The following is a 72,089-nucleotide window of genomic DNA, read 5'->3' on the forward strand; positions in this document are numbered from 1 at the left end:
GAGAGATATGGAGAGAGAGAGAGAGAGAGGATCCTAACCCTTGTGAAACATGGCATGATTATAAATTCTTTGCTTTAGTCAAAGTTTGACTTTTCTACTGTCTGGAGAAAACAAGTTGACATAAGTCAGGAATCATATGCCTACCATAGTGATATGTGAGCAACTTCTTGTTTTACTTAAATATTGAGAGTAGACATACATGATAACTATGTAGACTTTACATCGGCCTTGCTAATTACTTGATGTATTTGAATGTCATGGATATGATCAAGGCATTGTTTGTATTGAGTGAAAAACTACTTGACCTAAAAAGACTACCTTGTGAGGGTGTGAATCCTTTGACAAACCCCTTTGAGCAGTACAATAAAAATTAATTATGTTATTTCAAATTCCACCCTTAGGCAAATTTAAAAAGAAAAACAATTCTCACTACCTTATCTTAAGGATGGAAGAGCATGCAAAAGCAAAACTGCAAAAAGCAAAGGTATTGAAAAAATGAGAGTTGGGGAGAAAAAAAAAAGCAAAATTTTTCAAAAAATAATAATAAATCAAGTAGTACAAGTGCAATGAAAAGAAAGAAAAATGTTATGACAAAAACCAAAGTCAAAAACCAAAAGTCAAGCATACAAAAAAATGCAGCAATAGAAAATGCTCGTCAGAAAGTGGAAACAAAGAAAGAGAGCTTTGTGAAAAAAAACCTTATGCTCTCTTATCTTTAGGATTTTGAATCCAAATAAAAACCAATATTTTTTGTAAGTCCAATAACGTTACAACCTAAAGAAAGATCTCAGTGATTCATGACTTATGATATAACTTGTGATAGTGCTTATACGAAATAAAAAGTATTACTATAGTACATGCATTGTCAGATTTTTAGGGAAACACTAATTATTGAGAGACACTAAGTGAGATTACGATTCTGATGAATGATTAACTGTTAATTATACATGTTTAAAAATCTTACTTTGGTAGAGAAAATCGTACATATGTATGCTATAATTTATGGATAGTCATATATTGGTTATAAACTTGCATTTGAAAAGAATACAATGCCACATTGCAAAACTTTTGATCCAACTCAGTCAACCTTGTTAGATGCAACATGCATTCAAAGCATTTATGACCCATCTGATGAAGTTGTTTAAGGACGAACACAAATATAAGTTAGAGAGAGTTAATAAGTTACAAATGATATCTAAAGCTAGGAGAATTTAACTAGCCTTTTGAGTTCATGTTCCAATCGAGAATTTTAATAAACCAGATTGTAGTGAAGCCTAAAAGTGGCACCATATTGCTTCACTTCTGCAATCATATTACGCTCTCATGCTAAAATTTCAAATTGTTGTACACAATTCATTTCTAATGTTTTCAAACTAAAATAAATTAAAAAAGAACGGTTCAGTGAATACTATCATCGTGCATCACATATTAGTATCTAGAATTAGCAACAAAACAAGACTAGTGTACTAAGTACCAGTAAGCCAATAAATATACAAAGAAAACTCTCATCGGGAATAAGAAGATAAAACTTAAACTCTTATACATACATCATAAATAATTTTTGGCTAGCCTATTGAATCAAGTGAAAGTAATAAGTAATATATTTATATGTATCTTAAAAAGCTATCTAGCACACAAAAGAAGCTCTAGTATATATTTTCATCATGTTTTCTTCAAGTACACCTACACATACGTAATCCTATTCATGTTACTGTCTTCGTTTCTTTATAAGGTATAGCAGAATTCAATGACAAGTTTATTGACTCACCCTCTATACCCCTTATCAATACTTGAAAATTTGATGACAATATGTTAGGCAGATCCTAAAGCCTCACATTGTTTGGAGATAGAGCATTGAGAGAGTTTATATAGAGTGATACCCCTCACCTTACAAGCCGACTTTGTAAGGATGAGTTAGGTGAAACTATAATATGGTATCAGAGCCTATCGACCGGACCATGGGCCGCCCACCGTTGAGATAAAGAGTGTTGGATGTGACGTGAGGGATTCAATCCCAAAAAGAGTGTTAGACGTGAGTGGGTGTCTTAGAAAGATCCTAAAGTCCCACATCAAGCCCAAATTAGTTTTTGACTGCAGTGGATCATAGTCCATAATTCTCCTACTATTATATATTTACTCAAAATGGATATCACATAAATATCATGGTGGAATTTTGTCGGTCAAATTGCCAATAACAAGTCCCTAAAAATATATATCATTAATTTTAAGTGTAAATAATATAAGAATAAGGGTTAAATATGTTTGAGGTCCCTATAAATATCACGAAATTCGTTTTTAGTCCCTCATAAATTTTTCTTCAAACTTTGGTCCTCACAAAACTTTTCCTCCATAACTTTCTCCCCTCCTGTTAAAAATGAGTTAATGGTTGCATACGTGGACACCCAAAGCTCAATTTTATTGCCATGTACCAAGTACAACGTGGATTAGTGATATTTTTATATATAAATTCCCAATATCATACCAAAAAACCCTAATTTTTCAATTCCTTTCTCTATCCCCTTTCGTTTGTCTTCTCTCATTGCTTCGTGTTCAATCTCCTCCGTGTTCCATCTTGTTCCATCTACTTCGCATTCAATCTCCTTCGTGTGTTATTACTTATTGTTTCCTCTTTCGTTTTGTAGCTTGAATTTTCATGGCATCAAGTACGAGACGTAACAAGTCAGGATCATCGCATCAAACAACTAGAAGCAGTCGTTGTTCAGGGAGAAATTATGCTTGCAATGCTCATATGGTTTCATATAATTGCAGGCATGAACCTGTCATACCCCAATTTTGACCTAAGATACCACCTCATATCATCTTCATGTGCATCATTTGCATCACTAACAAGTTACATAGCTTTTGTTTGCTACTTGTGCTCAGTAGGGTTTAATCAAGAAACACTCATCAGTACAAATTGCAATCAGTTAGGGTTTTGTTATCCCTTCATCTAAAATGAACCATCTTCATCAACAATCAACATTTGGTTCCCAAAGATTCATTTCAACAAGCTCAAAAGCTTTGAATCAACCAGATTAGGGTTTTGACTTAAGACAGCATACTCCTGACTTTTGCTCAGGATTTGACCTAATGGCTTGGGACATGACCTAAAGACTCCAAGTGCATCATCTTGACCTAATCTATTGGCTCAAGACATCTCCCACACAAGGATTAATCAATAGTGAAATTCCAGGTCATCGGACTAGGGTTTTGAGCCTATCAGGGACTGAAATCAGGGGCCACATTTGGGAAACCCTCAAAAACTGTAGAACATTTTTTAAGTGGCCTAATAATCTTCAAATAATCCCTATGTCAATATCCAATGGAAATTGTACTTCAATTCAAGAGCCACAGTCATCAATTTCATCTGGCCCACAATTAGGGTTTTTAACCTAATTCACATGGATAGTTTACTTTTAATCAGGACATGGTGCCAAAACTCAAACCATGGCTCAAGGTCCTCTAATACCTTAATATGATCCATTCATATCATTCATTTGATGAGGATAGCTTGATTCACCTGAAATCTCCTTCAATGCGATTCACTTGAAAAAGTCAACTGTACAAGAACACCTTTGACTTTTTAGATTTTTGGTCAACCATGGAATTTTGAAGATTTGAATCATCAATATATGATATTTGAAGTCATTTGATCAAAGAAAATCAATCAAGAATCAAAAAGTCAAAGTTTGACTTTTCATACTGAGAAAATTTTCTAAGTGTTTTCAAGGGTTTTTTTCCAAACTTTGGAAGAGAATATCTCAAAATTTCATCTACAAACTGAAAAAAACTTCCAACATAAAAGTTGTAGATTTTGATCCAATGAAAAACTTTGTCACATATAATATTTTGGCAAAAGATCAACCATTTAAGAGATATGGAGTTTCAAAGTTGGTACCTTTTGCAAAATTCACAAAAAGACAGTTTTCTTCAAACTTTATGGGTCTTTTTCATCAATTTCCTTAGGGATCTTGAGGAAACTTTTAACTAATGAATTGAATTACATACCAAGAGCTTTCCAAAATGTCCAAGAGCATGAAAAAATATTGAGTGGAGCTAGGGTTTTGGAATTTGTCATTAGAGGTCATTTTTACTTGAAATTTCAAACCATTTTCACAAAATTCAAACACTTTATGGACCTATAATGCAAGCAATGACCTATCACAACTCCAAGGGGCAAGTTCAAAGCATTAAAGATCAGATTAGAGGGAATCTCAAAACACTTGAGATTTTTAACCATGGTTTAGGTTTTTAACCTAAAGCATTAAATGTAAATATTCTCCTTTATCTCTTAATGCCAAATCACCAAAGAAAGATCAACTTGCTTGGCCTTAAAATCAGACTCTTTGGCCTAGAAATAGAGGTCACTTATTCATTCAAAATTACACCAAAACATTCCAAAGCAAATGTTTTCTCACTCTTTCTTGAATTGCAAGTTTCATCTTTTTCAAAGAGGTTGAATTTGCAACTTCCATCTCTTGCAATTTCTGAGCAAAGTGATGCTTCTAACACTTCCTAAATACCATATGGAAGTTGTTTGATCCATTGAAACCTCATAAAAACACCCAAATCTCAGAATCACTATCCACCCTCCATATGAACATAAAGTGAACCTTAACATGTCAATTCTCATACCAGCTCATATCTGACCAAATTATCACTTCAAACATCATATATACACTATATATGAGTTATTCCAATCATCATCCATGATCTGAAACAACTCTAAATCAGGATTCAATTCTCACTTGCTCCAACTGCAGCTCGGGTACCATGGCTTGATCCAGAAGCTTTCAATCCATTCCAAGCATCCAGACACCTTCCATAATCATCACTGAAGCTATCCAGATCAAGAAACAACACCTGGAAGCACTCTTTTGCAGAATTCAATTTCCAGTTTTGAGGTAAGTGTCACGAACTTAAAACTCCATGAATCATGCATCATAAATGAAATAATGCTTTGCCATATTGTTTCTGCACTATCACTGATCATTAACCCTCAATCAATTGCATAATTCATCAATCATACACGATTTCATGTTCAAATTCAGTTTTAGGGTTCTTCACGATTTCCTGAAAATTGATAACCTTAGAGTGAAAATAAATGAAATTAAATGGTACCATCATGTTCCTTGTGAAAAACCGAGTGAGATAGACTATCTACTTGATCAAAATGGTTCAGTTTCAAAGATTTTCAAATTCTTGGTAGGGTTTGTGTTCTTGGCGCGTTTTTTGTTCATAAATTTTGAACTTTGGTTGGAAAATATATTTGATCAAACGCGTGTTACTTGAAAGCCACAAGCGTGGCTCAGTTGGCTATTGTTTTGCTTGGTAAGCATAAGGGCGTGGGTTCAAGCCCTTTGGAAGACAAAACCATTTTTTTGGACATTTTTTCCGTTCATTTTCTTTACAAATTCATTCAATCATTTAACCAATCAAATTAATTCATTTTCACTTCATTTTTTGTACACTTCTCGTTTAATATATTTATTTTATGAATATCCAAAAAATTGCAAAAATAATATTTATTTAATATATTTTTTATTAGGTTTAAAATGATTTGTTTTTAAGTGTTTTTTAATACTTTAAAAATAGTTTTTTCATTTGATTTTTAAAACCTAATCACTTGTAAATATTTTGTGATTATACCCTAATTACTTAGGTCTTAATTAGGCATAGGCTTTGTCTTTATCTTAATTAAGTTGACTTTTGTCAATTTCAAACTATTTTTTCAAATCCTCGATTAAAGAAACGATCAAAGTTTTCAAACGACGAAACCTTGCATCTTTCAACAAATCATTTTCAAAATACTGGGCATCCCTTAAGGTATAAGTCCCACTCCCTTGTATAAAATTAGGTCTTTCTTTGTATATACGCCTATCTTTTATACCCCGATCGATTTGATTTAAACCTTTAAATACAAATCAAAGATTAGGTTTTTCTTTCTTTCAATTGTAAGAAACCTAACAATCAAAACTTACTGTGCCTCTCCCCGAGTATAAGCCCCACTCCCGTGTACATAACCTTGTTTGATAAACCATTCATCCTTAAAGGTATATTTCCTTCATAAACTCCAATGTACACACACACTTTGTCATATATACTTGTTCATATTTGTTCATATACTTGTTCATGTTATATGCTTGTTTAACTTAGTACAACACTAGGTTCCCCATAGCCTCCTATTGGGCTTCGTGCAAAGAATCTCTCTTAGCTAGGTTAGGACATAGAGTATGGTTTCCCGGTGAAATCGCTCTAAGAGCTCAAACCAACTCTACCATGCCTCCTCTTGGGCTTCATACAAACGACTGTGCCTCCCATGTAAAATTTAAGTCTATTTGAAGTGTAGTTTTGGTTATGCTCAATATGTTTTTGTTATTGAAGTGTAAATGTTGATGAATGCTCAACTTGTGTTTGTCTTTTAATAATGTTGTTGTCAATCTATTGGTTCAAGTAATGTTTTTTTATGTTGGTACTGTAATGTGTTACCATTCATGTTGTTAATGTAATGGTTTTCAATTTGTTAATGGACTGTTATTATGTGATATAAATGATTGTGTGTTGAATGACATCTAAGTAAAGGACTTGTAATGTTGTAATGACCAATAAGTTTGTACCATATGAGTAAAGGACTTGTGATGTTGCAATGACCTATAAATCCATAAACCAGAATTTGCACTATATGACCTATAATTTTGTAATGATTTATAAATCTATAAAACATAATTTAAGATAATTTGATAACAAAAATCGATTTATATTGCAGAAATTGCTTTTGTCAAGCTGAAAAACATTAAAACAACATTCATGGTGATACAACACCAGTCAAAACACTAAAACAGAAGTAATCCATGGTGATACAATACCATTCAAAACACTAAAACAAGCATAATTCATGGTGATACAACACCATTCAAAACAGACACACAAGACATGTAAAAGTAAAAACAACAAAAACACATGACTCTTTCACTGGGTAAGCCCCTTGGAAATGTAAGCCCATGTTTTTTTCTTCATTGTGGGTTCTCCATCATCATTAATTACCAAAGGATCATTAGAATCTCTTCCAGGTCCAGCAATGTTCTTTGGTTGCAGTGTTCTAAGTCTGTCACTCTTTCTTGGTGCAACTTTGATAGGCTCATTTTTACTTGGTGCACCTTTGTTAGGATCACTTGTATTTGATGCAGCTTTGTTAGGACCATTTGTATTTGGTGCAGCTTTGTTAGGATCACTTGGACTTGGTGCAACTTTGTTTTCAACCTTTGTCTTTTTTGGTGATTTGAATTTTGGTTGTTTTCTATAGGAAGTCCTTACACAAGTTGGTGGTTGAGCAGATTCCTTTGCACTTGCAGCATATTCCTTTGCACTTATAGCAACTTCTTTAGCACTTGCAGCAGAGTCCTTTGCACTTGCAGTAGGTTCCTTTGCACTTGCAACAACTTCCTTAGCACTTGCAGCAGGTTCTTTACCAGTTGACTTCATAGGTGAAGTATCAATACTCAATGGTTGAATGTCCAAGACTTCACCACTACTAAGAATTGCTTCCAATGTCTCATAATCCCATCCATGGTACTTGTCAACACTTGGCTCAACAATAGGTTGTGTTGTTGGATCAAAAGTAGGTTGTAGTGTCGCTCAACAGTAGGTTGTGCAATTAGCTCAACAATAGGTTGTATTGTTGGCTCTACATTAGGGTCCCTCCCTACTGCAATCAGAAATATACTCCTATACTTATTCTTTAAATGGAATCCATTTAACCCAATAAAAGGCCTGCAAGCACATTTCAACGCCTTCTTTGACCCATCAAAAATCATATAGCATCTCTCAAATCTAGTGTACCTTTCTTAAACTTCTTAAGTGATGAGAATTTCATCCCAACATTGAAACTAAAATCCTTTATAAGAGTCTCATCTTCTCTAAACCTAATAACACTTGGTCTCCCATCATAACTGTCATCATCTGCACCACTGTCCAATTCATCTGTCATGTATTCATCTTCAATTACATGCTCTTTGCCCATCTCATTTGTGATAAGTGAACTAGTTGTTTGTTCATGTGCAACTTCATCCTTAACTTCCTGTGCAACTTCATCATTTACTTCATGTCCTCCTTCATCAATACCTTCATAAAAGTCTTTCATCCCCTCCTCCTCACTATTAGAAAAATGGACATTCTTCATAGAGTCGGCACTATAATCACCTTCACTTTCACCGTGATTATAAGCCTCCCTTTTCAAATTTTCCATAAAGGTTGCCTCACCAGTAGGTGGTTTTGCCTCTATGTAAATTTCTACTTCACAACTATTTCCAAAGGCATAAGAAGCTAACTCTGCAGCATCGCCCTCGTCCCTAAAGGGTTTCAAATGTTCTTAAAAGGCACCACCCTCATGTTTCCACCACATATTCGCTAAACTACGCTCAAACTCAATATCAATCCTTTTGTTTGATGGAAGTATGGTTACGCAGTGTTGTGTGGTTCTGTTATTTTCTGCATAATCACACATCTGCTAAGCGTCCCTAGCTCGCTAAGCGGATGCTGGGAACAAAATTTGGAAATACGCGAGCTCGCTAAGCGGAGATGGTCCGCTAAGCGGAGCTGCAATTTTGTTCGCTTCAGGATTTAGTTGTGGGAAGCACACTTCAAGCTGTATTGATGAAAATTGAACTTCATCAAGCGCGCTGGAGGGTCGCTAGGCGGACACTGCTGTGTAAACCTTTTGTAACTTTGAAATGATGTATCTTTCGATCCGTAACTCCTCTTTAAGTGCCGTTTGATCCTCCGGGAAGCTCTAATCGATGTCTTTCTAACGAAAATGACTTGAAGACCTTTTGATATCTTTTTTAAACCTTTACTTGAATTGTATGTTGACGAATTAATGAAGTTTTGTGAAGTAGTACGTGATGTATACTTTTATGCCGTAATGACGTGATTGAGATATGGTAAATTATCATGATGGTAATGATACTGTTATTGCTATAGAACCTTGGCATTGAGTTGATGATGTTTAGCCGATGTTGAAATTCTGGTATGACAGAATCAGGATGTCAATCACGATGTCAAGACATCTGATCTATTATTAGCTTAGCTAAGGCAGGACAGAATGATCCCCAATTTTTAATTACCCCTAAGAGGAAGGAGTTCATGAGTACTGGGACCATGTTAGTTCAACCAACATACCCCGATAGTAAACTTTATTGGTTCTGTGATAGGATACACTGATAAACCAGATCCTGATGTTATACACGATGTTATAACATCCACGACTGAACAAATAATACATTGCAGAAGATAAATAACACAATTAATTGTTAACCCAGTTCGGTCTAACTACCTACTCTAGGGGCTACCAAGCCAGGAAGAAGATTTCACTATCAGTAGTACTATTTTATGTAAACAACATCTGGTTTACAGACAAATAACCTCTGGTTTACCTAGTCACTACCCAATGCAACCCTTATCTTAGAACTCCATCCAAGACAAGAGAACCTATGCTCACTCCCTAGAGATACCTAACTGTTACAACCCTGCAACAGCTATTTAAACAATTAACAACAAAAACTAACTTGATCTTGCTTCATAGCTTCAATCAAGAACACAATACTCAACTCTTACCTACAGGTTTCGAGTGAGAACATGGCAGCCATCCCACAGCCTGGGTGGTCTACCTATACAAACCATAATGACTACATCTTTTCTATATACGGTTTGCTCTCTCAAAACTAGGTTATAAAGGTTTCTATTTATAACCTATTCCCAATTGGACTTTGGCTTACAATCGCAACACTACTAGCTGTTATAAATCAGCAGATATCTTCTGCTAAAAGAAAGGTCTTCAATCACAAGTTTCCTAATTTATCTCCTAAATTAGAAACTGCTAAATCTTCAATATTCTTATTTGATTCTTTAATATTCTGACTTGATTCTTTTGACCTTTAAATTTGCACCATATAGGATTACATAATATTCCATAGAATATTCTATATCTGTTGAGTATCAGACTGAATCTTCATTCCAGTTAAGCAGGCGCAATGTCATGAGTTGATGTCATGACATTCCATATAACATCTTGATTTTGTACCTGTTTTATTCTTTCATAATTGCAAGACTTATACAATCTATTACATTTTGCTGCTATTATATTTTAGCCAAACATAGATGCCAATCAGCCAATAAAAACATCAACAGATGTCGTTTATGTTGTTTAAGTTGTGATTGTAGATGTGCATCATTGAGTCACATCTATTGCATTGTTTAAGTTGGCCTAGTAGGCAAATGTTTAAGTTGGCCTATATGGAAATGTTTAAGTTGGCCCAAGTGGCAATTGTTTAAGTTAGGAGTTTTACTCCAAATGGTACCACATGCATACGCATAAAGTCAAGTCACATATTGAGTAGTATTTTGAATGTTTGTAATTATGAAGGGAATGTTGTGATATGTTGTTGATGAAGTTGTGTTATTGAATATGTTACTGCAATTGAATAATAACATTGTTGTTTGTGATGAAAGTTGTTGTAAGATGTTATGTGATGAGAAGTTGTGAACTACGTATGATCTTTTCCTTGCTATGAATATTATCATACGTTCCTTTATACTGTTTGATATCTCACCTTTCTATTTGAATGTTACCCTTTGTTGGTAACGTGCAGGTAACGGCGTGGAGTAGTCGTTTACCTGATAGCTCGAGTCGGTATGTCTATGCTCTGATACGTAGCACTCGGGGGACATTTATTTGTTTTGATTATGTTGTTATGCCTTGCTAGATTTTGTTGTCGTTCTCTTTATTTTGAGACATGTTGGATATTGTTGCCATGTTGGCAAAGATGTTATGATTTGGATTATGTTGGTATTGAATTCTGGTGCGATGTTATAAAGTTATTTGGATTTAAATGATTAATGATGTATGATTTTCTTCCGTTATACTTGTTATGTATCTTTATATATGAGCTTGCATGAGAGCTTGCATGAGAATTGTTTAAGTTGATATATGTGATGCCTCAAATCATGATGTTTGTTTTGAGATTTTGTGCTCTAACTTTCCTATTAATTGCGGGGTAGATTTGGGGTGTTACACTATACAATAATAAACATCTAGTCAACATGTTTTCAATTTAGGTCAAAGGTAAGGGACCATACACATTGACAGTAAAAAAATACAATGAATGGGACCACACACACGTCATTCAACAATACAGCATAAGAGACCACACATTAAACACTACAATACATACTTATGTCATTAGAAAGGGACGAATAAAGAAAGGGGTGCACAGAATTTGGGACCACAACACTTAATAAATAAAGGGATGAAATGGACAAACTTGGGACCATAATGCTTGATGTTTCAACAATAGGAGACCGGAAACAACATTTTCACATGCAACAAACCACCGTAACCATTGAAAATAGATTGAACTTCAACGGTTTCACCATCAACTTGTAGAAGACGACGACTAGGGCAAACATGGTTTAAGTGTATAAGTCTTGAATTATTTTAGTGTTGTTTTAGATCATTCCTATCCACCTATAGGCTCACTATTCATATATTTACACGCTGACAATACAAATAAAACCAAATTTCACAATAGCAATGCCACATAATGCTCTGTTACTGAGAACAAACGGTCGGGGGGTGAAAGATAGAGACGAAAAATATTTGAGGGACCAAACTTTGAGGAAAATGTTTATAGGGACTAAAAAAAATAATGGTATGTTTTTAGGGACTAAAAACTTATTTAACTCTTAAAACAATTCAAATTAATTAAATTTAAAATAGAATAACTAACAAGAGAAATAAATAAATTAAAATTTTAAGTATGTCTTTTTTAAAAAAAAATTTATTCACATTAATATTAGTCTCCTTATTTTGCAGAATATTTAATTATTTAAATCACTTATATTATTTATGGCTCATGTCATATAAGATAAATAATACTTTATAATGATATGTTACATTTCATATAAGTGACATAGAAAAGTAAAAACATCTTCAGTTTTAAGTAAAAAATATAAAAAAACGAAAAAGTAATTGAATTTAAAATAATGAAATTAATTTATAAATAATTAAAATAGAGACTAAAATTATAATAACGTCAATCTCACACTCAAACTAGACGTAAATTTGAAATGAGGTGAACTGCGCTATGGAGTGGAAGACATCCAGTAGGAAGATTTTCCGGTCAGTCGGACCAAGGTGGGACCGTTTTCCGTTCAACGGAGGGTGCAAAGTAGGAGCTATATATTTCATTTGTTTGGGTGTATATATTTTCGATTTATTTGGGTGTCATGGAGAGGTGGTGGTTCCACCAAGAAAGAAAAAGTTTGGGAAGAGGGATGGTTTTTCCCGTTTTGTGGATGTGGAGGACGCAAGACTTTTAGCGGTTAGGTTGGATAATATCTTGATTGATGGAAAGAATATCCATGCTAACATCCCAAGATTTGAGAGGAGGAGAGGTGTTGGGGGTGCAGGTGTTCAGGGGGGAAGGGAGGGTCGAAAGTATGGGGTTACTTACGCTGCAGATTATAAGAGGGCGAGGATAGAGGTGGATGCTAACGTGGGTGTTTGTGAAGGACGTTCCTTTGCGGATGTGGTCTCAAAGGAGAAGAAAGAATCCTTTGCAGGGGGTTTACCGTCTTTTAATTTCGTTTCCAATGAAGACGTTAAGGCCAATCTTCAGAAGGATTTTGTGGGAGTAGTTTTATTTCCCGACTCATCGTAAAACATTCAATCTCACTTCGAGGTGGAAGGTGTTTTTTCTGTTAGAGTTACACCTTTGGGTGCAAACTTGTTCTTGTTAGAGGATTTGGAAGATGGTTATATCAGTGATATGATTGGAGAAGGTTATACTTGGTGGAAAAGTGGTTTAAGGAGATTAGGCCATGGAAAATATCTGATATTAATGAGGAGAGGGTGACATGGATCCAATTCTATGGAATGCCATGCCACGCTTGGTGTTCAATTTTTTTTTGGTCTTTGGCCAATTCGTTTGGGTCTTTCATTTGTTTAGATGAAAACACAACAAACAAAACTTGTATGGACATCACTAGGTTGATGGTAAGGGTATCGACATCTTTCACTTTGGTTGAAAACTTGAAGGTGGCGATAGATGGAGAGGAGTTTATATTAGTGTGCAGAGAGGATTCTTTTGGTCCTATGCGCATTACAAGACAAGAACAAGCGTTCTTTTGAAGAATAACCAGACGGATGTTTCTAGTTCGGAGGACTCATGGGGAAATCTTGACAGAGACATGGAAGGGGGAGATTATGGTAAAAGAGACATGGATTTAACTGAAGGGTATTCCACAACGGGTTCAAGCGAAAGGGAGTCTAGGGCCAAGGCTAAGAAGAAGGGTAAAGTCTGTTCCCAACCTTTTCTTCAGACGGAGGTCACATCAAGGAAGGAGGGTAGGTTGGAGACTCGCGCTTCCTTTGATGAAGTGGTGGAACATGCTAAGAATATGGAGGATAGTAGAGAAAGAAGCATTGATACAAGCCAAACTTTACACGTCAGTAAAGCTTATTATGGTAAAGGCGGTGGGTCTACATCAAATGGTACAAAAGTTTCAGCTTCTGTTCCTTCTGGTGGAACCAGATTATTGGGGTTACCAAGTAGAGGTGAGATAGGGAAGAATAAAAAGAAGTTAGTTTATTTTTAAAAAATAACTGCTTTTGTAGGGCCAGGGAAGAAGCCCAAGGTTAGGCCCAAAAGGTTGGAGAAAAAAAAAAGGAGACGCCTTTATTAAGAGTTGGGGAACTTTCACAGGGTCTCCTTCTGCTTTATCAGACCCCATCTCTCAATTCTCTGTTCCTACATGTTCAACCAGAGGGATAACAAAATTGTATCATGGAGAACAATCGGAGGAATCAGATCTCCTCTGATCTAATAACAGACATGTTGTTTTGTTACGTCATGGAGGGGGGAATCGTTATGGAATTCAATTGGCAAATTAGGAGTGGTATCTTCACAGCCTGACAGTTTTTTCAAAAAGATGATTCATGAATTGGAAGTTTCATCTATGGCGTCTAAGGAAAGAGAGGAGGAGCGACCAATATTTTCTCAATGATTATTGGCTCGTTCAACATTAGGGGGGTTGTTGTTTTGTCAAGAGAAGGCGCATCCATCAGATAATTAGCACAGGGAAGGAAGACGTTTTCTTGTTATAGGAAACGAAAATGAAATCGTGTCCAGTTTCAACTACTAGAAGTTTTTGGAGAGAAGAAGGGGTTGATTTTTCTGTTTCTGATTCAGAAGGATTGTCAGGAGGTCTCATTATTCTGTGGAATTCTAGAAAATTGGATGTTATTTGCAGCTTTAGGGGTGTAAGGTATCTTGGTGTTAAAGGAAAGTGGAGGAGAAAATGTATTATATTTGCAACGTGTATTCACCCTGCTCTTTAAATTTTAAAAGAGAATTGTGGACCAGCTTACTGGTTTTGAAGGATATGTTCAAAGATGGCAAGTGGTTGATAGGTTGAGACTTCAATGCGGGAAAAAATGGTGGAGAGAGGAAAGGTAGGTCAGAAGTGGGAAATCATGCGGAGTGGGAGGAATTCTCGGGATTCATAAACAATATAAGGTTGGTGGACGTGCCTTGAAAAGGCAAGAAATTCAGCTGGTTCCGTAGTGATGGTAGATAGAAAAGCCGTATTGATCGCTTTCTTGTTTCAAACAATATAGTGAGTTAGTGGGGCAGCATATTGGTTTAAGGGACATATTCGATCATTGTCCCGTGTGGCTTGTGGCAGATAAGGAGGATTGGGGACCGAAGCCTTTCAAATTTAATAATGAGTGGCTTCAAAATAAGGAATTCATAGGCTTTATTGAGAAGGAATGGAGGGAGATGGAATTTTTTGGGCGCGGGGATTATGTCTTGAAGGAAAAAATGAGGCTTCTCAAAATTAGGCTAAGATGGTGGAATATAAACGTATTTGGCATCATCGATATGGAATTGGAAGAAGGCGTTAGAGAAATAAATTATATAGAAAATCTTCCTTCGTATGTTAAAGAGGAGGCGGAAGAAATGAGAAAGGCAAATCGGAAGTTTTGGTTGAATCTTAAAATTAGGGAGAACATGTTAATCCAAATAGCGAGATTGAAGTGGCTCAATGATGGTGATGTAAACAGTAAGTTCTTTCACGCGGTAATGAAGAAAGGTTTAAGGCATAATTTCATTGGTCCTATTTCAACCTCGAGGGGACTTAGTTTGGTGGAGGATGTAAAAGCTGCTGTCTTCGAGCATTTTGAGGATAAATTCAAGGAGACCAAAGGGCCTAGGCCTGTTTTGGAAGGGGATGTTTTCAAAATCCTAGATGCGAAAGATAAAAATTCTCTTGAATTTCCATTTGAGGAAGGTGATATTAAAGAAAAGATTTAAAGTTGTGATGGATCCAAGAGCCCGGGCCCGGACGGATACTCTATTCTTTTCTTTAATAAGTGTTGGAAGATTATTAAGAAGGATGTCGTTTTTTGATTTAATGACTTTCATTTTGGGGCTGTTCTATCAGTAAGTTTAAGAGTGCGCCTAAGAGGGGAGTGAGTTAGGACTTTGAAAATTTATCTGGTTCTAGAAACACGTTGTTCTTATTTTTCTGGTTTGGTGCAAGAGTTTAGAAATGTGTAACTTTCTTTTCTAGTTATGATTTGTGAAAGCGGTAAATGCGGAAAAGTAAAGAACACAATGATGTATACTGGTTCCCCTCATAGTCCTAGAGTACTCCAGTCCTCTTTCAACATGAAAGAGATTTTACTATAGTTTGTGACTTACACGAGAAAAACCAAACACCAGGAACAATCTTCTTGGACCAAGAACAATCCTCTTGGATTTTTCACTAAGACCACTTATGAGAACAATCCTCTCAAAGTGCCTAACTTGTTTCCAACAATCCTGGACAACAAGATTTCAACCACCAAGAACAATCCTCTTTGATTTATTAACTTGATTATGAGAACAATCATCTCACTAATAAAAAAACCCTTGCTTACAACAATCTTGGATAGCAAGTCAATAATAACCAAATATATTTGATTAGTAATGTTGATGAACATATATCAATCTATAAGATTGATCTTCCCTTCCAAACAAGCAATTATCAGTGATAGTATAGTGCTCAATATTTATGACTTATGATATGAATTTTTCTGGACTTAGTATGAAACTCTAATGCATAAAAACTCAATGTGAAAGTTTGAATATCAATGAGCACTTTGTATGAAAATTGAGAGAGGAAGTGTATATAATTGCAAAAGGAAGAGGTGAGATTCAAATATGAAAATATAGTGTTTATATAGTGCCTTAAAACCTTTTTGAAAGTGTGTAAAACAATGAAACAATGCAACAATAAAGAGATGTTAAAACAAATCCGTTCAGATTTTCCAACATCTATTTTTGCCTCTGCCAGGCGTGGAAACCGATTTCTGAAAACAGGGAAACCGGTTTCTGGTGAAACGTTGCAACTAGTATTCAAAAATTGCGTTCAGGAAACCGGTTTCTGAAAACCTGGAAACCGGTTTCTACAGGAAAAATTTGAATTTCCAGAAACATAATAGAAACTGACACGAAGGGGAAACCCGTTTTTGAAAACATGGAAACCAGTTTTTGCTACTGAGCACAGAATTTCCGAAAATGAAATTTTATGCAGGACCTTGATATGAATTATATTTTCTTAGCCTCTAAAGATTTCTAAACACATGTAAACACATGAAAACTATATGGAATATGATATGCCTAAGAGAATAGACTTTGAGCACTAACATGATCAATATAATTTCATACTTGTACCTCAATCCATCAATGATCCATGCTAGTCTTCAAAGTAAAAGTTTTGAATATTTTATTGCTAGCTTTCAATATGATGAGTTTTTTACTTGAGGCTTTTTCCATACTTTTTGACATGATCTTTTGATTTTCACTTTGTCTTCATCAAAACACATTGGATGGAAAGTCTTGACTTCACATTCACTTCACACTATCTAAACCAATAACTTCGTCTTTCTTGGCATTGATTCCTAAGTCTAATAACCCGTTAGACTTATATGACTATAGGCCTATATGTTTGGTAGGATGTATTCATAAGATTATTTCTAAAGCGTTGGCGGGAAGGCTCAAAAAAGTAATTTGAAGCGTTATTTCTAAAAGTCAAAGCGCTTTTGTTCCCGGGAGACAATTGTTGGAAGGGGTTTTAGTGGCTAATGAGATGGTAGATTTTTCTATCAAGGAAAAGAAACTTGGTTACTTTTCAAGGTATACTTTGAAAAAGCTTACGATAAGGTCAATTGGGCTTTTCTTTGAAGTATGATGATAAGAATGGGGTTTGGAGAGAACTGGTTAAGATGGATGGATGCCTTGGTTTTTACTAGTAGTATGTCGGTGATGGTGAATGGGAGCCCTACTAAAGAGTTCATGGTGGAGAGGGGGTTAAGGCAAGGCAATCCAATTTCTCCGTTTCTTTTTGTCATTGTTACGGAAGGATTGAAGGGATTGGTTAATATAGTGGTGGAAAATGGTGATTTCGTGGGATTTTATTTTAACGAAAGGACCTTTATAGATGTCATTCAATTTGCGGATGATACAATTTTGGTTGGAAATGGTAGTTGGTCTCATCTTTGGGCCATCAAATCGGTTTTGAGAGCGTTTGAATTGATTTCGGGGTTAGGCATAAACTTCCACAAAAGCAAATTAATCGAAATAAACATTAGCAATAATTTCATGGAGGTGACTACTAATTTACTCGGGTGTATGAGGGAAGGAAAAGAGTTCTCGTTCTTAGGAATTCCGATCGGTAACAATCCTAGAAGAATTTCCACTTGGGACTCGTTGGTGAGGAAAATTAAGAAAAGATTGGCAAGTTGGAAAGGAAAGTTTCTTTGTTTTGGAGGAAGACTTACACTTCTAAAGTCGGTCCTTGGTAGCTTAGCGACCTTTATGTTATCTTTTTACAAGAAACCTAAGAAAGTAATCAAGGACATTGTTAAAATTCAAAGTAACTTCTTGTGGGGAGGATCAGAAGAAAAAAGGTGTATTCATTGGGCGAGGTGGGATGCGGTATGTCTTCCGATTGAGAAGGGGGTTTGGGGGTTAGAAGGATCGAGGATTTTAATTTGGCACTTTTATGTAAATGGAAGTGGAGAATTCTTAACCATCCCGATACATTGTGGTATGGGGTTTTGAAAGCTAGATACAGTGATTTTAATCTTACTGTGGTTCATGGCGGAGATAAAGGCAAGGGGTCGGTTACCAAGTGGCCTTGGTGGAGCGATATTTTGTCTCTGGAGTTGGTTAGGCCTTTAGGCTTCTTTAACTCGACTTGTAAATTTACAGTGGGAAATGGTCTTATTCCTTGATTTTGGCATTCCAATTGGATGCTTCGGGGCATTCTTGAAGACCTCTTTCCACTGTTATATTATGAATCTTATTTGCAGGATGTTTCGGTGGCTTTAATGGGAGGCTGGCGTGACGGAACATGAGTGTGGGAGGATTTCAGCATTCCTCGAATCCGTGTGTTCAACCCTGTTTCTACCTCTGATACGCTGCTGCTACAGCAAGGTGCGGCATCAACGCTTAATCAGCAAGGAGCTTCGGCCTGAAATGCTTTACCACCAGTTTTGCAGTTGCTACACCAGCAGGGTCCATCATACAGTAGGGATATTGTAGCAGAAATGAGACTGATGTTGCAAGAGTTAGACATTGTTAATCTTGATCCTTCCAGAACTGATGTGGCGCATTGGATGGCTGATGCGGAAGGTATTTTCTCGGTTAAAAGCTATTACCGTTTTATAATTGCAGCACATATTCCTTTTGGTCCCTCTGGTAATTATGATAAGGCGCTTTCATATGTTTGGAAGATGGACGTTCCTATGAAGATTAAAGCTTTTGGATGGCGGTGTTTTCTTAATATTTTACCGACGAGAGGAGCAATATCTTATAGAGGTCTTTTACCATATTCTAATTGTTCTTGTGTTTATTGCTGTATGAATGAAGAAACTTCGGTCCATACGCTTTTGCTTTGCCACAATGTGGATTTAGTTTGGAGGGATATAGCCGGGTGGCTCGGTTTTGATAATTATAAAGCGGGGGATTTTTAAGGAAAGTTTTTTGAAATTGTATGATTTCGGAAAGAAAGTTAAAGTTAGAAAGGGAAAGGAGGGAGTGGTGTGGTTGGCGGTGTGTTGGTCTTTGTGGACGGTTCGAAACGGTATCATTTTTAGGGAAAATACGTGGAACATTTCCGATATAGCTTGGGGAGTGAAAGCTTTGGTTTGGCGTTGGGCTTTTGTTGAGAAAATTACTCAATCCAATTGTAATTTTTACGACTTTAGTAGGAATCTTATATTCTATTTATCGTAAAATGCAATTGACGTATAATTTTTTTCTCGAGTTTTTACTCGTGTTCTTTTGTAAAAAGTTGAGAATTTGGATTCTCTTATCAATATAATATAATCCTTGCTTAAAAAAAACTAAAATTATAATTAAAAAATATTTTAATGTGCTTTATATGATTCTAAACAATTTAAGGTCAAACTTCTACAGAAAAATGTTTAGAAATAAATAATTACATGTCCAACACATAGCTAAAATTCACTATAAGTATTTTTTAAAAATGAATAGATGAAATATTGCAGATTTAAATATTACGTTTTTATATTTAATATATTTTTATATTCAATATTTTCTCTCACCCATCAACATAGTTGTTTTAATAGGCAATGAATATCAACACTTATTAAATATTGATACAGTATTTTATTGATCAGTTACGTTGTACTTACCGTATGATACTTTTTTAATTTTTAATTGTACTTTGTAGGCAATTGTGACAAGTTACTTTAAAATGCCACCATTGCAACTTGGCTAAATATTTGACAAGTTTTTGTTTTTTATTTTTAGTCAACTTAATTGGTTAACCATGATGTCTCATTCGTAGTTTCACTCTATCATATGCATAAAATATTAAATTATTTAACCATGAATTTTACAACCCATGACTTTATGTATTCATGATGGACTCATGAGTTATAGTCACAGATATTTAATAAAAAAGTGAATACATAATAAAATAGTTTAATGTATGAGATCATATTGGAACAACTTGATAAATGGTGAGAGTGATTAGTGAAATTGTAATATTTACTAAAGATTCAAATAAAAGACTCAAACTTATTACTTTCTCTATCAATTTATTACTTTCTCTATCAATTTATTACTTTCCTGAGCATATGTAATTGTATGAGATCAATTTATTACTTTCTCTATCAATTTATTTACTAAAGATTCAAATAAAAGATTCAAGAGCATATGTAAGGTACATTATTACTTTCTCTCTTAATTTATTTTTCTCCAAAACTTATTAAGATTAATTAAATCTTAGATTGTATTCATGGTATAAAAGTCTAGTTCTTTAAGAATTCAATAATAAATCTCTATCAATGAATAAGGAAAAATACAATTTTTAACAATTCTTCAAGAATGCATTTTATAATAATTAATGGTTCATGCTAACGAGGCACGAGTTAAGTATTCATAATAAAGAAAATATTTTATATTCAATGCATTTAATGTATATAATATTCTTTAAAAAAGTTAATTATTTATGTTTTCAATGCATTGAATATATATATTTTGGGTAAAAAATTTATTTTTTTGCTTTATTAAACAATGTTAAATTTATCTTTTTAATCTCTTAACCAATGTCCCAGAGACACTCGTTAACATTGCCAATAGTTATTTTATAAAAATTGAAGAGATGAATCCGTCTTTGAGTGATATTCCAAAGAATGCATTAATATTATTGATTTACGAGCAGAACAGGTGGCCAGTAACGATGAGGCTTAAACTTCGGGATGGTTGAGAGAAAAAAGGTGGTTGTACCTGCAAGGCACTCCGATGCCAAAATCAGTGTTTGGACAACAAGGTACAACAGAAAAGTGAGAGATTTTTGGGTAAGAAGTGATTACCTTGCCCTTTAGGATTGAAGGGATATTTATAGGGCAGTTATATGAAAACGGACTCCATCTTTTGAGGACCCACACGTGGTTTTCAGCCAGGAAACGCAGATAACTAGCCGTTGCCGAGCACGAGGCTTCAGCGTGCTCGATTATCTCTTGTGTTTGTCCGGAGTAGGCCGGGAAAGGCTGTTGCGTGTACGGACCAGAATGCCTTGGGTCAATAGTGAATTGGCCCAATGAAAATAATTCGGCCGGTCCAGAACAATTATATTTTATGTTCTTCAAAAATTATATATCACAAATAGTTTCATGAATAAATAAAAAATTATAGGAAAATTAAGATATCATAATTTACATAATTTTAAGGAGATGTTTGGATATGAATTCTTTCGAAATTAATAAAGAATAAACAAATTTAAAATATAATTTGTTAATTAAACAAATTTTTTAAAATTTTGTTTAATTATATATAAGGGTGAGTGGGTAGGGTATGTGATAGAAAGGTTAACACATTAAAATTTAATCATACGATAAATAAAGGTGAGGGGTAGTGTTGAATTAAAAATGTATAAATTTCTGGTTTAGAGTTTAATCTCTGCTGACAATATTTATTAATGCTGGTCTAAAGTTTACTCTCTGGTGACAACATTCATTAATATTTATAAATCAACATCTTTTATCGAAATGGATAGCTCATTGAAGTAAGGGCCCGGTCCAAATCCGACAACACAATAAAAACACTTAATTCAACATGAAAGGACAAAGAAAACCAAATCTTCTACTCCCTCACCAAATATGTCATGTCTCTTCTTTGGTGTCGACATCCACTAACAAGTGTATCTCTATATATCGTTTCTTCTGCTTCTTCTACATTATTGAAGAACAACTAACACATTCAACAAAACTCATACCTTCCTTGAAAGCTACCAGATTATTCTTTAAGTAAGTCTCTTTTTGAGATGAGTTATCATAGAGGTAAACATAAGTTCCTGGCCCGCCCAAGAAATGATTTTGATGCTAGAATTTTGGAAATCGATCTTAACATCTCGAAGGTATACATACATTTGGGCATCACATATACTTGCATGGGCGACCTCATTAAGGGGACATAACTAGGTAGTACTGGTCATTGAAATTCTTCACGATGTTAGTATGCACCTTGAACATCTTCCTACCAGGCCTAAGGGAGAGAAGACCTTGGCTCCGCCCCGAGTCATCCAAACTACGCAGGATATTGAAAAGTTCAAAAAAAGAGCGCCAGGGTTAGCTCGCTCTTCTTGAACTCACACCAATACTAGAAGACTTTGACGTAAGCCCAACTCATAAGATGCAGTTTTAAAGGAGTAACCCATAAATGGTTAAGAACATCCACTTCAAAGTCATTAAAAGGAATTCATAAACCAATTCGGGAAAGCAAGCACTCGTGAAGGGTAACGATGCATCCTTCATACTTTCTGCGTAACCTTTTTTCTTCTTCTGAAGGAAACACACCCTATACGAGGAGGAAACCCACCTTAGTAAAAGCATAATTCAGACCCCTTTTTCCAACAAATATGGTGACAATATCCACCGTCTCCTGATCTATCCATGCCATTGTGTCTTAGTTTCCTGCGTCCCTAGAAATTTGACAACCATTTTGGTATATTTCAGTTTCACTTCCAACTAATAAAAAAGAACGACCATAAGTATAAGCAAGAGATAAAAATTTCAGTCACAACATTGATTCACTATTTATAGGATCATATCCAAAAGCACTATGATGCGCCCTAATATAAGTATGAGCCTTTCATTCTTACTGAAGTCATTCACGACAATTCAATTCGTCAAGGGAAATCAGGGAAAGCAAAACCCTTGGAAATTACTCGGGAAGCAAGCCACCAACCATCTTTCAATTCTCTATAGCAAAATATCCTTTTGGTTCTTTATAACCATCTTCATAATAACCTTGGAAAATGACAAGCATGCACCAGAAGAAAATATATATTATTTGTTATCTTTGAAGTATGGTAATTCACGATGCGTGTGCGAGTCAGTCCACTAGAATGCCACAAAATATGGAGGAACAATAATTGACAGAAAAATGTTGCATGAGATCGAGTTGAAAGTAGAAAAGGAAACGAGAGAATCTTCAAATCTCACAGGCACTTGAAGTGGAAAGAAGAGAAAATTCACCCTTGAATCTTCATATATTGCTCGGTTGATTGCCACACGATCAACATTAGAATACATAGGCAAGCGTACTCATGCAACAACCCTGATCGAACCTTGATTTACTTAGGTATTCAAGTACTCTAAAAATGCCACTTTTGTTGCCATACCTAGGGAAAAGTGTGAAGTTCGCTCTAAGAAACATTGTGGTTTCATGATATATATTTAATATTTGTGTTCTCGAGCCCACCATCTCCAACTTACTAGATTATTCCATTTACATGAGCTGAAGGCATACTAGTAAATACATTCCTCACGACCAAGTAGAAGCAAAAACTTGGAGCAACTGTTTCAGATTGGTCAAGAGCCCAATGAAGAAGGCCCAATCACAAGGCACAACTCAAAATACCAACTCTTTTGATAGAGGAACAAGCAAGACCTCGAAAAAGACTGGGCATCTAAGTCCTGCTATTGATACATTGTCCACTGTTAGATTTGATTAGACTTCTCTCTGACGAAAATTGTTTTAACCTCCAAATAATATATAAGTCATACATCACTCTATTTACATGTATTATTTTTAGGGGTGTAAGCGGATAAAAAAACCAATTAAACCAACAATTCTAATTAAACTAAAATGAAATAAAATCGATTGTTTGTGGTTCGATTCTAAAATTGAACCGAACCAATAAAACTGATGTGGTTCGGTTCGGTTCTCGATTTCAGTTTTTAGGAACCGCCAAACCGATGAACCGAACCAATTGATATAGTTACGCTCTAAATCTTTTATTCGACCCATCATTAAGTCCAAAATTTGTATCGGTCCAAGCATTCTCCATCTTTATTTACACTTCATTCCTTTCAACAAAACACGCATCTAGAACCAAACTCCAAAACATAGAAAGTAGATACCATAAGTCACAAATTTGCTTTCACGAAACTGCTGCTCTCACTGCCTGTCACAACTATTGCTCTCTACCTTTGTTCTGATATATTATGGTCGTCTTCTTCGTGTAGTACTTTTCGTTAATTTTCATATATATATATACTCCCTCTGTCCCAAATTATAAGAGAAAATCACTTTTTAGATTCATTAAATAATTAATGTATCTGGTCTATATATAGACCAGATACATTAATTATTCAATGAATCTAAAAAGTGATTTTCTCTTATAATTTGGGACGGAGGGAGTATATATATATATATATATATATATATATATATATATATATATATATATATATATATATATTACCTTTTTTGTTTCTTTTTCTTCAACAAAATTCTTTCTAGTTTTGTTACAACATAGTTTTGATGTGTGTTTGAAGTGTGAAACATGTTAATTTGTGTGTGTTTTGTTGTGTTATATATGTTTAGCTTTCCATCTCATCCTTCTAATGCCAAGTGTTAACTTTCATATTTGATCGTGAACTTATTTCATGATACAATGAATATCATGTCACTGTTTCATATGAATTATTAGCAACTTGTAATTTGTCTGAAAAAATAGAACATGAAATAAATTATATAAAATTTATTATTTTAAAAAATAATTGCATAAAATAAATTGAAAAACACGATTGTGGAGAATATACCGATGAATATAATGTTTGAAAAAAAACCATCGTAAGTCAATCAACAAAACAAAACCAAACCCAACCGATTAGTTTGGTTTGTTTTAATTTTTGAAAATGTAAAAAATCAAACCAAACCAAACCGATGGAGATATCATCGATTCAAACCTTTTTTAACCAAAAACCGATCCAAATCAAACCGATTACACTCTTTAATTATTTCACTATCATTCTCAAACTACATCTCTAAAATTTCATTAACTAAAGCGTTAGAGTGAAAAAAAAATTCCTTATATTATTTTCGTCAATGATTTCATACATATTTATAGCATGTTTGGATTGGCTTTTGGAAGACCCAAAATCAATTCTAGAGGTGTAAAATTGATTCTGGGTGATTTTGAGGTGTTTGTTTTATCAAAAGTAGAATTGATTCTGCTTCCGAATTGATTCTACTTAAAGTTAGAATTTGTAGTTTCTACTTTCAAAATTGATTATAGGTAATTTTCACACTAAAATTTATTGTTCAACTCAATATAATTGTATTCAAACATAAATCAATTCTGCTCAATTTAATTTTAATTATGTTAAAATCAATTATACCAAACTGAATGTAGTTGTGCTCTCTATGGTTGGATTGAACACAATCATAATTTGATAGTTTGTTTATCATTTATTAATTACTATCATCTAATTGATGTATAAAAGTATGACGGGAGAGAGTGGAATTTCCTATAAGTCCATAAAAAAAAGTCAGTATTATTGATTCATGATCCATGATCCAATCGAACTCCAAAGTCTTTTATCGACAAAAAAAAAAAAAAAGTTGAAAAGAAAAGAAAGTAACATTAAGGACTTCCATCTAATAAGATTTTGTCAAACTTTAACCACTTAAATTGACAAACAAACAAAATTAAACAACATTAAATTAAATAGATAAACATGATTTGCATTGCATAATGACAGCATGGAACTTTAATATTAACAGCTATCACTACCTCTAACATCAATGATCATATCAATCTATTTTCTATTTATATTTTTCTCTATCTTTTGCTTTAATCTACACGTTCAACTTGCATCACCAAAATGTCAACTCTTCTCTCTCTCTCTATCTCTATGTTCATCACAAATATATATATGCAAAACCACTTATCATACTCACCTAACCCTTTTCCCGTACGTCAACTTGTACCTCTATACCTTCCTCTAATCACCTTTATAACACCCAAAATATCCAAAGAAAGTTAAAGAAAAACAAGAAAGCCATATTCACATCATGAAGCTTGTTTGGTCTCCAGAAACTGCCTTGAAATCATATATAGATACTGTGAAATTGAAATCCGTAAGTAACTTTCAACCTCAACCACAAGTAAGATCATTCACATATTCATACTCACTTTTCTTTCTCTTTTTTGTAAATTTTTCATTTAGGGTTTCTTGGAGCTATTTTATCAAATTTCTATAAAAAAATTGATTGAATTTTTTGATATGATATTAATTAATTATGATTTTTATTTTTTTTTTGTAGTGTGAAAAATTCAAGGAATCTGGGGTAGCTGAGCTTCTATCATCCATGGCAGCCGGATGGAACGCGAAATTCATCGTCGAATGTTACTCCTACGGCGGGCCTATAGCCGCGAGTATCGGCCTCGCCGTTGCCGCTCGCAACACGGGTGCAAGACATGTATGCATAGTCCCAGATGAAAATACAAGGTTACACTACACAAAAGCCCTAGCCGAGATGGGAGTATCGCCGCCACCGGAGATAGTCCGCGGTGAAGCGGAGACGGTGATCAAAAGCCTCGACGGGCTGGATTTTCTCGTGGTGGACTGTAGGCTTAGGGATTTTGCTAGGGTTCTTAAGGTTGCGAAGGTTAGTACACGAGGGGCAGTTTTGGCATGCAAAAATGCATGGCAAAGATCGAATTTGTCTTGGTTTAAATGGAACATGGTTCTTGAAAGAGGCACACGTGTGGTTAGATCGGTTTTTTTGCCGGTTGGGATGGGTTTGGATATTGCTTACATAGGAAGTAGAAATGGTGGTGGTGGTGGTGGTGGTGCATCTTCAAGTGGTGGTTCTTCAAAGAATGCTCCTAGCCGTTGGATCAAATGCATAGATCAACAATCAGGAGAAGAACATCTTTATAGAGAGAGTAGTTTTTAATTTGTTATAATATAATTAAGGGCCTTACTCTCAACTCTTGTGTTTGAATATAAATAAAATTGTAGGAATATGCTTATTGATGGACATATTTTTGTATAAAATTTAGTGTGATGTATGAGTTTAGAGATCGTGTTTTTGACTTATTTGTTTCTTAGTCGGATTGGGATTTTAAGGGATATTTTGAAAAACATTGAAACCTTTAAAGGTGTCTCAAAAGTATGGAATAAGTAGTTTCTGTTAATGGTTGTTTCTTGAGGGCTGAATGTTAGCTTTATCTTCTCATTGGAGGTATAGTTTTATTACTTCGGTATTTTCATCACTCTATTGTTTTTTATTACCTTTAGGGCTGAAAGTGTTTTTTTTTTTTTTTTTACAATTTCTATTTTAGTGTGGTTTCGGTTGTTATTTGTTGTCTTTTAATTTAAAAAAAAAAGAATCATAATTTAAATTATTAATATTAAATTTAAACTATGAAAAAGTAGGGACGGTAGGAAGACTCAAATCCGCAGGTCTATCGGCACCCGAACTCGAATCAACGGGTGAAAACTCGAATTGATTGAATTCGGGTGCTGGTTTGAATAGTGTGAAAGTCATACTCAAAACTACACTCGCTTAGAGTTGAAATTACATAAGTGCTCCTAAATATATATAAGTGTTATCAAACTTGATTGAAAGTTGTAGACTTTAATTTAAATTTCAATGTTGATGGAAAATTGTAATATTGATGTTGGAAAGTTGAAGTAAAATTGATGAAAAATTATAATGTTGGTGTTGGAAAGTTGTGAAAAATTGATGGAAAATTTTAATGTTGCTGTTGTATTTTATGTGTTTTGCTGCGGATTCGAGTTCGGGCGAAAAAACTCAAATCCAAAAGGTGTGGATATGAGTGTTATTTTAATATCCGAATAGCCTTTGGATTTGAGTTTAAATTCGAGTGATAATTTTAAATGCAGATTTGGATAATGTGAAACCCGCACTCGGAACCTGTCCGTTGTCACTATTAAAAATAAAAAAATTGCTATAGATCTTATTGCTAACCCTTTAAAAAATTTAAAATTCCACATAAATTATCACTCTAGTCCAAACACTAAATTGTAATCAAAACTATATCACTAAGGACAAGAAACTAAATTGCCTAAAATATGAAAATAGCTTATTCCTTGAATGCATGTTTTCCCTACATACATAGAATACAAACAAAGATATAAAAAGAAAATACCAAACTGCCAAATTGCATTTAAAAAAGTCATGGTATATGCTTTTGATGCAAAGGAAAAAAATGATGAGCTAGCCAAATACATGGGGTTGATGTGTATATATCATTATAAAATTATTGTGTTAATTATATGCTGTCCTTGTGCATAGTTTAATGCAATACACTGTTTTTTATATCCAATTTTATAGTAGTTTTGTAGAAGCTTGACTTATACTTACAATATTATTTGTTTATGCAATGAAACTATTGGCGGCGGTTTCCAGGTTGAGGGAAAGAACATACAGTCGCATTCGAAGGCTTTACAACCGTTAGCCAAAATTGTCCTTTTGTGTTATTTATTGACTTAGTGATTATTTATTGACTTTTTGATAAGAGGAGAAAATAATTATTAATTCATTAATATAGTGTGTAGATATTTGAATCTCTGAATTATTTAGTTAAAAGTTCAAATATCTATCACTTGTACGAATGAAAAAAATTCCTTAAATGAAAAAATGTCGGGGACGAAATTTCTGACGCGAAGTCGAAAGAACGGACACGATCTGATAACAATTGAGAGAGTTCGATGCATTTGAACGGTGTGAACCTTACAAATAAAGTCGCAGTGCATAATTTTTAGCTTATTTTGTGCACAATGGGTGAACAAACCACAAGGTCATACCTTTTGGTGCGGAATCTGAACTTGAGACTTGAAACAAAATCGTAGATGACGAATTTAGCAAAATTCTCTCACCGGAATCGGCTCTACCGGATAAAAATCGAGCAAGTTATGAGTTTTTGAATAACGAGAAACAATGCAGTCAAATTCACAGTGCATGATTTTCAGCTTATTTTCGTGCACCCGTTGCGAAGAAAGCCAACAATCGAAGTCTTCGGAGTATTATCCGAACCCGGGACCTGAAGCAAAGTTGTATCCAACATCCTTAGCGAACTTCTCCCACTAGAATCGCCCCGATCGGATAAAAATTGAGCGAGTTATGATTTTTTGAATGTCGAGAAATAGTGAAGCCAAATTCATAGTGCAGGATTTTCAGCTTATTTTCGTGTACCCGTTACGAAGAAAGCCAACAACCGAAGTCTTCGGAGTACGATCTGAACCCGGGACCTGAAGAAGAGTAGTAGCCAACATCCTTAGTGAAATTCTCCCACTGGAATCGCTCCGATCGGATAAAAATCGACGTTATGAGTTTTGCAATATCGAGAAACGGTAAATCAAAAGTCTGGTTCAGCATGTGGATTCCACCGTGTTTTGCAATTTTGGAATTTTTGGTGAGGAATTTGCTATGAAATTTAGCAAAAAAAACCGCTCAAAAACGATTTTCCAGTCAAATATTATGAATTTTTGAATATCTGAATGACAGAGGTTCAGCACACCGTTTCCATTGTATTTCCATTGTACAACTTCAGGATAATTGCAAATTCGGAAGTCTTCTTCAAAGAATCAGCTCTCGGGAAAAACATAAAAGTTTGAGAAGACATCAAGACGGAACTTTTGGCACAAGAACCGCTCAGAAATGATAATCTAGACAGATGTTATGAATTTTCGAATATCTATAAAACAGTTGACCCGTAAAACCGAAATTACCGAAACAATTAATTCCCACCACTTTCCTTGATGAATTGGCCTCCGGGCCTAATAGATGAACTGTAGATCATACTAAGCTGGCTCTAACTGTCGAATATCAAGCCAAAACGAGATTCCGGGTGAGAATTATGATTTTCAGCAAATGCACCGTAACACTGATTTTCTGTCTAATTGCCCTGAAGCGACCACAACGTTTAACTATTTTGCAACTCTAAGCATGTTGGAACACGAGGAATTTAGCATGATGATAAATTGACTACTCATTGGTTAACAAGCTTGGAGAAACTTCTTGATTGCTTTGAACGACGAAATAAACGTCTTCCATAACCTGATGAATTATGTACTGAAGGAGCGGTAAAATTTTGGGATGCAACACACGTGTGGGGTGCTAACACCTTCCCTTCGCGTAACCGACTCCTTTACCCATTTCTCTTGACCGCAATGACAATGCTTATCCTTCCCTCAAGTTTACTCTGTGTTTCAACCCCCATCAATGCATGTGCAAATACCAAGAAACATATGCAAATTAAGATTATCCATTCAATCTTAATCATACAAGCATATCACAATAATCTCTCTCATATGAATTATCCTACCATTTACACAAACATACACAACTTCATGTTATCGAACATACATGAAGACATATCTTCAATACATCACCAAATCAACACGTTATCAATAACAAGTAGCAAGACATAACTCAACCTTGTTATTCTCAAATTCACATTTCACTACATACTCACATGTAAATTCAAGTATCATGTTAACTCACGAAATCGATTCAAACGCCAACCAAACAATTCCATAAAATTATAGAAAATTCACTAAAATACATGACGAATCATAAGCATACATGATCCCATTCAATTTTAGAAAATATAAAACATTTTCTTCCAGACCGCGCTAAGCGAGATTGCAAAAAACCAGAAAAATCAGTTTCGGACAACATTCTGTCCAACTTGAATTTTCGATTAAAAACCATCCTAAACATCGATTTAATCATGGAAACAAGTTATTATTATATCATATAGAACCAATTAGCATCATTAAAGAAGAATTCTATGACATTGATTTCATCACCTATTTTCAAACCCTAAGAATAAAAATTTATGGAAATGATGAACAATTCAAAATCTCATGGAATAACAACATTATATCATACATACAATAGATAACAACAAGTATTAATACCCAAACATGCTTCAATAATCAATTTTATGGAATTTCAACCAAAACCTAACATGTGAAACTAGAATTCATAAAAATCCCTAAATCCTAACATATTTCTAATCATTACAATATCATTATATAAACCCATAATCAAGAAATTCCACCCTTACCTTGGTGATTTCTCTTCCTAGGTTTGCTTGCTCTTTTTTCCCTTTTTCTCTTCTCTTCTCTCTTCTCTTCCTTCTTTTCTTCACTTCTCTCATTATATTTCTATTTTCCTTATTTTGTGAAAACTTTACTATCTTTTTAGTTAAATAATGGGCTTAATAATAACACTCGCTTATTTCTAATACTAACCCAACATAGGCCCAATTAGTTATTTCCACATTTTTTCACTTCTAACCAAAACCACATATAACCTAATTAATATACAAAACACAATTTAATTAATTATCATGTTTCAATATAATTAATAAATGAAACAATTAATAAAATAACTAATAAAATAATAACTATTAAAAACGGGATGTTACACTAGCCACTCCAAGGGCGTAGGCGGTGGAACCCGGAGATAACCACCTCGATTTGAGTTATAGTTATAACTCAGAGGAGAGACAGGGGTTCTACCCTTGATTGGGTATGTCTTATGTGACATGTAACAATCATTAATTTGACTGGAATTGCATAGTTATGGTCAGATCTCGCCGATCCCAACGAAGGAAATAACTACCATAAAGAAAACATCACATATAACAGATGTAGCTAAATACATCAAGTAAACATTGTGACAAACATCCTTTATGAAATTTTATTCTCTTTTTGGAAAGACGTCAAACAAAATGTGTCGCACAATGTTTGTGACAAGATTAATGATGTAACATTTGAGAATTGAATAAAGTTAAATGAACACAGAGTTGGTAACTCAATATGGTGCAATGTCACCTATGTTTGAAGGGCGTTAAACATTCAACAACATAATTATCTCTCTCCTTCCCTCCCTCCCATTCATAAATACCTACCTTTTTAGCTTGATAATATCTTCGTCAAATTTTCTAAAATCAACTTTCAAGTATAAATTCTTTTTGAAAGCTTATATCAGAATGCCTAAAAATTTAAACAAGACAGAATCAATACAACAATATAGAAATCATGAAACTGTTTAAAGAACATTAGGGTCCAAATTAATTCCTTAAAATTTGCTTTTGAAGAATTTAATCCATAAACTTGAAACTAATTCAAGCCCTTGAAGGATACACTTTATACTCTAAAGGTTGTCCCGTCACCCACCAATAATGTCATTTGCAAAATATAGTAGATGGAAATGAAAAATGGAGTTAATTTAGAATTTTTTTTTGGACGACAGTCACCAACTCTTAAAGTGCAATGAAAAATAAAAAAGGAGAGAGAGGTCGCCTTGTCGTAAAGTTCAAAATTCTTTGTTGGACTACCATGAGAACCAATATAGAGTTGGAAAAGATACAAGCATCATCCATCCCGGAGTTGTACGTCTTAAGATTTTTAGAGGTCTTGTGTAGCTTAGTCACAATTTAAACATGACAATATTAATAAGAGTTATATTTTACCACAGTTTAATCGTAAAAAATATTTTATGAAATAATTTTTAAATAAAATTTAATCGTGTCAAATTTAAGATACGATAATCCGTCTTAAAAAGCCTCTCAAAAACTTCCATATTCCATTAACCTTAACGAATTAGTCCTTGATAATCCAAAACTCATTCTAATCATAAATCATCTATTTTATATACTTCTAAATTTTATATCATAAATCATATCTCATTCTTGCCGTTTAAAATTTTTATTATAAAGAAATATATAATTCTAAATTTAAACTTAGATCATTATTTTTTTCTCCTCTCCACAACCTTCTCCACATGTTTTGAACAAGTTTCAGCCACCAAAAAAAAAACTCTTATATTAAATTGATATTATAATGAGTCATATTTTTTTGTGATATATATACTGTATACGTTTTCAATAGTTATCGTACAAAACCAACAGCAATTTGGATCTAACTGAAGAATATACTAAATGAACAAACCAAGTTAAAGAAAAGACAATATTTTTGTCTTGAAACAAGATTCGAAGAAGGACGCGTAGAATGGTTTTAAATATGTGTTTCATTATAAGACACTATAAAGACACGTAGAATGAGCAATCACCACTATATAAACAAGTAGTATGCATGCATGCAATATATCACCAATATTCAATAATGGCTTCCATTCAAACCCAGTATGCCATATTTCTATCCATTCTCTTAACAACAATCTTTTTCTTCAAGGTGAACTCATACTCAACAGAAACCGAAACCACTTTCTTTTCCATCCCTAAGTTTAGCTCAGACCAAAAAAATATAAATCTCACAAGCGATGCCTGTTGGATCACGATTTTAAGAAGTTTGTCACCGAAGAAATTACCGGGTCGAGTCGCGGATCGGTACACTTTCTTTAAGACGTTTCACGGTACTGCCAAAATTATGCAAAACAGCTCTTAATAACCACGACGCCTCCAGGATAAAACAACCTAGTTCTATACTATACGATTACTACTTGCACGATAGATAATTGGTCTAGAAATGCACCCTCAGATGATACTAGGACCATTCAAATATGGTATGAATACTTAGTATCTGGTATAAAGACCAGTCGTAGTAATTTCTCAAACCAAGAGAAATTTCAATAATTCTCTAAAGAGAATCCAAGAAAAAATTATACTTATAATTTCTAAACTCAAACGAGGAGAAATTAACATTATTCTCCAAAGAGAATTCAAGAAGGTACTCGGAAAATTCAACGAGTAGAAAGAAAGTGGGAGAAGTTGGCGCTTCGACAATTCGAAAGACGCGGAGTTATGAGAGTGAGGAAGGAAAAACTCAAAATAAGTTTTTGGTGTGTTTTGGAATGAAACAAGTGACTTCCTTATATAATGAAGTAAATTAGCCAAGATTTCTAATCTAAGCAATGTGGGACTAAGGAGTTTTTTTTAACTACCACACAATGTGGGACTTGACTTAGGAATTTTTTCAATTCATTTCCCTATATTGGAATATATACATAACGTTCAAACAATCCCCCCCTTGAAATTAAAAAAGTGTTTCAGAAGTAACGTCAAACGTTTCTAAGATTGTGCATAAGCAGAGGTGTCACTTGAACCTTTGCGTAGCAAGTAGGACTCCGATTCAACAAGAGTGACACTATTGTCTTGAACTCTATCTCAGACATCAGACCCGCACACAACCTTTTCCTAAGGTGTATTCTTAATAGCCCGTGCTTTTATTGGCCCTGCACGTGTATCCCGGTTTAGTGAATGCTCTAGGAATTCTGCCTCGAAATTCCATAGGAACCGGCCTCAGTTCCACAATCACATAGGTGAGTCTATCAAGAGTACTCCTGTAGCCTAGGTACTCCCTCATACAAAGTATAGATCTCATTAAGAATTTCTATTATCTCATCCTCTTATTACTTCAGGATTCATGCTTCTTTTATTTACTCTAGCATGATCGCCTCATATTACTCACAACTTGTTATTACCCATTGAACCTATTTCTTGGGATCTCCAGTCATTTAGGTCGAGTTACCATCATGAGCAACTCATTTCTGTATAGGCATTAGTCCCATCTTTTTAGATGTATTATGGACTTTCTCTCTAGCTAATCCTTTCGTCAAAGGATCTGCTAAGTTTTCATCAGTGCGTACATGATCCACTCTTACAGCTCCTTTAGAGATACAATCTCTAAAGGCATTGTGCTTTCTTCTTATTTGACGTCTTTTACCATTATAATAACGGTTCTCAATTTTTGCAATAGTCGCGGTACTATCGCAGTGAATCAACACAACTGGCATAGGTTTTTCCCATAAGGAAATCTCAGCTAGCAAGCATCTTAACCAACTTGCTTCTTCACTAGCATTTGCTAATGTTATCATTTCAGACTCCATCATGGACTGAGCCAGGATAATCTGTTTCTTTGATTTCCAAGATACAGCTTCTGCAACTATGTTGAATACATAGCCACTAGTAGCTTTGGAATCACCTGACAAGGTATTCCAATATGCATCACTGTATCCTTCAAGTACACCAGGAAATCTCTGATAAAGTAGGCTGATATCTATGGTCCTTTTAAGGTACCTCATGACTCGCTCAATAGCTTGACATTGCTCGTTACTCGATCTACTCGTAAATCTGCATATCAATTCTACGACATATGCAATGTCGGGTCTAGTACAATCAATGACATACTTAAGACTGCCAATGATACTCGTATACTTTGTTTGTCTTACACTTTCACAAGTGTTCTTAAAAATTTTCACACTTGGATCATATGGTGTGCATACAGATTTACAATTAAAGTATTTATATTTCTTTAAGATCTTTTCCACGTAATGTGATTGATCCAAAGAAATTCCTCGTTCGTATTTTGTGATCTTGATGCCAAAAATCTCGTGATCTTTCATATCAAAGTTGTTACTCAACAATGATTTCACATCATTAATGGTCTGAATGTTTGATCCAAATATGAGTAAATAGTCTACATATAGACATATGATAGTGTAAATGCGATTCTCAAGTTTGTAATAAACGCATTTGTCACTTTCATTCACTTTATACCCATTCGATATCATTAGGTTATCAAACTTTTCATGCCAGTTTTAAGAGCTTATTTTAATTCATACAGAGACTTGTCTAACTTACAGACCTTGTTTTCTTGTCCGTGTATCACAAACCCTTCCGGTTGTTCCATATAGATTTCTTCATCTAAGTCACCATTTAAAAAAGAGAGGCTATTTTAACATCCATTTGGTGTACTATTAAGTTACAAATAGAAGCTATTGGAATAAGTATCCTAATGGATGTAATCTTGATGACTAGAGAGAAGGTGTGGAAGAAAATCTATATTTTCTCTTTGTCTAAAATCCTTGGCTATAAGGCAAGCCTTGTATTTATCAATTGTTCCATCAAGTTTTAGTTTCTTTTTCAAAACTCATTTTCAACCGATTGGTTTGCAACCAGGAGACAAGTCTACTAAGTGCCAAGTCTTGTTAGATTCTAGAGGTTTTATCTCATTGTTTATAGCTTCTTGTCATAAATCTGCATCCAGAGATGATAAGACTTCTTGAAGATTTATTGGATCTTCTTCTACATTATAAGCCGCATAATCAGACCCATAGTATTTATAAACTCTTACTCTTTTACTTCGACGAAGTTCTGTTTCTACATTGTTGTTGCTTTCTGTGCTTCTTATCACAAGAATGTGACTCGATTGAGTGCCCCCACTATTTCTCGGTTTGAAGGGAAATTTGTATTCATAGAAATCAACATCATTTGATTCTATTATCGCTTTTGCATTTAGGTCATAAAACCTATATGCTTATTGTTTGCTGTTGTAATACGGTGAACTGGCTTTTAAAGAAATGTGCGGATAGCAAGAGTCGCCACCGACTTTTATTTTATCCAATAAGAAAGGCTAAAAGAACAGGAAAAGACCTTTTGAAAGATTTTGAGTTCGGGGGGTAAGTTATACAAAGGGAAGGTGTAAGGCACCCTTTGTATCCATGGTTATCCATGGGCTCTTAATTGCTTAGCTCACTTTGTTTGAAATGTTTGAATTGTTTGAAAAGATTTTCGAAGAAGAACTTTAGCTTGTAAATAAGCGTAGTCTTTTTGAATTTGATTTGAAAAGAGTGGAAAAAGAGTTTTGAATTTAGAGCAAGCAATTAGTAGCAACTACCCTAAGTTTGAAAAAAAATGTTCTTTTAGCTTTTCGGGCGAAAGGGTCTATCCATACCATAAGAGGGCAGGAAGTCTTTCAATTGGATTTGAAGGGTCATCGAGTTATCATTCTCCATAAGACTGTCCCATGCCATAAAGAGGGCAGGTAGTCTAATGAAAGGATAGAATAGTCATTTTAACCTTTAGGCAACAGGCGAGGATACCTTAGCAATAGGGACAAATCATCATTTTACCCAGGCAACATCGAGGGACAAAATTGATGATGATAATGAACTGAGGGAAACATTTGCTTTAGGTATCCTCCGGATCGAGGGACTTGACTATTTTAACGCACAATTCGTAAGGCAACACGGCAGCAATTAATAAGGCAACAGGCAACAAGAGGGATTACCCTAAAGGTGTGTGGGTGCAACAATCACGTGGTTGTATTCAGATAATATTTATCTTATAATTATAGTTATTCTAATTCTGTTAAAGGCTTGCACTCCCTAAGATTACTAACCACGCAGTTTAAAATTGCAGAAATTAAAGGCAGAAAAATAAAAATCCTACGCTATTATAATAAACACCTGCGGGGATGGGTGGAATTAAGACCAAAAAAAATAAGAAATTTAAATAACTGATTTAATTTTCTTTATCTTGAGCCTTGATCTTCCTCGAACCCTTGATCGACCCTGAAAATTAAAAGAAAAATAATAGGGTGAGTGTAAGAGGGATTCATTGACTATTCGAGACAAACCCTGTTTTAAAATAAAAATAAAATGACATTAAAATAAATAAAGAAATAAATAAGAAGCTTAGCTTTTTTGATCTGGCGTGGCGCGTAGTCGGAAGATCGTGATTAATACTATCCTGAAAATTAGGCGTGAAGAAGAGAAAAGTTAGCGTATGAATGATCTACAAACCTTACTTGTATAAACCCTAAAAAGAAAACTTGTTGTGACCCACAAGGTTTACGAGGCTTAAAAATGTGTTAACGGAAAACACATACCAGAGGATTCTAAGGTTTATAAAAGAATCAAGGATTATTAATTTTCAATTAATCAATTAACAAAAATAATTAATTGTAAAATCGAATATTCGATTAAAATAAATAATTATAACAAATAACATTATAAGAAATAATTTTAGCAAATACTAAAAATATTTTATAAAAACATTTGAATAAAAAGAGGAAAGAAAATAAATAAAAGAAAGTTTATGTAATTAAAAACAAATAATAAAATAAAAAATTAAGAAAATTTAGAAATAACTTAGCTTCGATCCAGTGTTGTTGTCTCTTGAGAGTCTATGGTGGGCATGCAGACCCTAGGTCGTTGGATCAAGTTGTGTAGCGATCCAGTGGCTCTTGAGTGAGGGCGCATCGTTGCGCTGGCAGACCACAAGCATGGGATCTGTGGACAGATTGTAATAAACAAATAAAAAAAAGACTAGCACAGCCCAGGGCTCGAACTCGTGTCCCTACGGCTGCCAATCTCCACGTGATGCCATCTGTGCTGCGTTTTCTATTTGTTTGATAAACAAAACTGATTAATTAAATAGGATATAAAGCATTTGATCCAAAAATTCAAATAAATGGTCAACTTGGGCCCACGCACCCACGCGCGAACCAATCAAAGGAGGAGAGAGGGGCTGAGAGGTTTGACTGCCCAGTACCAATGAACCACGTGTGCAGTCCAAGGTCAAGCATCCTGTTCATCTTCTTCTTCAACCACCCCTATGGAATTTCCTGTGGAAATTGCTATGAATTTTCCTGGGAAATTTTCTTCGATTTTCTGCAAACATCAAAACTGCAAAACCAGCGTAAATCAAGAACAAACAAGGACCCAGATCGTATAATTAGACCCAGGAGATTCCAATGGTGGAGTTATTTTAATCTATAGCGGCTTGGAACGACGAAACCGAATCATGATAGTTTCTTGCCCTAGCCATGGTAACTCATGGTTTTGACGTCGTAGATCCCATATAATGGTTCAAAGCTTCTCTAATACATGTCAACAACTCAAACACATCATCAAATCATATTAAAACGCGACAAAATATGAGATATGAAATTCAAGAATGTATGTGAAATATGGAAATTGAGTATGTATGTTTCAAGTGCTATACGAGTCGTCTATTGATGCAAACCTCACCTTTGATACCTCAGGAGATGTATGGGATGGTTGGTTACCTTTGAACTTGGCTGCAATAAGCTTTTTGTCGCGCCCTAGCTTTGTGAGAAAATTTGGAGCTTTAGTATGTGTTTTTGTGGCTGCTTTAGGTTAGGGTTCCTCTTTTCTTTGCTTTTGAACGTGTAGAATATATATATGACCAGATTAGGTCACCAAACTTGGCCCAATATATTACATTGATGTGAGAAATATTTCCTTGGAAATTTTGATCCAGTCTTTCCAAAATTTGATATTTCTTGTCTTAATGTATCTTGAACGAAATTGGTAGCTTATGGCGGGCTATCTTGGACCTCAAGTCATGTAAATATCAAGCCCAAATTATCTTGCCAATTACTTTTGTATTTTATTTAATTAAAATTGAATTTTTGTTTATTTAATTCAAAAATAATTAAGATAAAAATAAGGGAGGTGTGGAAAGGAGTATAGAGGCCAAGGATAATGTCAAGAACAAGTTTGGGTCATGAAATTATAGGCCCATTTGGAAAAAAATTGGTTTTGACAAATATTTCCTTTTGTGCACCTCTTCAAAAATGCCCAACTCTTGCAATTTGTATCTTGCTCAATTTTCCACATTTATTAATGTTCTTGGACTTTTTAGAAAGGTCAAGATGTCCTCTAATTACTCCTTTTGGTTTCATCTTCGTTGCAGTTTCCATGTTCATGTACACTTCTTTGCAAAACGATGACTTTTTTATTGACTTTCAAAAGGACATGTAATGTTTTGGTCCATAACTTCCAAATGGTACATTTCTTGGCTTTGGGCCCAACATTAAAGTTGTAGAGAATGAAATTTCCTTGAGAATAGGCTTTGGTTGGAGAATTTTTTATAAAGTATGAGAGAGATATGACTGGTCAAAGTTGGGTTGACTTTCTCCTTAAAACCCTAATTTAGAAACTTTTCCTTTTGATGACTTTGGAGCTTTTCTTGATGAATCATGGTCAAACCTTAATCAAATGATGAATCTAACATTAAAATGTTGATGTTGACCAAAAATCTGGAATTTTGACTGTACTTTGACCATAGTTGACTTTTGACCTAGCATGGGCGACTATTGACTTTCTGAGCAATTGATCGAGCAATATCGTGAATCGAGGCCTGACACTTAGTATGAGTATGGATTAAATCATATGAGATGCTATGAAGTCCATTTGAAGTCTCAGAAATCCAACTTCCCTTGATTAAATCCAGACCCTAATTTGGCCTTTGTTGCATAGGAGGAGAGTAAACCTGCTTGCAATTGGATATCATGTGAGCCTGAAGAGACTGTTTGACCCAAGCTGTATTAAAATAGAATGGGCAAATTTTGGGGTATGACAGCTGCCCCTGTTCAATCTTCTTAAATCTGAGGATGTAGAGTGGTTTGTGTGCCAGTCGGAATCTGAAGATGGAAGAGGATTGAACACTAGAATACCAAGAAATTTGCCCTTGCAGATGCAGGGACTTTTAACGGGGATGGGCTTATGGATGCCATCAGGATGTTGACAAGAAGTTGTCTGAGATGGGCTCCAAGATGCCATCTGGGTGTTGATAGAGTATTGTCTAAAGCGGACGCCTTTCAGACTGAGTCATATGCATTGATTGTATCTGAATGAGAGATTCATCAAAATGAAGTAGTGTCTTTATAGAAAACTACATGGAGAGGTTCTTGAATAAGGTAGATCATTGACTGTTGTAAAGAAGGTTAGGCTTTAAACAAAGCTCGGGAAGAACTGTCTTGCAGAAGATTAACTAAGAAGCTCCTTGAAAGGACAATAGATGTCTTAGAAAAGATTGGATAATTGTGTTAAAGAAGATTTCCTAAAAAAGTGGGGGTATGTCTTATAGAAGACTATCTAGAAAGGTATGACATGTCTTAAACGAGACTGGCCTAGAAAAGTTGATAAACGTCTTAGAAAAGACTACCTAGAAAGGTTGATAAACGTCTTAGAAAAGACTACCTAGAAAGGTTGATAAACGTCTTAGAAAAGACTACCTAGAAAGGTTTGATAAACGTCTTAGAAAAGACTACCTAGAAAGGTTGATAAACGTCTTAGAAAAGACTACCTAGAAAGGTTTGATAGACGTCTTAGAAAAGACTACCTAGAAAGGTTGATTAACGTCTTAGAAAAGACTACCTAGAAAGGTTGATAAACGTCTTAGAAAAGACTACCTAGAAAGGTTGATAAATGTCTTAGAAAAGACTACCTAGAAAGGTTTGATAAACGTCTTAGAAAAGACTACCTAGAAAGGTTTGATAAACGTCTTAGAAAAGACTACCTAGAAAGGTTCCTATAAAGGATGAGAAATTCTTTGAAGTATCTTTGGAGAAAGAACTGGAATGAAGTGTCACAATTGTATTTACCTTTGAATGAGTGTTGAGATTGAATCGTTGATACGTTTGTATTTGCACCGTTCTTCGATGATAATATTTTTTTGATTAGGAAGTGACCTGAAAAGGAAAAATTTAGTTTTATGCACTGTCATGATGCATGTATTGTGTAATGAGGTTCTCGAAATAAACGAGAATGATGTATGTTATGCATTTATAAGTGATGCAGGGATAGACTATATAGTCGAAGCATTTTGATAACTCTTGTATAGCAACTGCTAATTGAGAAAATAAATCCCTGTATGCCGTTGGAGATAATGACAAGAGAATTCTTGTCTTTCGTTCGATGGTATCCAGCTGGGGATTTTTGATCTTCGCTTGGGGATGAGATTGACTCGAGTGATCTGATCCTGATGTATCCTGGGGACAAGAGAGATGAGTATATTATCCGACCAGATTTCTGAGCGGCAACTTTAATGGAAATATCGAGTTTGAATAAACCATGCTAGAGCAGAAGATTGTGTTGGAAAAACCGGCAACGTTGGGGAACCAAGTTTCTGTTGAGAATAGATTGCTTGAAGGTAACTTCTTAAAGTTTTCTATGTGGGGATATATTATGAAAACTGCTCTGTGGGGAGAATTCCCGGAGATTTCGACTTTTCATTGCCCCATGTCTTTGAGTACTTGATGCTGGAAAACACTTTTAACCATATATGGTCTTTCGCTTACGGGCATATACTTGCCCTTGGGATCAGTATCTTGATATGCTTGATATTTAAGTTTTAGAACTTCAAAGGAGAGACAAATACTGACATCATCTGATGCTAGTAGCTAAATAGTATTTGTTGAGATTTGTAACTGATGTGACATGCCCCCGGTGATGACTAACTTCTCTGGTTTTACAGTGCCTCTGAGAGATTCTATGAATCGTGACCAGCTCTCTCCCAGTAGATGGGATAATAATATGTCATGCCCCTTGTGTAAGCAAGCTTTTAGTTGATCGAGTCATGCATACGAGACGTCTCTGCAAATTTATTTGTCGGGAGGACTTTTAGTCATTAATTATGCCCCATGCAGATTCTTCCTGACGCCAAACATTTGAAATTACGTAGACAAAATTGTTTTATAATGACACTCATTAAAATGCAATGCATATGTCTGTCTTGGAGTTTTAAAAACAATTTTAGTAAAACAAAATATGTAAGAAAGTGATATTTGTAAAAACATGATATCAACTCAGGATTTTTGGTAAACTTTAAGGAGTCAGGATACCCTTTTGTGACAGTACGCTTTCGAACTAACCATGCTTCAGTTAGGACTTTCAAGGGTTGTAACGTGGCTTGGTTCACGGTTTTAAGAAACAAAGGATAAAGGCTCAAAGTTTATTTGTACCCATCCCAATCTTCGTGATATTCTTCGATCTTATGCTCAGTTAACTTTGAATTTAAGTTCTAGCAGGTCTTGAGGTCGTGACATTGACGTTTGATGATGGTTGAAGCACCGAAAGTTTATTTGAAAAGGCAGTCATCCTTTTTTGTAATTATTTTTCTTTTGTCGAGGATTTGTAGTGACCTTTTTTTTCGACTTTATTATCCCTCATTTTTGCCTGAACTGTTTTGTTTTGAGATTACAGTCAGCGCGATGTTATAGTTCTTGATAAGTCTCCTTCATAGGTTTTGACTTAACATTCTCTCTTCTTTTTCTTTTATGGATATTAACTGCCTGACTTGAGAATCACGGGAATCCATCACTTGTGTAAAGCACCTGGTATAATTGAGTTAACTGAGTAACTACCCTGCCCCAGGTTATGATTAAAGGTTTTAATCTGTATGAGAAAGAAAACTTCTACTTCTTAGGCTCGAAGGGGTTGACGAGGGATTAACATCCTTATATCTTCACTGTTTAGGAATAGAAACAATGCCTGTACATCGTCAGCATAGTCCGTTCAAAAGCATACTGTATGGGGTTGCGGTATCGTTTTCGTCATCCTTCCTCAAAAGGCTTACAGCTTTAGCGAGAGTTAAAGATCATAAAGAAAACCAAGTAAAAACAAAGTTTAATATAGTAATATAAAGAGGGATAATTCAAGACAAACGTATGCAATGCGTTAATGATTATGATAAAATAAATAGAGTCTGACATAAGACGAATGTTTAAACAAACAGGAAAGAGATTGCGAATGCGAGTAAATTAATGATCTAAATAGCCATCCTTTAGACTTTATGTGGCTTCTCTGGTTGGCTAAATTCAACGATCCCTTCTTCAATCAAGTCTTGAATTTTATGTTTCAATGGCCCACACTCTTCTGTATCGTGACCAAGACTATTTGAATGGTAAGCGTATCTTGCATGATGCTTCTACCCAGGGACGGGATTAGAAGGAGCTAAGTATGGAGGCAGTAGAGTTATCAGACTCCGATCGAGCAAGTGTTGTTGCAAAGCTTGAGCCAATGGCATGTATAGTGGGGTAAATGACCTTTTGGGTTTGGATTTCCAAGTACGTTGGCCACCTTGTTGCTTATGTTGATCTTTCTGTTGTTGTTGTGCTGGAGCCTGACTAGAGACCAGGACTGCCCCAACAGTGGTGGATTCATTCTTCCCATTGTATGACTTTTTTACAATACCAGAAGAAGTAGTCGCCTGAATTTTTCCGCTTCGGATACCACTTTCAACACGTTCTCCGGTCAGTATGAGGTCAGTGAACCCAGACGAGGAGTTACCAAGTAAATGGCTGTAAAAGGGACCAGTCAGTGTATTCATGAACATGTCAACTAACTCTCGGTCAGTCAAGGGAGGTTGGACTTTGCCAGCCAAGTCTCTCCATTTCTGAGCGTATTCTTTGAAGCTCTCATTAGGTCCCATGGACATGCTTTGTAATTGCATGCGGGTCGGAGCGAGATCAGCATTGTATTGGTATTGCTTGTAGAAAGTGGTTGCCAGATCTTCCCATGTATGAATGTTGGCACCGTCCAGTTGATAGTACCATTCGAGTTGTGCCCTTGATAGGCTTTCTTGAAATAAATGGATCCAGAGCTTCTTATCAGCGGTGTGAGGTTGGATCTTTCTCACATAAGACCTCATGTGTAGTTTAGGACAAGAGACTCCATCATACTTAGCAAAGGTCGGAGTTTTGAATTTGGGAGGTATAACAACTCCAGAGATGAGTCCTAATTCCTCAAAATCCAGTCCAGGTATTTTCTGAATTTCCATGGCTCTCATACGTTCCTCCAACAACTTGTATTTGTCATCAGGATATTCGTTCTCATGGTAATAATCTTCTTCTTCTTCAGAAGGCTTGGCAGCATCATGGTTACTTTTTGCCTCAGTCTTGATACTAGCATCATCATCTTGCTCGTCTTCGTCACTGTCTTTAGAGGCTTCGGCATCCCTGAGTTACAAGATCGGTCTAAGCCTTTTCTTTAGAATCTTCTGGCCTTTCTTCTTTTTACTCTTGGTAAGGAATGCTTTTAGTTCATCTTGCCCCTTGGACAAGTTCAGGATCAGATCTTGAAACTGGGCGTTCTGAGCTTGAAGGTCTTTGACGGATTGCTCGAGATTCATGATGCTTAAATAAACAGCGAGGAGGTGAGAAACCTGTGGTGGAAACCTGTGATGCAATGTTATGAATGCAGATGCAATATTTTCAAAGATCTCTGGAAATTTTAGTTAGCACGTCAAAAAATGATTTGGTCGCTTCTTTGTTTGAAGAACTCTGATTTTCGGATGTTCTTCTATGGGAATCAAGCTCACCATACCCAGTGGGTCATAGCCTCTGATTCGAGAACTTCTGAATTTGAAGGTACATGGCTAGAGGAAAATAAATCCTCTTGCCCCTTTTTAGGTACAGCGTCTCTGAATTGGGAGGTATGTGGTGAGAGGAAAGTAAATCCTCTTGCCCCTTGATAAGAGTTTAGTCCTTGATAAGAGCACCTGAAATTGTGCGCCCTAAATTCCTAAGATCCTTGAAAGGGTTAGTAAACATGCAATGTTATGATGTCATGATATTATGCGGATGCAATGCATCAGACGAAACGTAAGGTAATAAGGACCAGTGCGCCCCACAAGAAAAACCTGCAAGGAAACCAAAGGATTAGTAGCAAGCACAGACAAGTCACACAAGTGTCCCTAAGTTTAAAGGCTTGCGTGAAGTTCGTAGGTAAGTACCCTCCCCACTGAAGTTTAGTTGGTTCAATCTGTCCTATATAAAGATCGGGTTCTAGGGAGCTCATATCATTGACCTTTCTCAAAGGCGCTTATCTCAGTTCGGCAATCGAATCACCGACCGAGAAGGTCCTAAAAGTCCAGTCCATATGAGTGTAGCTTCGAGTATCAACCAACTTCAGTCGGAACCAAAGCCAACCATCTCGTTACTTTCTAATAGGCCAAAGTCAAGTTCAACTAGGGTTCTAGGGGCAAATTAGTGCTTAATGACACCACGCAACAGCCAAGTGTTTCCTCAAGTCGGATCCCAAGGAACACCAGGACAAACAAATGTGTCACACTAACGATGAACTGACTTTTAAAGAAATGTGCGGATAGCAAGAGTCGCCACCGACTTTTATTTTATCCAATAAGAAAGGCTAAAAGAACAGGAAAAGACCTTTTGAAAGATTTTGAGTTCGGGGGGTAAGTTATACAAAGGGAAGGTGTAAGGCACCCTTTGTATCCATGGTTATCCATGGGCTCTTAATTGCTTAGCTCTCTTTGTTTGAAATGTTTGAATTGTTTGAAAAGATTTTCGAAGAAGAACTTTAGCTTGTAAATAAGCGTAGTCTTTTTGAATTTGATTTGAAAAAAGTGGGAAAAGAGTTTTGAATTTAGAGCAACCAATTAGTAGCAACTACCCTAAGTTTGAAAAAAACGTTCTTTTAGCTTTTCGGGCGAAAGGGTCTATCCATACCATAAGAGGGCAGGAAGCCTTTCAATTGGATTTGAAGGGTCATCGAGTTATCATTCTCCATAAGACTGTCCCATGCCATAAAGAGGGCAGGTAGTCTAAGGGAAGGATAGAATAGTCATTTTAACCTTTAGGCAACAGGCGGGGATACCTTAGCAATAGGGACAAATCATCATTTTACCGAGGCAACATCGAGGGAAAAAATTGATGATGATAATGAATTGAGGGCAACATTTGCTTTAGGTATCCTCGGGATCGAGGGACTTGACTATTTTAAGGCATAATTTGTAAGGCAACACGGCAGCAATTAATAAGGCAACAGGCAAAAAGAGGGATTACCCTAAAGGTGTGTGGGTGCAACAATCACGTGGTTGTATTCAGATAATATTTATATTATAATTATAGTTATTCTAATTCTGTTAAAGGCTTGCACTCCCTAAGATTACTAACCACGCAGTTTAAAATTGCAGAAATTAAAGGCAGAAAAATAAAAATCCTACTCTATTACAATAAACACCTGCGGGGATGGGGGGAATTAAGATAAAAAAAAAAAGAAGTATAAATAACTGATTTAATTTTCTTTATCTTGAGCCTTGATCTTCCTCGAACCCTTGATCGACCCTGAAAATTAAAAGAAAAATTATAGGGTGAGTGTAGGAGGGATTCATTGACTATTCGAGACAAACCCTGTTTTAAAATAAAAATAAAATGACATTAAAATAAATAAAGAAATAAATAAGAAGCTTAGCTTTTTTGATCTGGCGTGGCGCGTAGTTGGAAGATCGTGATTAATACTATCCTGAAAATTAGGCGTGAAGAAGAGAAAAGTTAGCGTATGAATGATCTACAAACCTTAATTATATAAACCCTAAAAAGAAAAGTTGTTGTGACCCACAAGGTTTACGAGGCTTAAAAATGTGTTAACGGAAAACACATACCAGAGGATTCTAAGGTTTATAAAAGAATCAAGGATTATTAATTTTCAATTAATCAATTAACAAAAATAATTAATTGTAAAATCGAATATTCGATTAAAAGAAATAATTATAACAAATAACATTATAAGAAATAATTTTAGCAAATACTAAAAAGATTTTATAAAAACATTTGAATAAAAAGAGGAAAGAAAATAAATAAAAGAAAGTTTATGTAATTAAAAACAAATAATAAAATAAAAAAATAAAGAAAATAAAGAAAATTTAGAAATAACTTAGCTTCGATCCAGTGTTGTTGTCTCTTGAGAGTCTATGGTGGGCATGCAGACCCTAGGTCGTTGGATCAAGTTGTGTAGCGATCCAGTGGCTCTTGAGTGAGGGAACATCGTTGCGCTGGCAGACCACAAGCATGGGATCTGTGGACAGAGTGTAATAAACAAATAAAATAAAAGACTAGCACTGCCCAGGGCTCGAACTCGTGTCCCTACGGCTGCCAATCTCCACGTGATGCCATCTGTGCTGCGTTTTCTATTTGTTTGATAAACAAAACTGATTAATTAAATAGGATATAAAGCATTTGATCCAAAAATTCAAATAAATGGTCAACCTGGGCCCACGCACCCACGCGCGAACCAATCAAAGGAGGAGAGAGGGGCTGAGAGGTTTGACTGCCCAGTACCAATGAACCACGTGTGCAGTCCAAGGTCAAGCATCCTGTTCATCTTCTTCTTCAACCACCCCTATGGAATTTCCTGTGGAAATTGCTATGAATTTTCCTGGGAAATTTTCTTCGATTTTCTGCAAACATCAAAACTGCAAAACCAGCGTAAATTAAGAACAAACAAGGACCCAGATCGTATAATTAGACCCAGGAGATTCCAATGGTGGGGTTATTTTGATCTATAGCGGCTTGGAACGACGAAACCGAATCATGATAGTTTCTTGCCCTAGCCATGGTAACTCATGGTTTTGACGCCGTAGATCCCATATAATGGTTCAAAGCTTCTCTAATACATGTCAACAACTCAAACACATCATCAAATCATATTAAATCGCGACAAAATATGAGATATGAAATTCAAGAATGTATGTGAAATATGGAAATTGAGTATGTATGTTTCAACTGCTATACGAGTCGTCTATTGATGCAAACCTCACCTTTGATACCTCAGGAGATGTATGGGATGGTTGGTTACCTTTGAACTTGGCTGCAATAAGCTTTTTGTCGTGCCCTAGCTTTGTGAGAAAATTTGGAGCTTTAGTATGTGTTTTTGTGGCTGCTTTAGGTTAGGGTTCCTCTTTTCTTTGCTTCTGAACGTGTAGAATATATATATATATATATATATATATATATATATATATATATATATATATATATATATATATATATATATATATATATATATATATATATATATATATATATATAGGGTTAATACTACTTTACCCCCTGCCATATAAGCGAGATTCGGTTTACCCCCCTCTAAAAAAAAAACTTATTGGACAAACCTTGCAAAATAAAGATTCCATCAAATTTGACCCTGATCAGTTTTTTTGGCCAAGATACTTAGAATCTTGCCTACGTGGCATTTTTGGTAGTGCTGACTGTACAGCACATTGCTTATGTGGCACAGTCAGCACTGCCACGTGGAATTTATTTTTTTTTTGAAAATTTTTTTTATTAATTTTTTTTAATAAAAATTTAATATTTTTTTAATTTTTTTTATTAATTTTGTTGATTTTTTTAAATTTTTTTTTTAAAAAAAATTAATATATTTTTTTTAAAAAAAAATTAATATTTTTTTTACGTTTTTATTATATATAAATTATAAAAAAATTGAAAAAGAATTATAAAAAATTGGAAAAATTAAAAAAAATTTACGTTTTTATTATTTTTTTTTTAAATTTTTTTTCCAAAATTGTTTTACTGTTTTTTTTTATTATTTTTAAAATTTATTTTTATTATATATAAATTCGCAGGTATTTTCAAATCCGTAGGTAAATCCACAGGTATTGTCAAATTCGCAGGTAAATCCGCATGTATTTTTAAAGGTAAATCCGCAGGTAATTTTAAATTCGTAGTTAAATCCGCAGGTATTGTCAAATCCGCAGGTATTTTTAAATCCGTAGGTAAATCCACAGGTATTGTCAAATTCGTAGGTAAATCCGAAGGTATTGTCAAATCCGCAGGTATTTTTAAATCCGTAGGTAAATCCACAGGTATTGTCAAATTCGTAGGTAAATCCGTAGGTATTGTCAAATTCGCAGGTATTGTCAAATTCGTAGGTAAATCCGCAGGTAAATTCGCAGGTAAATCCCCAGGTATTGTCAAATTCGTAGGTAAATCCGCAGGTATTGTCAAATCCGCAGGTATTTTTAAATCCGTAGGTAAATCCACAGGTATTGTCAAATTCGTAGGTAAATCCGTAGGTATTGTCAAATTCGCAGGTAAATTCGCAGGTATTGTCAAATTCGTAGGTAAATCCGCAGGTAAATTCGCAGGTAAATCCGTTGGTGAATCCGCAGGTATTTTTAAATCCGTACGTAAATCCGCAGGTACTGTCAAATATTTTTTAAAAACGTAAAAAAATATTAAATTTTAAAAAAAAAAATATATTAATTTTTTTTTTAAAAAAAATATTAATTTTAAAAAAAAAAATAATTTTTTAAAAAAATTTTAATTTTTTTAAAAAAAAAATATTAATTTTAAAAAAAAATTTCAAAAATTTTTTTTTTTTTAAAATAAATTCCACGTGGCAGTGCTGACTGTGCCACATTGCTTATGTGTTGTACAGTCAGCACTACCAAAAATGCCACGTAGGCAAGATTCTAAGAATCTTGGCCAAAAAAACTTATCAGGGTCAATATTGATGGAATCTTTATTTTGCAAGGTTTGTCCAATAAAATTTTTTTTTAGAGGGGGGTAAACCGAATCTCGCTTATATGGCAGGGGGGTAAAGTAGTATTAACCCATATATATATATATATATATATATATATATATATATATATATATATATGACCAGATTAGGTCACCAAACTTGGCCCAATATATTACATTGATGTGAGAAATATTTCCTTTGAAATTTTGATCCAATCTTTCAAAAATTTGATATTTCTTGTCTTAATGTATCTTGAACGAAATTGGTAGCTTGTGGCGGGCTATCTTGGACCTCAAGTCATGTAAATATCAAGCCCAAATTATCTTGCCAATTACTTTTGTATTTTATTTAATTAAAATTGAATTTTGGTTTATTTAATTCAAAAATAATTAAGATAAAAATAAGGGAGGTGTGGCAAGGAGTATAGAGGCCAAGGATAATGTCAAGAACAAGTTTGGGTCATGAAATTATAGGCCCATTTGGAAAAAAATTGGTTTTGACAAATATTTCCTTTTGTGCACCTCTTCAAAAATGCCCAACTTTTGCAATTTGTATCTTGCTCAATTTTCCACATTTTTTAATGTTCTTGGACTTTTTAGAAAGGTCAAGATGTCCTCTAATTACTCCTTTTGGTTTCATCTTCAGTGAAGTTTCCATGTTCATGTACACTTCTTTGCAAAACGATGACTTTTTTATTGACTTTTAAAAGGACATGTAATGTTTTGGTCCATAACTTCCAAATGGTACATTTCTTGGCTTTGGGCCCAACATCAAAGTTGTAGAGAATGAAATTTCCTTGATAATAGGCTTTGGTTGGAGAATTTTTGATAAAGTATGAGAGAGATATGACTGGTCAAAGTTGGGTTGACTTTCTCCTTAAAACCCTAATTTAGAAACTTTTACTTTTGATGACTTTGGAGCTTTTCTTGATGAATCATGGTCAAACCTTGATCAAGTGATGAATCTAACATTAAAATGTTGATGTTGACCAAAAATCTGGAATTTTGACTGTACTTTGACCATAGTTGACTTTTGACCTAGCATGGGCGACTATTGACTTTTTGAGCAATTGATCGAGCAATATCGTGAATCGAGGCCTGACACTTAGTATGAGTATGGATTAAATCATATGAGATGCTATGAAGTCCATTTGAAGTCTCAGAAATCCCACTTCCCTTGATTAAATCTAGACCCTAATTTGGCCTTTGTTGCATAGGAGGAGAGTAAACCTGCTTGCAATTGGATATCATGTGAGCCTGAAGAGACTGCTTGATCCAAGCTGTATTAAAATAGAATAGGCAAATTTTGGGGTATGACTACTGCATATTTAATGAATACACATTCATATGCTCTACTAGCGAGTTTAACTCGTTTCGGATCCGGATTTCTAACATAAGCCAGACATCCCCAAGTTCTCAAATAAGACAAGATTGGTTGTCTTTTCTTTAATATATCATAAGGAGATATATTACTTTTTGACTTGGGAACTCTATTCAGGGCATAACAAACAGTCAATAAAATTTTCCCACTAGTGAGGCGCGACACCAAAATTCATCATAATTGCAACAATAAGTTCAGTAAGAGTTCTATTCTTTCTTTCTGCTTTACCATTCATTTCAGGAGAATACAGAGCAGTCGTTTCATGTATAATTCCATGTTGTTTATAAAAATAATGAAATAAACTAGTATCATACAGTTTACCTATCACTACAAATTCTTACAAAGTTCTTAAACTTATCAATTTCATTCACAAAAATATCATTCTTTGTGATGATGGTGTACAAATCTACTCCAATAAACTGACTAAATCTTGCCTTATTTAGAAGAAGAAAAAAAAACATAAACATGATTCTTTATAATCTCGGGAGCATACATGACATCCTACAAGATTGAAGTCTTTTCATATGTGGACCTTGTTCCACTTCTCCAATATCGACAACATTAGTGGTGTGGACATCTTCCAACAACACTTTCTACAAGATTTAGCTTCAACACTATTACGTGTTCCCTTTGAACCTCAAATTTCTTACCTTTAGTTTGTTCGGTTGATCCAAAAGGAGCAACAAAATGTCCTCGGTCAAAATGTTAGCTATCTTTTTCAACATTTCATCATTTGTTGCCAACATTTGAAGTGACATCTCTCAAACATGAACGGTTTGTCAAAGAAAGTATCCGCAGAACTACCAATAATTTCTTCAGTAGCCATGGCAATTCAAAACGTCTTAAAATTATTGGATCACGATTTTAACAAGTTTGCCACCAAAGAAATTATCGGGTCGAGTCGCGGATCGGTACGCTTTCTTTAAGACGTTTCACGGTACTGCCAAAATTATGCAAAGCAGCTCTTAATAACCACGACGCCTCCAGGATAAAATAGCCCAGTTCTATACTATACGATTACTACTTGCACGATAGATAATCGGTCTAGAAATACACCCTCAGATGGTACTAGGACCATTCAAATATGGTATGAATACCATCTTAGTATCTGGTATAAAGACCAGTCGTAGTAATTTCTCAAACCAAGAGAAATTTCAATAATTCTCTAAAGAGAATCCAAGAAAAAATTATACTTATAATTTCTAAACTCAAAGGAGGAGAAATTAACATTATTCTCTAAAAAGAATTGAAGAAGGTACTCGGAAAATTCAACGAGTAGAAAGAAAGTGGGAGAAGTTGGCGCTTCGACAATTCGAAAGACGCGGAGTTATGAGAGTGAGAAAGGAAAAACTCAAAATGAGTTTTTGGTGTGTTTTGGAATGAAACAAGTGACTTCCTTATATAATAAAGTAAATTAGCCAAAATTTCTAATTTAAGAAATGTGGGACTAAGGAGTTTTTTTTAACTACCACACAATGTGGGACTTGACTTAGGAATTTTTTCAATTCATCTCCCTATATTGGAATATATACATAACGTTCCAACAATGCCCATACCATGTACGAAAAGTTGATACTGAACGAGTTAAAAACCAACACTGTAGGCACAACTCTCTATTCCGCACCTATCCATATCTTTGATAGCAAAACAGGTAAAGTTGCCAATTTTACAACTTCCTTCACTTTTGTCAGAAAGGCATCCAACAGTTACAATGTTGACGATAGTATTACCTTCTTCATCAATACTAAGTGGCAGGGTAACGGTATCAAAACTACTGATATTGTTGCTGTCAAGTTTGACGGAGATAAATATTTTCGAATCTATATATGTTAACGGTAACAAAATTGCTTCTGAGCCGTACAATTTGAATAATGATGAGCCGGCTAATGTCATGATCAATTTTAAAGCTGCTTTTAATGAGTTAATTGTTAAATTAACATAATCTAATTCAAAGGAAAGTGTTTTTGCTTTTAGGCCTTTGAAAATCTCTTATGAGTGGGCAAGCATTGGTTTGTCAGGTAGCACTGAACAAGAAGTTGCCGCACATGAAATTCTTTCATGGTCTTTTAAATCTGAGTTGCGCGTAACTTCAAGTTCTAAGCAAGTTGCAGATGCATAGTTTTTAGCTTCTCATCATCATCATGCATGCCAAGTCATGTGTGACAGGTCCAATTTCTATAAATAAACTGCACATGTATGTATGTGTATAGATCTAGTTTCCATAAATAAAGTGCACATGTATGTGTACTCCTGTTTCTTTAAATAAACTGCACATGTAATCTGTTTTATTCATTATTTTAGTTCTGTATCTTAAAATTTAATTTGTTTTTATCACAATTAAGATGGGTAGACTTACCCTTTATATTACCTAATACAACTTATATTTGAAAATTGGACATGCATACGCTGAGGCGGAGTCACCTTGTTTTGTAGTCAGAGATTTCTTGTGCACCTCCTCAACATTTTGATTTGCATAGTGACAATGAGATTTTGTTATATAGTGATAACAATATTCGTGTGAATTTACATAGAACAAATGAGATTTTCTTACATGATAATAACAATACTCGTGTGGTCTGATTTGAATAATAGAAGCTTTTATCTATAGGAAAAATGATATGTGAAAAAGATACGGTAACTTTGTTTAATTTAATTTATTTTAATGAGCTACATAGGCGTTAAAAAATGTATTTATACTTTTCTTTTTAATAAAATCGTACGACTTAGTTTGGGTTGAACCTTTTAATTTATAAACTGAATTAAAATAAATCACACAGTATTACAGTATAAAATCTAATATCTTCTATTGTATTCTTTGTATTGTATGATATTTATTTTAAGCATATTGTCGCTCATATGTCAAGTTTTAAGGAGATAATCATATTGGATTATATGTTAACGGTACCAAAACCTTACTAGGTCAGGTAATTTGCAGAATGGTGACCCGGCTAATGTGTCGTGATCAGTTTAAAGCTGCTTCTAATAAGTTAACTGCTAGAGTTACATTTGAGGGATTTCCTTCATGAGTGGGTAAGCATTGGTTTTTCAGATAGCATTGGAACAAAAATTGCTGCACATGAAATTCTTTCATGGTCTTTTCAATCTGACTTAGGCGGAACTTCAAATTCTAAGCAAGTTGCAGATGCATATAGTTTTTAGCTTCTCGTCATCATCATGAATGTCAAGCCATGTGTGACAGATTCAATTTACATAAATAAACTACACATGTATGTATGTGTATATATCTAGTTTCTTTAAATAAATTGCACATGTAAATGTATATGAAGTATTTGTAGTGTTGTTATGTGTGTTACTTGTTGACGCGTTTATTAATTGATGTTTGTTGTTAATATTGGAGTTATGTGAGTTAATTTAGGTAGTTATCACACTTTTAAACATCTTTATTCATGTTTAAATATGGTTAATGAAGAATATAGGTTTAAATGCATTTTTAGTCCCAGTAAGTTAGCGAGTTTTTTATTTTCGTCCCTGTAAGTTTTTTTTGGGTCTGAGTCCCTATATTTCAATTCCGCGTTCGTTTTAGTCCCTAAAATTAAAATCCGCAGGAAATTTCGCAAGAAAATCTGTATGAAACCTGCAGATTTTTCTACGAATTTTGCCTTTAGGGACTAAACCTCAAGCAAAAAGTAAGATCTAGGGACACAAATAAAAATAAATAAATAACTTACAGGTGTAACGCCCGGAAAAATAATTATTGGCTTAATTTAGATATTTGTGAGGTTTATTGAAATTTTCGCGTCTTGGGACGATTTAGTCGGTATTAGTTCGGGATAGAGGATCGATATTTAATCGAAAATTTTGATATTTTTAGTATTAGAAATATTAACGTGTTAATATTTGCATTTTGAGAATTTTTCGAGTAATTAAGATTAGACTGTAAATATGAGACATTGAGTAATAAGTCGGTAAGTTAAAATAATCGAATTTTATTTTAATGGTATTTAAGTGGAAGTATTATTTTTACATTAAGTGTAGAAATGATATTTGGAATTATGGTATAGCGAATTATTAAGGCGTATATTTTATTAGGCCCATTTGTGTGGTAAATGACTAAGATAGTGTCATTTTTGAAATAGAAATAGTGGAGCAAGTTTAGAGTTATCGGAAAAACAAAAAGAGGGGAAAAGCTAGGGTTTTGAAGAGGATAAGAAGGAGGCCAGCGTGTTGCTCTCAAGTGTCATTTTTCCCAAATCTTCCATTGATTCTCCTTAGAACTGCACTCAATCCAAGATAAGGGGGTCTTTCTACCTAAATGGGAATATGATGGATTTTATGTGGACTTAGGGTATATATTTGTCATGGTGTTGTGTTTTGAAATTAATGTTAGTGTTCATTGAAATTGAAATAATATGAATTCTGTGTGTATTTGAAAATTTGAAAAATGCAAGAAACAAGAAAAATAGATGCTGCCACTCGGCAGCTAGGCCTTTGACGGCAGGCAAGCAGTGCTGGGACGGAAGGCAAGGACCTGGGACGGTCGGCACCCCACTTTAGACATATTATTTTGTTTTCTAGCTTTTCACTGTGAGATGATATTTGGTTACTTACTATTTAGTTTTCATGTGATACCAGTAGGTTCAACATTCCAGCCCTGTGCTTGTTATGTGTTGTTTCTTATTTTCATAATATATATATATATATATATATATATATATATATATATATATATATATATATATATATATATATATATATATATATATATTGGTATAACAAAGATGAAATTGAAACCCATTGAGGCATAATATTTTCGTTTCCCGTTACTTTGATTTGTGCTACTCCTTTTGTTTTCATTTCTATTTTCATGTTGTTTTCATTGTGTTCCATTATTTTGCTTTGCTATGTGTTCTTTGTTCCATGTTTCTATACTATTAATTAAGGGACATATATAATGGATAATATAATAAAAATGAACAATTATGATATGGAAATATAATTGGAAATAGTATTAAATAAATTGTAAACAGTACTTTAGTAGAACAAAATACCCTTTCTCATAGGATGCTAGCATTGGAAATGAAATAAAATAGTGACTTGAAATTAATGTAGTGTGATATTATTGGTTGATTAAATTAATAGTTGAATTAATTTCAATAAGTCTATTTGATTGAAAAATACTTGGACTTGGATCAATTATTCGGTTTATCGGCAAATTACGGTATTTTGAGAATTTGTCCGTAATTGGGTTTTGGTTGAATATTTAAGTTGAGAATAATATATTGCTATGACAATTATGTTGGTTTCATAATTAACATTATTTTTAATTGAGTTAGATGATAATTCGAGGTTGATTAGGCTTACTTGATATATTGGCAAATTGTGATTATTTTGCGAATTGACCGAAAGTGGTAGTTTTGGTTTGGATGCATTTGTTGCGAATAATGTTGTGATTGCCGATATGATTATTATTATTGTGCATTGTTCCGTGGGTAGCCTTATGGAGCGAATCTTAACGAATTTTGATATTGCATATATGTTGCTATGAAGTTGATAATCTCGTTGTTAAGTTGTGTTGTGAGCCTTTGGCTAAAGTTGAACGGTGTGATTGTTGATATGTGACCGTTGTTGTGTTGTTGTTATGTCGTTGTCTCGTTGTCGAGTTGTAGTCGTTGTATGTTGTCGCATAGCATAACATAACATTAAAGTTGGCCTGGATTGGCAATGTTCTAAGTTGGAGCTAATGCTCATTAAAGTTGGCCTGGATTGACACGTTCTAAGTTGAAGGCTTTCCTTATGCCTCGGAATTACTGGCAATGTTCTAAGTTGGGTGTTTTACTCCAATGGTACCACATGCATATGCACAATTGAGTCACATTTGAGTCGTTGTCAGCTGTTGTTGGTTGGAGTTGTTGTTTATGCATTAAGACGCTTATATGTTGACTTATTGAAGATGCTTATATGTTGACTTGTTGAAGATGCTTATATGTTGACTTGTTGAAGATGCTTATATGTTGACTTGTTGAAGATTCTTATATGTTGACTTGTTGAACATACTTATGTGTTGACTTGATGAAGATGCTTATATGTTGACTTGTTGAAGATGCTTATATGCTGACTTGTTGAAGATGCTTATGTGTTGATATCGTGACTATTCATTGGTGATGTTATTTGTGTTGTTTATGTTGATGTTGTGTGAAGCGGTGATTCATTGATATTCTTTACCTAATATATAATTTATCATAATCCTATTTATATAGTTTGATATCTCACCCTTTCTGCTGATGTTTCCCCTACCATGGGAAATGGGCAGGTACTCAAGTATAGCTGTGGATGTTGAAGTATTTTTATGAAGTCGTTAAGTTACTTTGTGCTAAGTCAAGGGTCTTGCTTTGATACATAACACTCGGGGGGATGGATGATAGTTGTTTAGTTGTTTGGTTTTATTGTTGAATAACTATGTTGATACATGAAAAGTAATTGTTGATGTTAAAATGTTTTCAATTTTAAAAGATGCTATGTCTTTAAAGTTGATTATGAAGGTTGAGAAAACACTTAGAAGGGGGTTGAATAGGTGATTTTTTTTAACAAAGACTTTATGAATGAAAGATAATCAGAACACAATCATTTTTATCTTGGTTCACCTTCTCAATAAGGCTACCTCCAGTCCACCCTCAACAAGGTGATTTACCTCTCTCAACAGAGGTCTTAATCCACTATAATCAGAACCTGATTACACTTGCACGAACAACTGCCGTGACTCACAATACAGTGCACGAGTCAAACTGCTGGTGACTAACGATCCCGCACAAGCCAACTGCTTGTGACTAACCAATCTTCTAAGACTCCACTAGTCCTTGACTTCTTGAGACTTCTGACCCAACTGGTCTCTCAAGGACTTAGTTACCACGTAACTTCTGTTGATAGTGTATAGTTTTGCTTCTAGAAAGTTGTAATCACCACTGTGATATTTCACTAAGATTAAGTACAGAATGATGAACTCAGAATATGAATAAGAGAATTTAGCTTTCGAGAGTTTTTCTTCACACTTGATGATTTTTCAGAGTTGCAGCGTTCTTGTGAGTTCTTTCTTGTTTCTTTCTATTTCGCTTGTTGTGCACTTTTTGCTCTTCAAAGGATCATGAGTATATATAGCTTCAAAATTTTTTTGACCGTTATCTCCAAAGCTTGCATTCAGCATTAAATGGTTTGCGTGTTGTCTCTGCTTTTGCTTTCTCAAAGAATTTGCATGTGGATAGCTTCTTCAATCAACCTTGAAAATTACGCTTTTGGAGTTTTGTAGTCGTTTTGCTAATGATTATGTCTTCAACAGTATAATTTGAACCAATCTGTGTAAACTTCTGTTCAGTCTTTGTTCTTCAGCTTTTGTTGTGGATATGTCTTCAGCGTGCGGTATCAAAAGTTTCTCTAGCTTTAAGTTCTGATTCTTCAAGTTCTGATTGCTGGTACTGGTACATCTTCTGAAATTAGAACCATATGTTCTAACATATTAATGTAGTTCCACTGCTTAGTATTAATAAAGTAGATTCATGTGGTTTTTGTTCATCCGAGTATTTGTGTTATGTATCTATGATAGTTTGTTATTGAAGTTGAGTTGAATTGTAATACTCCAATTGTTTGTCGAAAAAGAATTTTATAACTCTAATTCTCTTAATAAATACCGGGGTAGAATTGGGGTGTTACAACAGGGGCGAAAATCAAAAAATCACTAACTTACAGGGACCTAAAGTGCATTTAAGCCAAGAATATATCAACGTTCCGCAAGTCACAATTTATTCAGAATTATGGTAAAGGTCACCAAAATAAAATAAGAAATAGAGAAAAAGTAGTGATTGCAAGTATACTACCTAATACAACTCAATTCCTAAAAATAGGAATTGGGATAGACTTAAATCGCAGAAAAATAATGATTAAAACATGTTTTTGGACAAAAGTTTGGGACTGGTTTAATGCAGATCATCAGAAATCGCAGGCGCGCTTTTGAAAATAAATAGAGAGTCAAGTTAGAGAGGAACGCACTTAACGCGGTATAGGGGGTGCTTAGCGCGGGTCCCTAAGATGAAATTTAATATTTTCGATATATAAGTTCAAAATACAGAAGTTTATATTTTACTCTACTTTTGGAGAATTTTCTGGAATTTACTGTGTACGTTTAGGTAGGTTTATATGGCAATTTTAATGGAACTTGATATTATGAATCCATTTATTTCTATACTTGATTGTGATTAATGTTGTTGTGATAATGGATAACATGATAATTGATGATTATGTGTTGAGTTGACCAAGATGTTTATGAAGTTTTTGTGTTTGGATAATGATATGATTTTGATGAATAAATGAATGATGATGCTATTTTAACTAGTCGTGATCGTTGATTTTGTGACGTTGATTATCATGCATTCATAGCATAATTGTAGGATGATAGTCCATTAATGGTGTATGACCTTTGGTCCAGTGATGACCCTTAATCCCATTATGCGGATTGAGTGCAATATTGTGATGTGCTCCGGATCCATGCGGGAATCAATCATATGGTGGGGATCTTTGGAGAACGATGACAGAGTTATCTATGAAGTATTGGTACCACATGCATGAGTCAATTGATGTTGCATTGTATTGATTGTGATATTTCATGATTGAATGATGTTTGACCAATTTTGATGTGAATGGCAAGAATAATGATTATTATTGTGTTGTATGATGAGGCTATGAATAGATGATGACGTACATGTATGGGTAAGTATGTGGAGAATGAGGACACGTTGTATCGGTATCTGTGTAATTGATTATTTGTATATAACTACTATATATGTATTCCATATGTCTTATATAATAATTATGGAATTCAGGAGTAATTCGTCTAAGTTAGAGAATTGCTTCTTGGAGTCCTTTTTAACGTTTTTTTAGAATTAAGGGAGTCTTTCTCTGATACGTAACATCGGGGTCAGGATCGTTGTGTTTGGAACTATTATGTTCACTTTCAGTATTTGAATTTAATTTGATTTTGATGAATTACATTTCATGGTATTATGATGTTTTAAGTTATGATTCATGAACTATGAAGCTCGATTGATGTTTTATGAAGTTTATCAAAGATGTTTTAAATAATGTATTCTGCTGTGAGATATCATATTTTGTTTGTGATGATAATAGAATAATGTTTTAAATCAATTTTGAGAACATGTGTTACGGAGTAGGACATTTAATTGTGAAGTTTTTATGACAATGTGATACCCTTATTGGTGATTTTGTTTTGATTTAATTCGTATTATATTGGGAATATTCCTTTTGTGGGTTAGAGTGGTGTTAAATTAGTGGTATTAAAGCAGGTTGGTTCGTCTGACTAGGTTATTGTGTCTGTAGTGTGACAGTTAGATTATTGTTGGTAGTTAATTCTAACTTTGATGATAATTTTTAGTGTGAACAGAGTATGGCTGGAAGGAACGATACTGCGATGGCTGCTGCCTTGGAGGTTGTTGCTTTAGGCCATGCAGAATCAACCTAATGTTGGGATGATTGACGAGTCACGTAGCTTGAGTACGTTTCAGAGGGAGAATCTACTTACTTTCTATGGTAATTATGATCCTGATGAGCTTAAGAGAGGCTTAAGGAGATCATGAGGATCTTTCGGGTGATGGATTGTTCTGCAGCGCAGAAGGTATGTTATGGTACTTATATGCTAGCTGGTGAAGCTGATGACTGGTGGTTTGGCACTCATCATAGGTTGTAAGCTACCGACGAGATGATTACTTGGGTTGTGTTCCCAAGGGAGTTCCTGAGGAAGTATTTTCTCATAGATGTCTGGCGAAAGAAAGGGATGGAGTTCCTTGCGCTGAAACAAGGGAATTCAATTGTCACTGAGTATGCTGCTAAGTTTGTGGAGCTTGTGAAGTTTTATCCACACTACAGCGAGGAGATAGATAAGTTTTCAAAGTGTATCAAGTTTGAGAGTGGGCTGCGTTCGGAGATCAAACGGGCGATTGGGTATCAGCAGATCCGTAGGTTTATGGATTTAGTGAATAGCTATCGGGTTTATAAAGAGGACAACATTTCTCATTCAACTCATTACAACAGTATGAACGAGAAGGGAGAGAAATCGCATCATGATCGTAAGAAGCCTTATGATGCCCCAAGTGATAAAGGGAAATAGAAGGTTTCCGACTAGGGGAGTGTAGCAACCTGCCCTAAAAATTAAAATTTAGAGTTGCCACCTATTCTACCAGGGAGGATAGGAAACCCTACGCAGTTAAGAGATTCAGGGTAAGTTATTATATTCAGGTCAATGGAAGGTGTTAGGCACCCTTAACCATTTCCTAAGGTTTGCATTTAAGGTTTGTAAGAGTATTATGGTAAGGTTTGTGGCAGAATATTAATAGGGTGAAAAGTGAGATTTAAACCTAATTGAGGTTTTGGGGAAGGGGACTCGCCTTGGTTATCCAAGTGCCCACGTACCTCCTTAGGGAGGATTAGAGTCAACGTAGTTCGGGGCAGGGTTGTACGCCTTAGATTAATATGAGGTTGTTTGAAGGTATTTTGAATTACCTTATCGTAGTTTTGAAAATCTGTAGTTTGAAGATGAAAATGTGTTTTAAATGTGGCGTACAACCCTGATTTTAATATGTTCTATTAATTGCGATGATTAATAGGTTTAATCACCATAATTAACAGATTTAATAAGAAATTTCTAACTATTCTAATCGATATATTCGATTATCACCACTAGAAAATAAATGTATTTTAAATTAGATTATTAATTATCGTAACTCCTCGTAATCAATAGATTCGATTAAAATAAATAACGAATTGATAAAAAAATTGCTAATCTTTGTAACCAATAGATTCGGTTAAAACCCTTTAGCAAAATAAACCTTATTTGAATTTATTATTTGATTTAATTAAATAATCGATTATTACCCATCGCGATCAATTAATTTAATCGAAACGAATAATAAATAAAATTTTATTATTTATCATATTTTTTTAATTCAATTTAAAAAATCAGATTATAAATACAAATAATAATTAAACTTAATTATATAATTGGGTAATATATAGAAAAACAAATAATTAAAACCAGGTTTTGTTTGTATGTGGAAAGGCTGAAGGTCTATGGTATGTGTTCAGTGATCCTGATAGCTTCAGATCAAGATCAAATGCTCTGCATGCATTTTGGGAGAGGGAAACACAGTATACTGAGGCGCATGGAGAAGGTCAAGGTCTCCTCATCCCATGGCTCGTGAGGAGCCACTTGGCACGCAACTGAAGGAACGTGGAAGGAGTATTTAAACGCTATCCCTTCACACGCTCCCATTTTTCTTTTTTTTTTCCTCTCTCTTCTTCTCCGGTTCTTTCTTCGCTCTCATCCCTCTCTTCTTCGCCTCCCAAGAAAAACCTAGGAAAACACCCATCGCCGCCGCAAACCACCTCTTAACCACCACCAAAACCCAATTTCCGGTTGAACATTCAACAGGTAAACTCATACATTCATATACCCCAAACCATATTTCCCCAGAACGATGAAGATATTTATGATCTTCATCCCTTCCAACCCCCATATTCATATAAAACCCATAATCCAACAACATAAACCCTAACCTACGAGTCCCAACCCTAACCCTAAGAACCCTAACATACCAATGACGAACCCTAACCCTAAAATTTTCCAGAAATCAAACCAAACAAATGCAAATACACATGCTAGCAAATATCGAACCCTAAGCTAAGTGTTCTTTTCGCGTTTACCTTTTATTCTAGTATTTTGGAGCGTGTAAGCTCCAATCCTCGCTAATCCCTCTTTTTTCTTTTGATCGCAGGTACAATTGAATATTCAAACTTGAAGGCGCCGCTCTTCAAGTTTTCGTCCTCCTCTGATTATCCTCCCCTTCTTCTGACTTAGGTTTTAGATTATATAGTCTTAGGTTTTTTTTTTAGGAAAAATTAGATTAGATTCGTTTGATTCAGATTTGTTTTAAGTTTTGATTCATTTGTAATATTTGAGATCTGATTTGTATAAATTGAAATTTCGATTCAATAATATCTTAGATTTGTTCTAATTTGATTTTTGTTTGATTTAATCCATAGGCCTTGGCATTTGAGTTGTTGAAGGTGGTGGTGGCTGCGCTAGGGTTGCTTTCCGAGGTTGAAGATGAACAGGATCCGGGTTCAACCCGGTCCAAACCCAACTCCTGATCTGGCCCAAACCCAATACCCACGTGACCAGGGATTAAAACCCTAGTTGACTTAGTCAACTATTCTTCTTTTAATTAATAAAAATAAATAAAAAACAAAATAAGTTAAACAGAAATTGTATAATAATGCATAATACTAATTAGTTTGTGTCAGTAAATTAAAATTAGTTAATTAATAACTAAAAACTACTTTGAATTAGCAAAATTAATACTATTTAAGTGAATAAAAAGAACAAAACGAAATATACACATTTGTAAATTTATTTATAATAAGTTTTATATATGATTTAAAGATATTAAAATAAAAAAAACAAATTGATGGGCCTGAATTCCTATTGGGCCTAAAAGAAATTAAAACACACACCCCCCCACTATTTTTCAAGAAGTAATTAAAGAATGGGTTTGACAATTGGAATGTCAAGCCCAATAAACACCCTAATTTTAAATACACCCTTATAAGAGGTTGAATTTAACAATAGCAGTGTTAAGCTCCAAGACCCTTATTATTATTATTATTTTTTTAATGATCCTGATGAATTAAATATATATGAATTGTATTGGGTAAATTTTGGGGTATGCATGGAGGAGCTCTTGCTTCTGTCTGGTGTTATAGGTGTGGTGAACAAGGTCACCATTTCAATGAGTGTGAGAACAAGGCACTGAGATGTTACAGATGTGGTAAGACCGATCATCATGTTCGTGATTGCAAGGACGGTGATTCGACTTGTTTTAATTGTGGTGAATAGGGTTATATCAGAACCTAGTGCTAGAAGCCCAAGAAAGAAGTTAATGCTGCCAAGAATAATGGTTGAGTGTTCGCCTTGAGTGGGATTGAAGATCCCAAGAAGGAAAACTTGATTCGAGGTAACTGTTTTATTAACAATGTCAAATTTGTTGCTATTGTTGATAATGAGGCTACACATTCGTTTATTTCACTTGATTGTGCTACTATGTTGGGATTGCAATTGTCTTCTATGGATGGTAGTATGGTAATAGATACACCTTCAAGTGGTTCTATAATTACCGCTTTTGTTTGCAAGGGATGTCCTTTGACAATCTTTGATAAGAGTTTTGTGATCGATTTGGTGTGTCTACCTGTCGCTCCCGGGATTTTCATCCAAGTACAAACACGAAAGTGGCGCAAGAAAATAAAGTTGTCATCCATGTCTATTTATCCTAAGAGAGGTAAAGGAAACACAGAATAAACCTAGGGGAAGGATAAGCACGGTCGAAGCGAACTAGAAAAACTAGTAAGGGAGTCAGTTACGTGAGGGGAAGGTGTTAGCACCCCTCCTGTCCATCTCACTCGATGGGGTCCATGCTTGTTGCCTAATATATGAGTATGTAAAAGAATCTATGCCTAGAGCTAAGAGCTAAAATGCATGCATAATGTAGAGAAAATAAAGAGTTGTACTCACACAGGCCCTACCCCGCTGCCTACGTATCCTTTTTGAGGAATCAGAGTTACCGTAGCTACGCTAACTAGTTTCTGTTTGTTTTGTGTTTTTTAGTTGAACAGTTACACTCGCATCCTACGGAAGCTCGACCTTTGGAGACTTATGCCAGGGAGGTAGGAAGGAAATAACGTGCTCTTAGGTGTTGTTGAGGCAAATGAAAAAAAGAGTTTGGTTTGTCTATTTATGTGAAGGGAAGTATCTACCTAAGTTAGCATGCAAAAGGGAGACTACGCTAAGTCTAACAACCTACAGGGGGAAAAGCAACACAAAAGCAATATCACACAAATGAGCGTCGCTCGTAAAGCAAACAACTACCGGAGTAATGACCTAGGGACAAGGGAAAAGAAAATTAAATGGGGAGCTTTTAGCCAACATGGTATAAGCGACCGAGGCAAACAAAGCTACTGTGATGGATATGGGTGTCTCTATCGTTGTATCATGTCACCATGCAGATGACGAAAAAATCGGAAAGTAAAAATCATGCGTGCATACACGAGGCATCAGCGTCGGGCAACGCGAGCAATACAAAACCCTTCTGCAAGACCCTTCCACTTGCCTTATTCAGGTCTTGGACTCAAATCAGATCTTGGGCACATGTTCAGAGCATCTAGTTGGAACAAGTGAGCATAAGAACGACACGGACGAGAAACTGGTGGGGGTTGGCTACTAACCCTCTCCACTTGCCTTCTGATGAGGACTTAAGAATGGTTTTCATAAAAGGATCTAAAACCATCATCCCGTTATGCAAGCTCAAAAATAAACAATCACAAACGGAGCCTCTTTTGAGGGCATGGCCAGATGAATGTCTATCATACTTCTCATGTTTTTGATGATGCGCAAAAGCGGTAAAATGCAAAAAATAGGTAAAAAGGAATAGGAAACAATACCAAACAGATACTAATTCGTAAATAAACAGCAACTAAAGAAAGAAACCCAAAGGTTCGCGTGCGAGCTGGCGACAAGCAACAAACGTGTAAGCGATCCGGTAGACGACATAACACCAACAACCCAATGATGACGCAAAAATAAATCACGTGTTGCAATCGGAGTGTACGGTAACACTTACGAGTAATACACCTGCAAAAAACGTCACAATACAGACAGGTAACAACAATAGGTATAGATTGTCGTGTCTCAACGAGTGAGACAACTAAATCGGGATAGAGAATATTGTGTCGCGAAAATAAAGCAGAACACGAAGCGATACACGTCCATCGAAAATCAAACTCGAAGTTCATCGCACAACTAGCACACATTGTTAAAAACAAAAGAGAGTACAACTGGAGTTGCACATTTGTATTATAATACGAAATAAAGCAAAAAAGCATGAAACGATAAAAAACGATTATGACATATTTACAAAGTAACTTTGAATGAAATCGAAACTAACAAACTAAAGTGCATAAGCATACAAATCATCAATCAAATATACAAACAAGACAAATGAAACTCAAAGCGCACAAATCACATCACTCGGAAGCAAAAACAACAAAAACCAGAAAATAAGTGTGAAAAATTAGTTGTCCGGAATTAAACGAAAATCGTATGGTCACTTGCAAACGTGCCAACGGACTCAAAAATGAACTCGGTTTTAATTAATTAGGCCCGGAAGTGGCCGAAAAGGGCAATTTCGTAATTTTGGCAGTAGTGAAATCGAAAAATAAAGTCGGCCAAAATGTAAAAGTAAGCATACAAACAGATCCGGAAGCATCAACCTACTCGAAAAACTATTCGTAATCATCAAAACTTAAAGCGGTTAGAGAATTAAAGCAAAACCAAATTAGCCGATACAATTACGTCACACATAACATTTTGGAGATTACACAATAATTATGCACCATTCAACATTTAAACTCATGCACTATCGACAATTAGGCACAATCATGTTCATTTGACAATTGAATTCAAGCAACAAAGTCTTTTCATTATTCTAGACTCAATTAATCACAACAACAAGTTGTTTCATATGTTCTTTTATTTTCATGCTAAATCCACAACAATTATTGTCAAGCATTTGCACATATATACTCATGAACAAGTAATGAGTGTTACAATTATATCACAAGTCAACACAACACCACATCTCACAATTAACAATTTTTATATCACTAACAAGCAATAATTTTCTTCAAGCATTTTCTACAAACACAAGTTATGACTATTTTGAACAAACAAAGGCAACAACAACTATTTAATTTCCGGCACTTGTAACAATTAAGCTTCATCATTCCCAACAAACTTTCATGATTCAATTGAATTTCTAGCATTAAGAACAATTTACATTAACCACGATAACAAATATTTGTTTGCTAACAATTCAAGAATCAAGAATATGAATCAATAACACAAAATCTCAAGGCAATTTTCATCACTAATATCTTTGAAGAATTAACACAAACACGGCCTGCAGTGCAACAATTATGTGATACATCAATGTTTCAAATCAAACCAAAATTCAAATAAGCATTATCACAAACACATGATCTACATTATTATTTTCAAGAATTCACATCACAATTATAAAAAATACACATAATCAAGTAAGAGATGTTACCGATTGAATGAAGAGGAAGCTTGATCGGAAAGTAAATCCGAAAGAAAGAAGTCAAAAATCGCAAATACGAGAAGTCGGAGAGAGAGAGAGAGAGAGAGATAAAGATCTTAGTTTTATTCTTAGATCTTGAATCTTGATGAAGAAGTTGTTGGAGATTGTTGAAGTTGTGATGAACTTGATGAAGATTGGGAGAAAAAAGATTTTGATTTTTTGAGAGAGAGTGAGAGAATGTTTTTATAGGTTTTTGGTGATTGGTGAATTATGAGAGAGTTATGAGACAAATAGAAATATATAGTATGGGCCAAAGTGAGTGGGTTGGACTAATGGGCCTCAAAATAGTCCAAACAAATAGTGCAGAATTTTATTCGGTCAAACCTCAACACGTTCGAGTCAAACTCGCAGGGGGGCCCTGTGCAAAATCTGAACTCGGGCTTCAAAGAAAAGTCGTAGATCTCTGAGTCAGTGACATCGTGTAAAAACATGGGCTCAATCGGATAAGAAACGGCCGAGTTATGATTTTTCTCGCTAAACGACTATCAAATTCAAATTTCCTTTTTCGGTTCAGCATGCAGTTTCCACCTTGTTTTGCAAATCTGAATTTTCGGTGATGAAATTGCTCTCAAATCAAACATATAAACTGAAGAGGCCGTCAAGACGGAAATTTAGCAAAAAGAACGGGTCAAAAACGAATTTCCAATCAAAAGTTATGAATTTTTTAATCTTGCAACACAATGACTAGAAAACGCATTTCAAAGGATAAATCATGATGCTTTCGCAATATTCTGGAATTTATGGTGAAGAAATGGCCTTAGATCCCAACATATGAAATGTCGGGCACATCAAGACGGAACTCTAGTTAAAATTTCAGCCCAATCGGATAAACAGCGTGAGAGTTATGAATTTTTTATCGTCTAGAGGACAGCGGTTCATAACCTCTTTCCACCGTAAAACTTCAAGTAATTTGCAAATTCGAGGATCTTCCTCAAAAAAACAATCATCGACCCCAACACGCGAAATGTAGTAGACGTCAAGATGGAACTTTTGGCATATGGCTCGCTTCAAAACATCATCCCGGCCAGGAGATTTTGAATATCCGCAAGACAGTGGAGCGGTAAGACATAATTTTCAGAAACAATTAATTCCCGCCAATTTCCTTGATGAAACGGCTTCTGGCCCCAAACACGAAAGATGTAGAGAACTTTGAAACAGTCCCAATAATGCGGGAGCCAAGCCCATACGACCTTCCAATCGAAAGTTACAAATTTTGCATTTACACCGTGAAAACACACTTTCGCACCAAACTATCTAAAAACCATGAAACTTTTTGTCATGTTCTCTTGCTTTTCGAGCAATGAAATAAATGTCTTCAATAACTTATAGCACAGATGAAGAGAGCAAATTTTGGGGTGCAACACTATCCTTACACCAAATTGATGTAATTCTTGGAATGAACTGGTTGGAGTTCAACTATGTTCATATTAATTGTTTTAATAAGACATTGAGGTTCCCCAAGTTCGGTGATAACAGAGAGCTGATGTTGTTGACTGCTAAGCAAGTAAGTGAATGCCTTAGAGATGAAGCTATGATGTTTACAATGTTTGCATCATTGTAAAGTGACCGTTAAGCTACAAGTGTTGAATTTTCGGTTTTTTGTAAATTTCTTGAGGTGTTTCGAGATGATATAAGTGATTTTCCTCCGGAACATGAAGTAGAGTTTTCTACGGAATTGGTTCCAAGTACGAGTCTAGTATCGATGGCTCCTTATAGAATATCGGCTTCCAAGCTGAATGAATTGAAGAAGCAATTTAAAGAGATGCGTGAGAAGAAGTTTGATCGATCGATTGTTTCTCAGTGAAGTGCACCAGTATTGTTAGTTAAGAAGAAAGACGAAAGTATGAGGTTGTATGTCGATTACAGGCAGTTGAATAAAGTGACTATTAAGAATAAGTATCCACTCCCGAGGATTGACGATTTGAGGGATCAGTTGGTGGGTGCTAATATTTTTAGTAAGATTGATTTGAGGTCGGGTTATCATCAGATTCGTGTCAAGTGAGATGATATTCCAAAGACAGCTTTTCGAACAAGGTATGGTCATTATGAATATACTGTAATGTTGTTCGGTATGTTGAATGCTCCAGGTGTTTTTATGGAATATATGAATCGAACTTTCCATTCATATTTGGATAAGTTTGTGGTGGTGTTCATTGATGATATTTTGATTTTCTCCAAATCGAAAGAGGAAAATGCTGAGTATTTGCGCGTGGTGTTGCAATTATTGAAAGAGAAGAAGTTGTATACAAAGCTATCGAAGTGTGAATTTTGGTTGAAGGAAGTGAGTTTTCTTGGCCACGTGATTTCTAGTGGTGAAATTTGTAACACCCCAATTCTACCCATCGAATATTAATAAAATCAAAGTGCGGAAAATTTAATCATACAAGGGATGTCACATTTACTTCACATAAGCAACATACATTAATCATAATTATACAGATACATAACACTTAAAACCTGGATGAACTTATAGAAACATATTTCAATTCAATTAATCAACTAAACAGCGAAATCATAATTTCTCAACGGTAACAACATCACATCTTTTATTCACTGAAAACACTTCGCAACTATTAATATTATTCAACTTCAATTCGCTTAACATATTTATTCGACTAAATAACTTCAAAATCAACATGATAATTCATAATTCAACTTAAGGTAATAACAACATTTAAACATAACAACAATCGTCCATCCTCCGAGTGCTACGTATCAGAGCAAGACCCTCTTGACTTATTATAGAGCAACAAGAAGACATCATAAATTAACTTCAAACTTCAACAGTTATACTTGAGTACCTGCCCATTTCCCATGGTAGGGGAAACATCAGCAAAAGGGGTGAGATATCTAACAATATAATAAGATGCATGATAAATAATATAATAGAAATCAGATCGTATAATTTACCACTTCACAACTTTCAAACAACAATTATAACAACAAATATAATAACAAATAGCAATGACAATTATAACAATAGCTATAATAACAATTAGCAACAACAGTTATAATAATAGTTATAATAACCATTACACATCTTTCCAACAATACCTGTCACAACAAATCGTTAGCATAATTTCACACTAAGTCATCAACAATGTATTACAACAAAATCATCAATTTAATACAACACTTATCCATCATCAACAACAATTAATCAACTCGAAATGCGACTCATAACAATGCATATGCATGTGGTACCATTTGGAGTAAAACTCCCAACTTATACATTTGTCATTCAGACCGTCGTCACTTTTGCCATTTTCAATCCAACTTAAACATTTGCCATTTTCAGGCCAACTTAAACATTTGTCATTTTCTGGCCGTCGTGTTTGCCATAATTTTCAGGCCGTCGTGTTTGTCATAATTTTCAGGCATGCATTATGCAATAGATGCGACTCAATGAATGCAACAATCACATACAACACAACAAAAATCTCATCACGAGGTATACACCTATATCACTATTATTACTAATTATTAGAGGTAATCATCATCACAAAAGGCATAAGCCTATATCTTCACTACAACACTGGCCATAAGCCAACAACATCATCATCGTATCAACAACATAATCATAACGATAATATAATCATAATCACATCACCAACATCACAATATCAACAACGTATTATTACAACAACATAACAAATATACCAACATCAACATAGAACAATTTTCAACAATAGATTCATTAACCGTAGAACAATTTCAGAAATTTCAGAAACAACAACAACCACAAACAACCACACACCGCAACAATTTTACACAACCACAAACAGAGGCGATTATACAAACCCAATCCCATATACAATTCATCATAAATCCCATTATAGAGTTAGAACCCCACCCTTAAATTGGATTGGAGATTACTCTATAATTATAAGCCTTCTAGCCTTTGCTTCTAACCCTTGCCTCTTTTAATCAGAATCAAAAGCTGAAAATTTTCCCAAATATGCAGCTACAGTGTGATGATGATATATCACAACTCAGACCTTATCTTGAAGATCCCAACGATCAAAATTTATATATAGGTGTTGCGAACCTACCTCAAAATTTGGCCACGATCCAACGATTAACGAATCGGGGATCTTTGATTTAGTGAGACTACTGCAAGAAAAACGGGAATGAGTTTTCTCCTATTTTCTCTCTTCTCTTCAACTTCCCATGACCAATTCCCCAAGACTTTTCCCTTCTAATTAACCTAATCTCTATCTTAAGCTAATTTCATTAAACCTATGCCTAACATTCTCACCCCATCTTTTACTTTCACCGTCACCTAATTAAGTCCATATAATAAATCTAGTATTTCTTCAATACTATTTTTACAACTTAATCAATTAATTAAGCGAATAATTAATCATAACAACCCATGTCAACAATTCTCAACACTCCGCAAATTCAACAATTAAATTCAAAATAATTTGAAAATATTTAATTAAATAATTAATTAAATACCGGGTGTTACAGAATTGTTATGGATTCTTCTAAAGTTGATGCCGTGTTACAATGGGAAACTCTGAAGTCTGCGATTGAGATTCAAAGTTTCTTTGGGTTGAATAGTTACTATCGAAGGTTCATTGAAGGATTTTCTAAGTTAACATTACCGTTAACTCAGTTGACTCGAAATGGACAAGCTTATGTATGGGATGTTGCATGTGAAGAAAGATTTATAGAATTAAATAAAAAGTTAACGACCGCTCCAGTATTAATTTTGCCTAATCCGAGTGCG

At 34.8% G+C, this 72,089-nt stretch overlaps 2 protein-coding genes across 3 annotated transcripts; both read left to right on the forward strand.

The window, feature by feature from the left end:
* Window positions 1-25,804: 25,804 nt before the first annotated feature.
* Window positions 25,805-27,127, forward strand: LOC131606418 (uncharacterized). 2 transcript variants are annotated; one of them, XM_058878650.1, is made up of 2 exons: window positions 25,805-26,003; window positions 26,190-27,127. In XM_058878650.1, the coding sequence occupies exons 1-2, from the start codon at window positions 25,938-25,940 to the stop codon at window positions 26,823-26,825; spliced, it is 702 nt and encodes a 233-aa protein (XP_058734633.1). In that variant the 5' UTR covers window positions 25,805-25,937; the 3' UTR covers window positions 26,826-27,127. The 2 variants fall into 2 exon arrangements, with proteins under 2 accessions (XP_058734633.1, XP_058734632.1); XM_058878649.1 differs by having other exon boundaries at window positions 25,806-26,030.
* A 33,719-nt stretch (window positions 27,128-60,846) lies between these two features.
* Window positions 60,847-61,254, forward strand: LOC131604409 (uncharacterized). The gene has a single exon (XM_058876851.1). The coding sequence runs from the start codon at window positions 60,847-60,849 to the stop codon at window positions 61,252-61,254; it is 408 nt and encodes a 135-aa protein (XP_058732834.1).
* Window positions 61,255-72,089: the final 10,835 nt, after the last annotated feature.

The sequence above is a fragment of the Vicia villosa genome, linkage group LG5 (genome assembly GCF_029867415.1).
Source record: "Vicia villosa cultivar HV-30 ecotype Madison, WI linkage group LG5, Vvil1.0, whole genome shotgun sequence".
Taxonomy (NCBI): domain Eukaryota; kingdom Viridiplantae; phylum Streptophyta; class Magnoliopsida; order Fabales; family Fabaceae; genus Vicia; species Vicia villosa.

What these genes read in the sequence shown, in the direction of transcription:
- LOC131606418 (XM_058878649.1), top strand. Translation starts at nt 25,938, where the DNA reads ATGAAGCTTGTTTGGTCTCCAGAAACTGCCTTGAAATCATATATAGAT. An exon ending in ACTTTCAACCTCAACCACAA is followed by an intron (nt 26,031 to 26,189) that starts GTAAGATCATTC and finishes TTTTTTTTGTAG; the next exon opens with TGTGAAAAATTCAAGGAATC.
- LOC131604409 (XM_058876851.1), top strand. Translation starts at nt 60,847, where the DNA reads ATGATTACTTGGGTTGTGTTCCCAAGGGAGTTCCTGAGGAAGTATTTT.